General features: G+C 30.5%; 6 protein-coding genes across 10 annotated transcripts; 4 read left to right on the top strand and 2 right to left on the bottom strand.

Annotated features, from left to right (window-relative positions):
- Window positions 1–24,202: 24,202 nt before the first annotated feature.
- LOC111292006 (peptidyl-prolyl cis-trans isomerase Pin1-like) lies at window positions 24,203–28,607 on the top strand. The gene is made up of 2 exons (XM_022884181.2): window positions 24,203–24,682; window positions 28,249–28,607. Exons 1-2 carry the CDS (start codon window positions 24,439–24,441, stop codon window positions 28,371–28,373), a joined length of 369 nt encoding a protein of 122 aa, XP_022739916.1. The 5' UTR covers window positions 24,203–24,438; the 3' UTR covers window positions 28,374–28,607.
- Window positions 28,608–29,005: 398 nt separating this feature from the next.
- Window positions 29,006–33,349, bottom strand: LOC111292389 (zinc finger CCCH domain-containing protein 6-like). Its single transcript, XM_022884764.2, has 4 exons — window positions 33,053–33,349; window positions 30,782–30,985; window positions 30,473–30,597; window positions 29,006–30,393 (listed from the first exon to the last, which is right to left on the bottom strand). The coding sequence occupies exons 1-4, from the start codon at window positions 33,110–33,112 to the stop codon at window positions 29,253–29,255; spliced, it is 1,530 nt and encodes a 509-aa protein (XP_022740499.1). The 5' UTR covers window positions 33,113–33,349; the 3' UTR covers window positions 29,006–29,252.
- Window positions 33,350–51,581: 18,232 nt separating this feature from the next.
- On the top strand, window positions 51,582–53,067 carry GMD1 (GDP-D-mannose 4,6-dehydratase 1). Its single transcript, XM_022885648.2, has one exon. The coding sequence runs from the start codon at window positions 51,697–51,699 to the stop codon at window positions 52,816–52,818; it is 1,122 nt and encodes a 373-aa protein (XP_022741383.1). The 5' UTR covers window positions 51,582–51,696; the 3' UTR covers window positions 52,819–53,067.
- A 252-nt stretch (window positions 53,068–53,319) lies between these two features.
- LOC111292972 (uncharacterized) lies at window positions 53,320–56,541 on the bottom strand. Its single transcript, XM_022885649.2, has 6 exons — window positions 56,385–56,541; window positions 56,201–56,284; window positions 56,014–56,098; window positions 54,153–54,241; window positions 53,836–53,947; window positions 53,320–53,705 (listed from the first exon to the last, which is right to left on the bottom strand). Exons 1-6 carry the CDS (start codon window positions 56,505–56,507, stop codon window positions 53,482–53,484), a joined length of 717 nt encoding a protein of 238 aa, XP_022741384.1. The 5' UTR covers window positions 56,508–56,541; the 3' UTR covers window positions 53,320–53,481.
- A 124-nt stretch (window positions 56,542–56,665) lies between these two features.
- Window positions 56,666–60,756, top strand: LOC111292970 (uncharacterized). 5 transcript variants are annotated; one of them, XM_089766708.1, is made up of 11 exons: window positions 56,666–56,980; window positions 57,175–57,974; window positions 58,046–58,135; window positions 58,216–58,680; window positions 59,124–59,238; window positions 59,316–59,465; window positions 59,597–59,850; window positions 59,949–60,042; window positions 60,139–60,191; window positions 60,279–60,356; window positions 60,463–60,756. In XM_089766708.1, exons 1-10 carry the CDS (start codon window positions 56,746–56,748, stop codon window positions 60,333–60,335), a joined length of 2,313 nt encoding a protein of 770 aa, XP_089622834.1. In that variant the 5' UTR covers window positions 56,666–56,745; the 3' UTR covers window positions 60,336–60,356; window positions 60,463–60,756. The 5 variants fall into 5 exon arrangements, with proteins under 5 accessions (XP_089622834.1, XP_089622833.1, XP_022741379.2 ...); XM_089766707.1 differs by having other exon boundaries at window positions 57,166–57,974; XM_022885644.2 differs by having other exon boundaries at window positions 57,112–57,974.
- A 4,428-nt stretch (window positions 60,757–65,184) lies between these two features.
- On the top strand, window positions 65,185–66,090 carry LOC111292956 (histone H1-like). The gene is made up of 2 exons (XM_022885618.2): window positions 65,185–65,467; window positions 65,559–66,090. The coding sequence occupies exons 1-2, from the start codon at window positions 65,282–65,284 to the stop codon at window positions 65,952–65,954; spliced, it is 582 nt and encodes a 193-aa protein (XP_022741353.1). The 5' UTR covers window positions 65,185–65,281; the 3' UTR covers window positions 65,955–66,090.
- The last annotated feature ends 5,999 nt before the right edge of the window (window positions 66,091–72,089 follow it).

Genomic DNA, 72,089 nt, shown 5'->3' with positions numbered 1-72,089 from the left:
CATTTAAAATCAAAATGTAAGCTGGTGCAGCAAAAGCTAAGGCACATGAAGCTCGAGATGCTGCTGAAAGTTAAAGAGGATATGAAGAAGCAATTTGATATTGGATTTTTTAAGATGGTAAAATATCCCAAATGGGTAGCCAACATAGTGCCAATTCCCAATAATGATGAAAAAATGACAATGTGTATCAATTATCAATATCTGAATAGGACAAGCCCTAAAGATAATTTTTTTCTGTCTCACATCGATACTCTAGTAGATAATACTGCTAGACATTTCATAATTTCCTTTATGGATGGCTTCTTATGCTATAATCAAATTAAGATGGCTCGAAAGAATATGGAGAAAACTACATTTGTGACCATATAAGGGACATTCTGTTACAGAGTCATGCTTTTTGGGTTGAAAAATGCTAGTGTCACTTATCAAAGAGCAATGTGACTTTTTTTCATGACATGATGCATAAAGAAATAGAGGTATATGTGAATGATATGATCGTAAAATCTTATGAAAGAGAAGATCATGTAGTCAACCTCAAAAAACTATTTGACAGGTTAAGAAAATTTCAATTGAAGTTGAATCTAGCTAAATTTACATTTGGTGCCAAATCAAGAAAACTATTGGGCTTTGTGGTCAGTGAAAAAGGAATTAAAGTGGACCTAAATAAGATACAAGCCATCCAAAACTTATCTCCTCCTCATACCCCAAAAGAAGTGTGAAGTTTTCTAGAGAGATTAAACTATATTACTTATTTTATCTCTCAACTCAATTATAAGCGTGATCCCATTTGTAAGCTTCTTAGAAAACAGGATCCAGGAGAATGGAGTGATGAATGCCAAGAAGCTTTTGATAAGATTAAAGAATACTTGTCAAATCCACCTATGTTGGTGTCATCAACCTCGAAAAAACCTTTGATTTTGTATTTAACAGTGCATGAAAATTCAATAGGATGTGTACTGGGACAAAGAGATGAAATTGATAGAAAAAAATGAGTAATTTACTATTTGAACAAGAAATTCATTGATTATGAGTTTAAGTATTCACCATTAGAGAAGATGTGTTGTGTATTAGCCTGGACAGCTCGAAGGCTCTGACAATACATGCTTTATCATACCACTTAGCTCATAGTAAAGTTAGATCCTATTAAGTATATCTTTGAGAAGCCATCAATGACAGGGAAAATAGCTCGATGGCAAGTTATGCTTTCAAAATATGATATTATTTATGTGACTCAAAAGGCTACTAAAAAAAGTGCAATAACTGAGTTTCTAACCAATTGTGCAGTCGGAGATTATGAGCTAATGAAACTGCATTTTTCTGATGAAGATGTGATGACCGTTGAAGAAAATGAACCTATTGGGAGTTCTTAGAGGATGTATTTTGATGGAGCTGCTAATGCCTTGGTCATGGTATTAGGGCAATTTTAATATCCCTCAATGAACATTATTATCCTATCACAGTCAGGTTAAATTTCAATTGCACAAACAATATGGCTGAATATGAAGCCTGTGTTATAGGTTTGCAAGTGGCGATTGAGAAAAAATCATAGTGTTAGATGTGTTTGGAGATTCAAATCTAGTCATCTATCAGTTGCGAGAATAATGGGAAATAAAAAATTCCAAGTTGATACGGTATCATAAGTACATCTCTGAATTGGCCAAACAATTCAAAAAATTTTGATTTGAACATCTACCTAGAGAGGAGAACCAAATTGCTAATGCACTAACTACTCTAGCTACAATGATTAAAGTAGATGTAAATACCGAAATCCAACCCATCAAGCTGGATATGAGGATGAACCAGCACATTGTTCAAGTGTCAAAAAAAAAGTTGATGAGAAGCCATGGTATCATGACATTATGCATTACATTAAAACCCAGCAATACCCAGAACATGTAATAAAAAATAATAAGAGGACTATTAGAAGGTTGGCTATGAGTTTTCTCATTGATGAAGATATTCTCTATAAAAGAGGTCGAGATCAAGTACTCTTAAAGTGTGTGAATGCAGCTAAGTGAAAAGGATTATTAAATAAGTGCATGATGGAGTTTGTGGGGCACATGCAAATAGACATATGATGGCTAGGCAAATTATGAGGGTCGATTACTATTGGTTGATAATGGATAGTGAATGTATTAATTATGCTAAAAAATACCATAAGTGTCAGATCTATGCTGACAAGATCCACACTCTTCTAACAACATTGCATGTTTTGGCTCTTTCATGGCCATTCTTTATGTGGGGCATGGATGTCATCGGTCTCATTACTCCAAAAGCTCTGAATGGGCATAGATTCATTTTCATGATGATTGATTACTTCACCAAGTGGGTAGAAGCTACATTAGATGCTAGTGTGATCCAATCTGTGGTATACAAGTTCATAAAAAAAGAGATAATATGTAGATATGAACTTTCATAGGTGATTATTTTTTATAATGCCAAAAACTTGAATAGCAAAATGATGAATGAAGTGTGCACTCAGTTTAATATCCATCATCGTAATTCAACACCATATCGTCCAAAGATGAATAGGGTAGTGGGGCCTGCAATAAGAATATCAAAAGAATCTTGGAAAAAATGACAGATACTTATAAAGATCCAAGATTCACACGATAAGTTACCTTTTACTTTGCATACTTATAGAACATCAATCCAAAAATCTACTAAGGCCACCCTGTTCTCCTTGGTATATAAAATGAAAGTTGTACTACTGGTTGAAGTGAAAATTCCCTCGTTGAGAGTCTTGATGGAGGTAAAGTTAAAAGAAGCAAAATGGGTTTGAAATCATTATAAGCAGTTGAACTTCATTGAAGAGAAAAGATTTATAGCATTATGTCATGGTCAATTATATCAAAAGAGGATGATGAGAGCATATGACAAGAAAATCTATCCCCATCGCCTTAGGGAAAGAGACTTAGTGTTGAAAAAGATCCTTCCAAATCAACATGACAATCGAGAAAAATGGACACCAAATTGGAAGGGCCCGTACACGGTGAAAAATGCCTTTTTTCTAATAGGGCATTGATTTTGATAGAGATGGATGAAAGTGACTAACCTACTCCAATAAATTCAAATGCTATAAAGAAGTATTTTGCTTGAAGAAAAGAAAAAAAAATGACATATCCAAGCTGAAAACCTAAAAAAGTGGCTTGGATGCCAAAGAGAAGCATCATCATGAGAAGATCCCATAATATAGGGGAAAGTACAGTTTGACAGACTCTAAAAGATCAAGAAAGTCATCTGATTTAGGTTTAGAAAAAAAATTTAAAAATAATTTTTTTCGTGAATATTCTCTCATGATCATTATTTGGGCACTTTTGTTTAGACTCAAACACTTTGCCATGCACTTGTTATTAGTCTAATGAAATATGCTATCTTTCCTTTGAAAATAATGTCTATCCATTCTTTTATTCTCATTTGATATTCACCATACAAATAGGAAAAATGTGTGATTACATTTTGTTGTCTTAAACTTAAAATGATGGAAAAAAAAATGAACACGAAAGATCTCAGCATTACTTTTTAAAAGTTGACAAAGACAGATGAAAAGGGATGAGAAAAGCATGACAAGACATTAATGTTGCAGACATTCAAAGAAAAGAAGTATTGTTAGGGAAGAATACAATGGTCATATGTTAAAAACATATTGGTCATATGGCAATTCTGATAAAAGAAACCAAAAGTAAGAGATTTCGAGAACCTTTTTACCACAATGAATAATTTTGCTTACATTACATGCATTGCATTTAGAACACTCAGCACATGCATCCATGAGTAGTTATAATAAAGACAAAGACTTTTCATTTCCTAATGAAAAACAAGATCAAACAAAATATTTCAAAATACAAAAATTTAATTGTTCAAAGATGAGAACTCAATTTTAAGAACATATGAATTTTTAAAGTTATTGAGCCTCTGCTGAGAGGAGCTTTTCCAAATAGATTTTTAAAGTTGTTGAGCCTCTACTGAGAAGAGCTTTTTCAGATGAAATTTTTAAGTTGTTGAGACTCTATTGAGAGGAGCTTTTTCCAAATAAATTTTTAAAGTTGTTGAGCCTCTGCTAAGAAGAGCTTTTTCAAATGAGATTTTAAAGTTATTGAGCCTCTACTGAGATGAGCTTTTTCTAAGATGAGATTTTAAAGTTGTTGAGCCTCTACTTGGAGGAACTTTTTCCAAATAAATTTTTAAAGTTGTTAAACCTCTACTGAGATGAGCTTTTTTTTTTCAAATTTTAAATTTTTAAAAGTTGTCGAACTTTGAGTAAGAAGGGCATTTTGATTTAATGACAAAAGCCCTTTGATTAGTTTTTTTTAAAAAAAAAAACTTTTTGGATTTCAAACAAAATTGTTGTCTTTGTCTTTACCTTATTCCTGATTCTCAGTAATGTGCAAAGAAAGGCAGCTATAGACATCAAATTTGTCCAACCTTAATCAAATTTGCTATTTTTACTAAATAATAAATAGGATAATAATAATATTATTAAATACAATAATAAAAATTAAACAAAATATATAAAATACAAAATATAAAAAAAGAAAAAAGAAAAGACTGGTGGTAGTGGTGCCTGGCACGGCACCGCTGGCCACCTTACCTTACCACCTATACCCTGTTCACTATTGCCACCCCCTGTTCACTGCCCTCGCCTAAGCTCCTAACTATCATGCCCTACTACTGTCAAATAAAATAAAAAAAAGCAACATAGGGGTCATGCTTGCACCCCCATACCGAGCCTTGTGCCATTCTTTCTACAAGAGCTTTATAAATAGAGCTCCTGGTTAAACCCAAAAAGAGGACGAAAAATAGAGAAGAAGGAAAACCTATAAAAAATAAAAAAAACTTTCTGCTAGAAAAACACCAAAAAAATACATAAAAAAGTAACTCAATCCTCTGGAACGGGGAACCCAACGCTGAGAGTTCCTGCACAAACAAAAAAAATAAAGTCAGTTTCAAAAAAAGAAGAGGTTTGATCGAAACTTCAAGAGCAGATCTGGGGAATTTGGGACTCTTTTTGATGAAAAAAAGGTTGGATCTATGTTTAACGGGCCAAGAAGAGTTTGCAGCTGTTTTTTGGAATTTTTTGACACCGACGATGGAGGTCGGTGCTTTCGCCAGTAAGGACCATGATGGATGGCACCAACCCCAGATCAGTGTAAAAAAAAATAAAATGAGAGGGAGTCTTTTTTTAGCAAAAGGGGGAAAATGAAACGAAAATTTTTTTTTTAATTTTATAAAGTTGCCAATAGCCAAAACGACGTCATTTCATTTAAACGCAAAAACGACACCGTTTTAAACTTAAGGATCTGTGCGTCAACCCATCGACCCGACCTGAGGTCCGCGTAATCAACCCGACAACCCGACTCACCTTTTAACCCTGATCGATCCAATTAAACCGATACAAAACTGCTAAACCCGATCAAGACTGGCCCCGAACTGATGAATCAACCAAACCCCGTTGAACCGTCGAACTGATCGGACTCGCGTTGACCAAACCGTTGACCGGTCTGGTTCAAGTAAAAAAAAATTTTTTTTGAATTTTTTGAATTTTTTATATAGTATTTTGTTAATATTTATACATATTAAAATATTTTTATTTGTTAGTTTAAATGGTGAAATATGTAGTTAAAATTTTTTTTCTTCTCTAATTTTGTTAATTTTAAAATAAACTTAAAAATAAAAAAATAAAGATAAAGTTTATAATAATAATACAAAGTTAATAAAAAATGTAAGAAAAGAAAATTTTTACCCGATGATAAGATTCAAAGGTACTCCGAGTAGCGATACTTATCAAAATCTCTATGTGAGAAGATTTTTTAAATACTACTAATGTATTGGAGTATTTATAAAAATTTTCAATACAATAAAATTTTTTTTTGTTTTAAAATAATTAATAAATTAATAAATTAAATAATAAAAAATAATAAAAAATTTTATCCGATAATGGGATTCTAAAAGTATTCCAAGTAGAGATGCTTTAAGAAATCCCTAGGTGAGAAGATTTTTTTAAATATTACCAAACTATTGAGCTATTTATAATAAATCTTCAATATAATAAAAATTCCTCTTTTTTCATTTTTTTTATAATAATAAGTATTAATTAAAATTAATAAAATTTTTTAAAAAGAAAATAAAATGTGTGCATCAATATGGTAACATTCTGCATTGCATGTATGACATAATTTTTACGAAAAGTAAATTCAGACCTCCGAGAATGAAATTTTAAGGTATTCCAAAAAGTGATGCCTAGAAAATCTTTATGTGAGAAAAAGTTCTTCTAATATTATCAATGTATTGGAACATTTTAAGAATTATTTCAATAAAAATATTCTAATTTATTTTTTTCAAATAAAAATGAAACAATAAATAATAAATAAATAGAATAATTTTTAATAAATAGAATAATCAAGAAATTTTTTTTAAAACACCGAAAATGGGACTGTTTTTCATCAAAATCAAAGGATCACATGTAGTTAATTGGTACCATTTTAAATGGGCATTGTAGGGGTGCTAATCCTTCCCTACACGTAACTGACTCCCGAACCCAGACTGTTACGTAGACCCTAAAATTATCTTTTTAATAAATTTTAATTAATTTTGAGATTTCATTCAAAGGATATGTTTTTATAGGTGGCCAATCACACCTAGCCAAAAAAGATTGGTGGCGACTCCATTTTTCGTTCATTTATTTTCTTTTTTAAATTCGTCGAGCGGCTCCAAAATCGTTACAATAATTTTCTTGTACTTAAACTTAGCAAACACTTAGCCTTAGAAATGTTGTTCTATTGTTTGCAAAATTACCTTTTATATACAATGGTGGAAAAGAACAAGAGGTGAGGTATCCTCTTGATATTGTGAGGGTAAAGGTTATTATCTAAGCCTTGAGAAAAAGATCGAGATTTAGTACAAGATAGGTTTGTATCTTGTAAGAATTTTTTTTTCAATTAGTGGATTGAAGCCTTGTGAGAAAAACCAAGAGAAAGGACATAGGTGCCTTGTGGAGAAAGATTGAACCTTTATAAATCATTGTGTTTGATTTCTCTATCCCTATCTCCTTACAATTTATCGTTGTTTATATTTAATTTTAGGTTCATTGATTATTATTGTTTGCATTATATTTTCATCAAAAGTGTTTATTGTTTTAATTTCCATTCAATTATATTGAAATCATTTGTTTGGAAAGAATTTGGAGAGATCCAATTCACCCCCCTCTTGGATCATCATCTCACCTATAAAGCTAACAATTGGTATCAAAGCTTTGGTCTCTTTTTGTAGGTTTAACCACTTTGAAAAAAAATCTTATAACTCAATTTTAGTTCCAAGATGGTGACGAAGTCCTCAAAGCTCCTATGATTGATAAATTTAAATTTTATGAATGAAGAATGAGGATGAAGGTGTTCATTATGGCCCAAGATTTTAGAGCTTGGAATGTGATTGAAAAAGGGCTTGAAATTCCTTCAAATGATGTAAAATACATAAGAAAAGTGATGGATGATGCCAAGGCCAAGTGCTTTCTATATGGAGCTCTTGACTCTCATAAATTCAACTTGGTATCAAAGTGTCCAACCTTAAATAAGATATGGGAGAAGTTGGATGAAATACATGAAAGACAACAATCCAATCGAAATACATCATGTCTCATGCCTCTTGAAGATTTGGAGGTAACCTCTAATTCTATTAATTCAAATTTATATGCTTTTGATGAATTACAAGATGCTTATAATGAGTTATATGTTGAATGTGAATCAATGAAAAAGAAATATAAGAAAATGATTTCAAAGTTGAATGTAGAGAATGAGTTTTTAATGAATGCAAAAATTGCTTTGGTAAAAGAAAATGAAAAATTGAAAATAGATTTTGAAACCTCTCAAAATAGGTATGAAATTCTAGAAAAAGAGAATTTAGCATTGAGAAAGAAATTTGAAGTTTTAATGAATGAAAAACAAGAGCTTTTAAATAAGAGTTTAAGTAGTAAAATGATTAAATGCAATTTTTGTAATTTTCATGGTTATACTACACATACTTGTCCCATTAGAAGAAAAATCCCATTTAGAATTAGGCAAGTACGGGTTCCAAAAGGAACAAGAGACTTGGTGACTAACTCTCAAGAACCCAAAGTAATTTGGGTACCAAAAATCAAATGAGATTGTCGCTTGTAGGTATGCTAGAGCAAGGAGCTACAATGTGAGATTGAAGATTAAATACTCTAGACACATAATAAAGATGAGTAACCTCTAAACTTTTATTTAAAGAAGATTTGAATTTGGTTACCTATTCTTGATGAAATTTGGATGCTTGATTGATTATGAAAAATTCGGTTGCCTATTCTTGTTGGACATAGGATGCTTAATGAATATTGGTATATGCTTTATTGATATATCTTGAATATACCGATTTTACTTGAGAAAATGTGGGCTTGAATTGAACATGCATTTATTTTGCATAAATATATTTGTTGGAATGATTTTAGCACGAATGACCATGATGTTTAAAAATTGCTCAATTTGTTTATAGTACTTGGATCTTGTGAAATATTATTTAAACTTGATTGTTATATTCTAAATTATTATAACTCTTGATTTATGAATTTATGAACATCTTGTGCTTAAATTATAAATATTGTTGTTTGATAGTTCATCTTTTGATTTCTTATGAAATAGTCTTGAAATATGCTTTAATTCTTTATCCTTATTAATTCAAGATTTATTTCTTCTCTTGTGTTGATGAATTGATGAACATTATGTGCTTAAATGGAATATATTGATTATAGGTTCATCTCTAGTCTTGGTCAAGATATATGCTTGTATGATCATTAATTCAATTTGACCTTAATGCTTGTGGTTAAAATGCTTGAATTATTTATCTGTTGATTGTGAAAGATATTTTGTGAAATATGCTTATTTTTGTGCTTAAAATATTCTATTAATTTTGTAAAATATTTTGATCTTGTGCTCAATTGATATATTTCTTATTTGTGATTTTAAATATGATGAACTACTTACTTGTAAATGATATGTGTTATTGGTTCATCTGTTGTTCTTATCAAGTGTGTGTATATATGATAAATGTGATTTCTCTTGACTTGACATTCTTGCAACATGACTTAAATGAGTGATTTTCTTATGATGCTTATTTTTAGCTTAAGTCATTGTTGATTATGGCCTATAATTTGTGTAAACATATTTATGCTTTTGTGCTAAAATTTTCTTGAATATGTTTTTGATGATAAATATGTCTTGCTTAAGTTTCTAGTTTTCATATAGCCTAAAATTTATTTTGGCATATTTTTTGGTGATTTATTGAATATATATGAATATTGAATATGTCTTCTTTGTGTTCAATATTTCTAATTGATCTAAAAAGTTTTATTTTTGCATATTACATGACAACTTTTGCTTTAGTGCCATTCTTGTGCTATTCGATAAATTGATATATGGCCTCTAGCTTAAGGATATATCTCCCTTGCAATTGGTAACTCATGCTAACTGAATAAATTTTCTTTTGCCTATAATGACTTAGAATATGGAATTGTTTTCTAACAATTGGTATAATTTTTATCAATTGATTTTCTTAATGCTTCTAATGAAAATCCTTTGTCAAGAATATTTTCTAAGTCTATGCTAGGAAAACTTGAAATGAGCATGAATGAGCCTACATTTTTGGAATTTCAAGTATAACAAGCAAAGCATGTCATCCTCATCAATCAAGCCTAAGTACATCAAAGACTAGCTCAAATGATGTAGAATGGAGGCTTCAAAGCCTTACTCAACTACAATGAACACAACAACATAGCTTGATAAGGATGGAGGTAATTGTATTGAATTCATGCTATGTGCCTATGATTTATAATGTTTTAATGCATGATCTGATAAATGCTTACTTTTAAATGTGCAAAAATGAGATATTATGTTTGAATTTGTGAACATTTTGCACAAATTAATCACCAAGCTACTTGATAGAATGTGTCTTAAATTTGTTAAATGCTTGGATTCATTAATATTCATGCTTAGTTCTTGATTGCTTTGATTAATAGTTTTCATTGCATGAATATTTGTTTAAGATGAATCTTTGAACATGCCTATAAGTTGAACATGTTGATTTCTTGATCTTTAAATTGATTTGACTCATAGATTATGAATTATAAATTTAAAATTTATATACATGTTCATTTATTGAGATCATTGAGATGGCATGTACCAAATTATGCCTAAATGCTTGCATAATTTTTTAATTAGGTATATTGTTTATGCATTTTGCATATGCTTGTGTGATTTTGATTAAAATATATGATTGATTACTTGTATATGTTTGAGTTAAGTACTTTGCTATGCATTGAAATAATTTGAAATATATTTGAATAATTATACTTTTATTATTTCTTTGCTATAGCTTATGTGCTCATCATGTTTGGAAAATGCTTGAATAATTTTTGTTATGACATGATGATAATTGAACCTTATTGTTCATTAGTACTTATGATTTATTATATACATATGAGCTTTTGGTTCTTGTTTGGATAGGATAGCTTATGAAAGATTACTATTTATGCATATATTGAATGAATCTTTCATATGCTTCAAGTATGTTTGTTCTATGAAAGTTGTTGAATAAAATTGCTAACAATTGGTAATAATTGATATCAAAATTGCTAAAGATTTTTTTTCTTAGATGCTTATTTATGTGCCTATCCTTGATATAGTTTGTACCTCTCATGAAAAATTATTTGTGCCTTATATTGATTAATCCTTTTTTGAAATTGAAGAGAAATCTTAGAATACAATTTTGTTTGATTTCTTTTGTAATAACAATCGGTATGTTTTATTATAACATATCTTTAACAATTGATATCCATAACAATTAGTATTAGCTTGTATGCATGTGCTTGAATTTATGCTTAATTACTATTGATATTTTAGGTTCTAAGCACATCTTATGATAGCATAATTTATGAGTAGATTGCATATCATTCATTATCCTTTGCTCATAAATTTCATGTAGTACATTTGATGACTTGTGCTAAAATGCTAAATTTTGGATACACTTATACTTTTGTGCTTGAATACATGTATGTGAATTTCATTGTGCATATTATACATTCAAAATACTTTTGATATTATTAGTATCAAGTATTTTGTCCCATGCCTTGAATTGATCTCTCTTTCTATTGAAATGACAAAAAGGGGGAGAGAGTTTAGAGATATTTCTTCTTGTATGCTTATAGCAATTGATATAGAAGCTTAAACATTTGGTACAAAAAGCATAAACAAAAAGGAGGAGAAATGTTTTGTGAATATATTTGTCAATGATGCATCTTTGTGCTTATTTGCTCATTAATATACTCATGCCTTTTTGCTATGACAAAAAGGGGGAGAAATATCATATGGGCAAATTTGCTTGTACTTGATATACATATGTTTGATTGTGGTTATTTCATATATTTGACTAATAGATGTTTAGTGAGTTGTGTTGGATTAGGATGCATAAATTAAGGGGAAGTTTTGCCATGCATTGTTTAAGGGGGAGTTTTCCAAAATGTCTTTCAAAATCTTAAATGTTTCAAAGAAAGTTTTTCATCAAGCAAATTTATCTTTAAGTTTTGTCATATCAAAAAGGGGGAGATTGTCAGCCTTGAATTGATACTTATTTTGAAATAACAAAACATTAAGCTAAATAAGTTTGATCAAGATTTTGAAAAAGATTTATTTAGTACATGTTCTTAAGTTTTATATTTTGGTACTAAATAAATAATATGATTTTCAAAGCTTAAACAAAACTTTCTTTGTTTTCATATTTCTCAAACCAAATCTACTTTTAAAGATTATTTATTTAAGCTTAAATGAAAGTCCAGTTGTTGTTTTTAAAGTGAACTTATCATTTTGGACTTAATACAATTTTGATAATATTAGTTTTGAGAAAAAGATTAACTTAAGAAAGTTGTTTTACAAGAACAAAGTTTTTCAACATTGAACTTATTTTATTTTTTTGTATTAATTCACAAAGTTTTAATATTTGAATTTTATATGGTTGGAAAGATCTTTGAGTCTACTTTCTAATGGATCAAACAAAATCAAAATCCAAATTTTCTAAGAAAAGATTTTGAATTTTTACTAGATACTCTACAGTTGTCAGAAAAACTGCATAATGGGTAAATTTTAAAATTCACTACAATTTGTACATAGTGAATTAGGTAATTACTTTATATGGATAGAAATCTCTTTAAGTCTAGTTTCAAAATCTTCAAACGGTTTACGATTTGGATTTATATACCTCAAGTTATGATCAAATTATTAAGTAAAGTGCAAAATGAGAAACTACCATCCATAAGGGATCGATTGGTTTTCAAACGGAATGCTCCCAGGATTGAATTTTCAAAAAAGGGATCGATCCCCCCACATAAGGGATCAATCACCCCAAGTAAGGGATTGATCCCCTCAAGAAGGGGATCGATCGGTTCTGGGCGAGATCACACTGACGGCTATTTTTTTCATGCATTCAACGACTACTTTCACTTCCCAAACTTCCCCAATAGCTACTTTTTTAATTTTTCTATAAATTGGGCACTCCAACACACCAAGAAGATTGATGAATCAAGAGAGTAAGTGCCAATAAGCTATATTTTCATTCTCTCAAAGAATCAAGAGTTTTTAGAGCTTCAAAGTCCATATCTTTGTATTTATTGTATCCAAATTATTTTTTTTGTTCATTCATCATTTTCTTGTACTTAAACTTAGCAAACACTTAGCCTTAGAGAGGTTGTTCTATTGTTTGTAAAATTATCTTTGATATACAAGGGTAGAAAAGAACAAGAGGTGAGGTATCCTCTTGATATTATAAGGGTAGAGGTTGCTATCTAAGCCTTGAAAAAAGGATAGAGATTTAGCACAACATAAGTTTGTATCTTATAAGAATTTTTCTTCAATTAGTGCATTGAAGCCTTGGTGAGGAAAACAAAGAGAGAGAACGTATGTGCCTTATGGAGAATGACCAAACCTCTATAAATCATTGTGTTTGATTTCTCTATCCCTATCTCCTTATAATTTATTGTTGTTTATATTTGATTTTAGGTTCATTGATTGTTATTGTTTGCATTATATTTTCATCAAAAGTGCTTATTGTTTTAATTTCTATTCAATTATATTCAAATCATTTGTTTGGGAAGAATTCGAAGAGATCCAATTCACCCCCATTTTGGATCACCATTTCACTTATAAAGCTAACAAAAATATTATCAAAGTATTGGCATATTTAGAATGATTTTCAATACAAAAAACTATCATTCACCTTGTACTTCTAAAAACAAACTTTTATACAATGTAATAGCATTACAAGCTATAGACACCCTAATTGGTCCGAGCCTAAGCCCATTAGGCCTGGTTCGACAGGGTCTGGGCCTAAACCCTTTGGGCCCAATTTAATGGGGTCCAAATGGTTAGTCCCAATTATTTGTTCTTTTATTTATTTTGATTCTTATTCTTATTTTGATTTTTTATTATTTATTTATTTTATTTTAAGATAATAGGATATTAGCTAAAAAAAATGAAAAAATATGAATTTTACCGTGCATAGGCATTGGCAGAATTGCAATTGGTTTCAATCCCTCAATGATAGTTCTTAGGTTTTCTGATAATGAGGAAATCCAATCGAAGGGGGATTCCTAATTGATCCAAAACTCTTCTGATCTGGTTCTATAAATACCCATGGATCAAGGACATGAGAGATCACATACATAGAAAAAACAAACAAAAATTGAAATTAAAAAAATCACAAGCAAAAAGCAATCAGAAAGTTTTCTAAAGATTTTTGGGTTTAGGGGAAAAAAGGAATTTATTTGGAAAAATCTAGAAAATTCCTAGATTTCGGTGAAATTTTTCAGTTTTCAGTGAATTTTTCACAGTCGGTTGAATTTTTCAATGATTTTTTTGACGTCAGTTGCATTTTTCGACAGGGTTTCTAGAATTCGATGAAGATTCAGGAGAAGTTTAAATTTTTTTATGACCGTCCGATGAACCAACCCAGATTCTGATAGTATTTTTCAAATTTTGGTTGATATTCAACCAGAGATTTAATAGGGTTAGAGAGAAGGAAGAGGAAAGAAAAGGGAAAAGATAGAGAGGGAATGTGAAATCTGAGGAAAAAGGCTGAGAGCTGCCTTTTATACAAGGCTCAAAATGATGTCATTTTTGCCTTAACAAGACCCCAAAATCTACATGTTTTTATTCGAGTAATCCGACCCTAGGGCAACCCCGTTTCACCAATCCATGCCCTAACCTAGCCGAGTCGAGTTGAGCTGAGCTCTTAAGCTGAGTCGCTGAGTCATTTTCTGTGTCTGAAGCCAAGCCGTACTGAGCTGTTAAGCCAAGCCGTTTCATTTTTTTTTTCAATTTTTTTGGTATTTTATTATTTTTTTATTTTATTTATGTGTTTGTGTTTTAGTATTTTTGTATGATTAAATTTAAAAATTAAAAAAATTAAAAATAATAATAAATTTTGAGAATAAATATTAATTATCTAATGATGAAATTTATAAAAATTTCAAATGGTAAATTTCTATAAAATTTCTAGGTGAAAATTTTTGTTTAAATTTATCTCAAATGGTGAAATAATTTAGATAAAGTTTCAATAACAATAATTAATATTTATTTTCAAACCAAAAAAAGGAAAAATTAAATAATAAAAATTAAAAATTTGGGTTGAAAACATTTAATAATTATCCAATGATGAGATTCTTAGAAATTTCAAATGGTAAATTTCTAATAAATCTCTAGGTGAGAAATTTTCTTTAAATTTGTCCCAAATAGTGTAATAATTTAAATGAAATTTCAATAAAAATAATTGTCATATTATTTTTTTTCTGAAAAAAAAATTTTCTAAATGGGCCCAAATTGTGAAGAATTTAGAAATTCAAAATAAAAAAATATTTTTAATTTGGCCCAAATGGTGGAATAATTAAATATATTTTTAATAAAAAATAAATAATAAATAAACATTTTTCCGACGACGAAGCCTCTTCAAGAAATCAAATAGGATTCTTGAATACTCTTGAGGTGAGAAAATATTTTTAAGAATTCTACCAGATTGATGGAAGAATCTTATGAATTATTTTCAATATTCAACATTAAAATTTAAGACCATTAGAATCAAGACTTAGGATAAATTTAAAATAATATGGTACCATCCTTCGGATGGGCATGTGGGGGTGTTATAACCTTCTCCATATGTAACCGAACTCTCGAACCTTGTTTTGGTTTGTAGATCAAATCTATTCTTTTAAAGACTTTTAGTCAAGCTTAGGAGCTTATTAAAAGGATAGATTCCTTAGGCGGCCAATTACACCTAGTTAAAAAATATTGGTGGCGAATCTATCCATTTGTTAAGTCTAGCTATAGATTTACAAATCTATATGTTATGACAGTTTGGCGACTCCACTGAGGATGCTATAGAGAGTCAAGCCATAACATTTTAAATTTATCTTATCCTTTGATCTAAGGGTTTTACACTGTAATTATTTGTTTACTAACATTTTTATCTTTTTTATCTTTTATTTTAGGGCATGAAACTTATATGTTCCTTCACATACATTGTCATAAGCATTTGCATTACATTAGCTCTATACCTGAGCTCTATCCCTCTTTGGAGGGAGTAAAGTACATATGCTTTTGTGAGATGATAATCTCCACAATGGCTAGCGAAAAACTCCCATTCAAATTGAATCCTTTTCATTGGTAGCCTATGATGGGTGAAGATTAGACTGCCTTACTAGTTTGTGATGGATAATGATGTAAGGAACATTTTAGGAACCATTAGTGATCAATATCACTTAACCCTGTATATAGTGTACACCTAAGAGGCCAGCTTTAGGATAAAACCCTTTTTACCCAGTGATAGATGTAACTCGAAGTTAGGACATAAGAAAGAATAGTTTATGATCTAACTATTTTGTTTGTCTAATTTTGTGCATTTGCATTATCATGCCATACATCATTTTCATTGTCATATGTAACATTGTGTATCTGCTTCATTTTCATATTAGATTTCATGCATGAAAATGTACATTCCATTCAGGTAATAACATATCATGCATAAAGCATAGCATTTCTAATAACATAATTATGGTATGCATGGTTTAAAGATAGCTCCACCAAGCAAGAACTTCATTCACCAATACAATATAAGGGCTCAAGCCAAACAAATGGAACAAAAAAATTTCAAGCATTTTAAGAGGATAGAAAAAGCCCAAAAGAAGTTTAAGAGGGAGTTGAATAGGATTCTACAGGCTTTGAACAAGTTAAACAAGGAAAAAGGTATAGAAAAAAGTACTAACCAATAACACCATCTATCACAAGAGATGGATGACCTACTATACCCTCTTAGTTTTAGGCCACATCAAGCCCAACTGGCACAAGGTCCACTACCATAATAGTTCACCTATCTTTTAGGGTACACATAACCTGGAATGCCATCAGCTTCAAATTCAGGATAGTATCAAAGTTATGTAAACTTGTCCTTATTGAAAAGGTAGTAAAACCAATACCAATTCCTAATTTAGATGATCTAGAAGAGAAAGAAAAGTTGAAACCCAAGGAGAATGAGATTTTAAAAGCCTCAAAAGCTAAATAGAAGATGAACTTATTAGAAGAAATGTTGTAAATAGTGGAAAAAGTAGGTTTTTATGGTTCCATAGATGTTGCTGGGCTCTATTTAGTTTCAAATGTGGTTATTCCTCTAAAGTTCAAGGTTTAGGGGTTTGAAAAATATGATGGTATGAAATGGCCAAAGACCCACATTACTATGTACTGTCAAAAAATGACTATCCATGCTAATAATGAAAAATTGTTACTACATATATTCCAAGACAACCTCATTGGCTCTATTGCTAGATGATATATCCAGTGGATAAGACTCACATTTGATCTTAGAATGATATGGTCCATGACTTCATTAATCAGTATCGGCATATCATAGACTTAGCCCCCGATCATCTTTCTTTGTAAAATATGGAAAAGAAGTGATTGAGTCATTTAAAGAATATGCCCAGAGGTAAAGGGATATTACTTCTCAAATGTAGCCTTTTTTCACTAAGAAAGAGACCATGGTATTGTTCGTCAACACTTTAAAATCTCTTTATTATGAAAAGACGATAGGAAATGCAATAAAAAATTTTGCTGACATAGTGATCTCAAGCAAAATCATTGAGAATGCCATTAAAAATGGTAAGTTGAAAGGAAGAGAAACCAATAAGGTACCATAGAAGAAAAAGGCTAAAACTCATGCTGTGAGCTTTGACAGACAGTTTAAGAGATATCAACTCTATCCACCACAAGATTATTCTCCATACTATCTTACCGTGAACAATACCTCACCCTACCCATACTAGCTAGCTTCACAACCTCTTATCCATCCACATACCAAGCCATTATCAGCCCCCAAGCTCCTATATATAACCTTAACATCCAACCTCCCATAAGACCCCAAATTTATCCTTCTAACCCAATAAGTGGTTCATGAGAGCAACGAACTACCTGAGAAAAACTCATATTTGACCCAATCCCCATTACTTATATGAAGTTATACTGAAAGTTCCATAACAATCACTTGATTACCCCTAGCAGTTTGGAATCACTCAAGCCACCGTATCTCAAGTGGTATGATCTTACAGCCTATTATGACTACCACTATGAAATTGTTGGTCATTTCATGAAGAATTGCATCACTCTAAAGCATAAGATGCAACGATTGATCAAAGATGGAATGATAAGTTTTAATCAAGAAAGAGCAGCAACACCTAATGTTAGTGGCAATCCATTGCCTAATCATAATATTAATGCTCTGAGTGAGAATTAAGAACACATTAATCTAAAAAAAGGTCTAGAGAGCTACAATGAATTAGGAAGCCAGATGATTAGAAAAATCTTTCATTTGATCGTATAGGGACATAATTTTGGAAAGAAAAAAAAATGTTAAGGTTGGTTGAATGTTGCTTGTCATTTTAGGATTTCTTTCAAAGTAATGTTAGGATTTCTTTTAGGCAATAGGATTTCATTTATTATCATTTTAATAAAAGGCAAGTTAATGCATTTCATTACATTGTTCCTTTCATTCAACCACTGTTCCATTTTTTGTCACCTTTCATAACTTTTCATTCTCATTTTTGAACTCCAAATGATGAATGTTTAGACAAAGATAATAATAATTCTAAGATTTAATTTTGAAAACTTATTCACATTGATCTATGGAGAATATTTGAGCAAAAGAAGCAAGTTGATGTGAAATTAGTATGTCTTAAAGATATGCAATCATTTATAAAGATCCATGAGCTTGTTTTTGTTCAATAGATGATGTTCAAGGAAAGCATTCACATTTGAGATGAAAAATGGTTGTTTTTTTTTTTATCATTTGAAAAATTATTCATTGCTACCCCTTTGAACCTATTATGATTTTTTTTTTAAAGAATTCCAACCAAGGATCACCCTCCACACTGGAGTGTAATTTTTGAAAAAAAAAATAGATAAAATTTCATAAAAGGTTTTAAGGATAGAAAGTAAAAAAAATGGTAAAAAATAGGATAAAAAGAAAAGAAAAAAGATGAATGCCACACCTGATTTGGGCCAAAGTAATGAGAATCTTTTTGTGAAGAATGAGAAAAGAAAAAGTAGTGAAATGATGTAAAATGGGACAAAATGCCAAGTTGCATCAAATGATGAGAAATGATCTTTTGGTTTTAAACCCTTTAAACATATGTTTTGAGCCTATTTTATCCATTTCTTTCATGACCTCTCACCATGGCCAACATTACAACCTTGAAAAGTCCATTTGGATTAAATGTGAATGTTCAAATTAAATGATCATATGTTGGGTTAAGGCATGCTCGTGATGGAATAATAGAATCATGTTACATTACTCTATGATTGATATGTGAGAGATATCAACCATGGATGAAAGATGAGAAAAAATAAAAAATAAAAAAAATGAATAAGAGAGAAAAAAAATACTCAAATTGAAAACTCGAAAGGATGATTTGGGTTAAACAATCATTAAGGTAAAAGTGGGATGAACAGTTCAAATATATGAAAGATCAAAGATATCTGAAGATCTTCCAAGGCTAGAGCAAAATTTGATGAGCTCAAAATGATTTCGACAATCAATGAAATGAGTTTTTGAAAAAAAATCATGGATTAATGTTCAGAATTGTTTGAATATTCATTGCTTGGATATACCATTCATCCCAATGACATGCACTCAAATTTGTTTCTTTCCTCGTTTGTTTTGGACCAGACTCACTTTTCATTTATTATCTTTCCCTCAATTTACCTTGTGCTCTCTTATTGTTACATCCCAGAATAAATCAAGAAAATGTATGATTGTATTATATTTGTCATGATTTAAAATGATAATAAATGAATGAATATGTGTTTAAAAGATTCTTGCATTCTTTTGAAAAGAAATCAAGAATAATAGGAGGTAAAAAAATGAAGAGATGGTAGAACTTGAAAAGATGACACATGGGATGGTCAAATGATGAATATAGTGATGGATTGCTTAACAAAATGAATATAGGGCAAAAATCTGAAAAGATGATGTGATTAAGAAATGAATATGGTAATGGATTAGTCAACATAACCTATGAGTTATGATCAAATGATGAAAATAATATGGATCAGTGGGTAAAATTTGTTCTAGAATGGCTAGTGTTGAGAAGCCTATGAGTGGTGACCAAGGGATGGAGGATAAAATTCATTCTGAAATGGCTAGTGCTAAAAAAGATCAAAATGATAGAGTCTTAAGATCCCTGTTACCACATTTAATTAGAATTTTATGACATTGACATCCACATTACATACATTGCATTTGCATTGTTGTTTGGAGAATATTTGAAAATTTGGCTTAGCTATGCACTTGCATTGTGCAATAAACATTTGGATCATGGTTAAAAATATGACATTTTTAAAAATCTAGATTGTTGCATTTGCATCATTAAGAAAGCATTTGCATCATTGATCATGACATTAATTATATATAAAATTTTGACTTTGGTAAAAGCTTGAAAGTCATCTGAAAGAAAAATTTTGAATCTTTTGATAAGGTCTTTTAAGACAATATTGTGAATCATCAAATGAGAATCTTTGAATTTCAAATAAGAATCTTTGAGTTTTCAAATGAGAATCTTTGAAGTATGAGGCCGTAAAATTTATTGGATGTGCATCTTGGAACTTGAATGAGAAGTTTTGAATTTTTAGATGTGAATCTCCAAAATTCAAACAAAAAAGCTTAAACTTTTTTTATGTGAACCCTAAATTTGTCAAATATGAATCTTTGAACTCGAATGATAAGTTTTAAACTTTTGGATGTGAATCTCTAAAATTCAAATAAGAATCTTTAAATGTTATATGCGAGTCTTACAATTTGCAAATACAAATCTTGAGATCTTGCAAATTTGAATTCTTGTAAAACTGAAGTTTTGATAATCAAATTTAAGTAAATTCTTACGAAGCTAAAAGGTTCTTGCGAATCTGAACCTTTGAATTTCAAACTCAAATTATAAATATTTAAGTTTTCGTTATAAATTCCATCAGAACTAATTTGACTACTCTAGGACATGATTGTCGAAGAGTAATTTATTTTTTTTAAGTTGTGATGCCTCTGTTTAGAGGAATAATTTATTTTTTCAAAGTTGTAATGCATTTATTTAGAGGAGCAATTTATTTTTCCAAAGTGTGGTGCCTCTATTTAGAAGAGCATTTATTTTTCAAAGTTGCGGTGCCTCTATTCAAATGAGCATTTTTTTTCTCAAAATCATTGAGCCTCTATTTAGAAGAGCTTTGTTTACTTTTTCAAATAAAAAAAATGAATTTATTGGGGTGATCATATGTGAGGTATCTATGTCTTCACACAATTCTTATTGCATAGGAAATACACAAAGAGGGGTAACTGTAGACATCCTAATTGATCTGGGCCTAAGCCCATTGGGCCCGATTCAATGAGGTTTAAGTGATTAGGCCCAATTGTTTGTTATTTATTTATTTTGATTCTTATTCTTATTTTGATTTTTTATTATTTATTTATTTTATTTTAAGATAATAGGATATTAGCTAAAAAAAGAGAAAAAATGCAAATTCTGCCGTGCATAGGCATTGGTAAAATTGCAATTAGTTTCAATCTCTCTAGGATAGTTCTTAGGTTTTCTAATAATGAGAAAATCTAATTGAATGAGGGATCCTAACTGATCAAAAACTCTTCTGATCTGATCTTATAAATACCAATAGATCAAGGACAAGAGATCACATACACAAAAAAACACACAAAAATATAAATAAAAAAAATCACAAGCAAAAAGCAATCAGAAAGTTTTTTGAAGATTTTTGGGTTTAGGGAAAAAAAGAAATTTTTTTGAAAAAATCTGGAAAATTCCCAGATTTCGACAAAATTTTTCAATTTTCAATGAATTTTTTGATGACTTTTCCAGTGTCGCTTGAATTTTTGGCAAGGTTTTCAAAATTCGGTGAAGATTTTGATGAAGTTTAAATTTTTCAGTGATCGTCTGGTGAACCAACCCAGATTTCAATGGTATTTTCTAGAATCCGGTTGATATTCAACTAGAGATTCAATCGAGTTAGAAAGAAGGAAGAAGAAAGAAAAGGAAAAAAAAGAGAGGGGAAAGGTAAAATTTGAGGAAAAAGGCTTGGAGCTGCTTTTTATACAATCCTAAAATGATGTCATTTTCACCTTAAAAAGACCCCAAGATCCACGTGTTTTTATTCGGGTAATCTAACCCAAGCACAACCCGCTTTGCCAATCCACGCCCTAACCTAGCCAAGCTGAGCCAAGCCAAGCTCTTGAGCCGAGTCATCGAGTCATTTTCTGTATCTGAAGTTGAGCCACACCGAGCCGTTAAGCTGAGTCGTTTCATTTTTTTTTTGTATTTTGTTGGTATTTTTTATTTTATTATGTGTTTGTGTTTTAGTATTTTTGTATAATTAAATTAAAAAAATTAAAAAAATAATAAAATTTGAAAATAAATATTAATTATCCAATGATGAAATTTATAGAAATTTCAAATAGTAAATTTTTATAAAATTACTATGTGAAAAATTTTGTCTAAACTTATCCCAAATGATGAAATAATTTAGATAAAGTTTCAATAACAATAATTAATATTTATTTTCAAACCAAAAAAATAAAAAAAATTAAATAATAAAAAATAAAAATTTGGGTTGAAAATATTTGATAATTATCCAACAATGAGATATTAGAAATTTCAAATGGTAAATTTTTAATAAATCTCTATGTGAGAAATTTTCTTTAAATTTGTCCCAAATTGTGGAATAATTTAAATGAAATTTTAATAAAAATAATTGTCATATTATTTTCTTTCCAAAAAAATAAAAATAAAAAAAATTTTCTAAATAGGCCCAAATGATGGAGAATTTAGAAATTCAAAGCAAAAAAATTTTCTAATTTGACCCAAATGGTGGAATAATTAAATATATTTTTAATAAATAATAAATAATAAATAAACATTTTTCCGATGATGGAGCATTTTCAAGAAATCAAATAGGATTCTTGAATACTCTTGAGATGAGAAAATATTTTTAAGAATTCTACCAAATTAATGAAAAAATCTTATGAATTATTTTCAATATTCAACATTAAAATTTAAGACCATTAGAATCAAGACCTTATGATAAATTTAAAATAATATGGTACCCTTATTTGGATGAGCATATGAGGTTGCTATAATATTTTCTATATGTAATCGAACTATTGAACTTTATTCTGATTTATAGACCCGAACTTATTTTTTTAGAGACATTTAGTTAAGCTTAGGAGCTCTTTAAAAGGATAAATTCTTTAGGTGACGAATCACACCTAGTTAAAAAAGATTGGTCGATTCCATTCATTTGTTAAGTCTAACTATAGATTTATGGATCTATATGTTATGACATAAGTTAATCCATATGTATCATATTATAAAAGTAAATGAAATCTCTGAAGATGAGATCCTAAATAAGTTTGAGTAGTAATTCTTTAGAAAATTCTAGATAAGAAAATTTATTTAAAGTGTCGTCAATGTATTGGAGCATTTAGAATAATTTTCAATAAAAATTTTTTGTCTCTTTTAATAAATAGAATAAGAAATAAATTTTTAAAAAATATTATTTGGATTAAATTATAGACATCATACATTATTATATACATGATAAATATAAATATTAAAGATAAATATAAACAATTGATTATAGGATTATTGAAAAATTCAAGTAATGATTCATAAAAAATCTTCAAGTGAAAAAATTCCTTTTAATATTCTCAAAATATTAGAATATTTTTAGGGATTTTTCAATATATAAAGTTCTTATTTATTTTTCAAGCAAACAACCAAAAATAAAAATATATTTTTTATTATAATAAAAAATTAAAAAAATTAATTTTAAATACCAAAACTAAGACTTTGTTGTCAAAATTAAATAATAATACATAATTAATTAATATTATTTTTTACTGGTCATTATGAGGGTCTTAATCCTTCTTTATACATAACCAACTTCTGAACCATAATTGTTTTCGCAAACCAAAAAATTATCTTTTTAATAAAATTTAATTAATTTTGAGATTTTAATAAAAATATAAGTTTTAATAGATGATCAATCACTCATAATTGAAAAAAAAATTGTGACGATTTTATTTTTATTTTCAAATTCATTTAGCGATCTCAAAATCATTATGATATTTAATATATATTTTTTACTTAGTAGTATTAAACATTTAAAAAGTATCCAAACACTGTTAATTATAAATGGTAAAATATTAATTAATAATTTTATTTATAATTTACTTATAACATTTTTTATTTTTCATATTTTATATCACAAACAATAAGGAAAAAATATTTTTCCTCCCTTTTTTTTCTTTTCTCATATTTTGGTTTCATTTTTTTTCTACCGGACATAGTTTAAATGTTTTTTTTTTAAATATTGCCTTTTTCCTTTTTTTTTATCAATATTATTACCTTCTTATTTGCCAACTAAGGCATTACTCCACTATTATATAATTTTAAAAAAATTATAGGGTGTTATTCTATTCTTGTAATTCACACACAAAAGAATACTATTTGTAGTTTTAGATTTTAAGATAGTTAAATTGATTTTTACCGCCAATGAAAAAACGGCACGTCACAAGATGTATAGCCTCTTTCTCTAGCTGAGGAAGACTTGAAAAAACCCGGAGCTTCACTAAGTCGGCTGTTTTTTAAATTTGTTTTGCAGTCTCTGAAAAGCTGCGAAGATAGATTCGGATCGTAAGAGGAAGAAAGCTTCGATCTCATCCGCAGATCGAACGGCGGCGGCGGATAAACAGAAAGACAAAAACCCCACTACCTACACCAACCACCACCACGACAGCCACCACGACAGCCACCACCATCACCACCACCACAAGAAGAAGAGCAAGATGTCATCGTCAACGGCGGCAAATCAAGTGAGGGCATCTCACATACTGATCAAGCACCAAGGTTCGCGCCGTAAGGCTTCTTGGAAGGATCCAGAAGGTCGCGTCATCTCCAACACCACCCGAGACACCGCTGTTTCACAGCTCAAAGCCTTCCGTGACGACATCGTTTTGGGCAAGGCTAAGTTTGACGAGGTTGCCTCTCGTTACTCTGATTGCAGCTCCGCTAAACGCGGCGGCGATCTCGGTAAGTTTGTTCCCTGCTTTTGACTGGATTGCTGTGCAAAAGTTGAAAGCTTTTAAGGATTTCGCTGATTTGGTTTTGGATTAGGAATAGCGAACTTCGATTTGGAACTCTAGTGTTTATTTAATTGAAATTTATTTTCTGCTTGGTTGCTTAGAAACTTGTAAGAAGCTGAAAGTTAGGAAGAAAAGAAGAAGCTTTGAGCTAATACAAGGAATTAAAAGATGATTGAGTCATGTAGTTATTGATTTGTTTTAATGGGATTTTTTGTTACTACTAGGGTTTGGAATACGTTGATGAAACAGAGTTTTGAGATTAAGTGAAACTAGGGTTTCAAGTCTCAAAGATATTAGGTTTTGGAATCCCCTGCTATAATAGTCAACTTGGTTTATTGAACAGGTTGTTACTAAGTCATCCTTTGGGTTAAGAGATATCCAATATGATAATAACTCTAGTTTTGGTGCCCAGTTTGCTTCTGTATTAGTGTATTGCTTTAAAGTCTGATTGGTTTCAATTGCTGAGTTTTGCTTTGTAACAAAAGGTTTTAACTTAGGCAAACCAAATTACCTGAATCTTTTAGCATTTTGCAGAATTGCTTTGTTTTGACGATTGAAAAAGGTTATTGCTGCCCCCCACACCCAAGTAAATGACTTGTGAAGGGAACCGTGATGCTTTCCAAAATGGGCGTATTTGAAGTACATATAAGCTCTGTTTCAAAGCAAAGGCTTTTTATTTTACTTAAAACACATAGAAGTTTGAGAATTTGACAATACATCTGATTTTTTTTTTCTGTTATCTGCTTTCTTTGTTTTTTGAAGATATTTATCTGCTTTCTTATTCTTTGTCACTGTGATAATATTTTAGGAATTGTCTTCTAGGTTAATTGATGGGTCTATCTCATTTCTTGTGTCTGTTCTGAAAAAGTAATCTTACATAAATATATAAAAGCCAAATCCTTTGATAAAAAAGGAAAAAGTCTAATGTGAAATGTCTATTTTTTTGACATGCTGGTAATTTTAAACAATTGTCACGTGTCCTGCATTTAATAAATATGTATTCTTAATTTAACAAATAATTTTTTTATAAAATTAATTACAATTATTCACTTCTAAATAATTAATATTCTTGCTTTCAATAAATAAATTACTATTAATACATTAAATCACTATCAATCAAATTAAATGAGTTAGACAAGAAAAAGAAAAAAAAAAATTTTTTAATACTATAAGCTTTCAATTGGTTATAAATTGGGACAATTTAAAGTACACTATGTATATATATATGGTAAAATATAAATTTTTTGTGAAAGGAATCTAACAATGAGGGCTAGCATGTACTTGCTTTTCTTGGTATGGAAACAATTAAATTAATCAAATTTTTAAATTTTGATTTTTTACCCAAAATCATAGGGATTTTCCCTTTGTTATAAATAGCTTGTGTTGCCTATAAATATCGTCCTATGAAGGTGAATGTAGACATAGGTTTTAAATTTTATCGACTAACCTTTCATTTTTTTTATGCAATAATAAGTGGGTGTTATAACATTTTTCTTTGATGTTTTTTTTTAACACAGTTTAATCTTTGTGCTACTTTAATTTATCGGTTTATAGTATATTTTATAGTATCTTACCTTGGTTTTAAAAATTTTATGTTTTATTATTTTTTTATTATTATTTTTTACATTTATTTTGATTTATCAATTTACTAGATTATTTATATTACTTTGGATACTATACAATTTCTTTTTAAGGTCCATTGGCATATCTTATTTTTTCATTAACTTATTTTAGTACTTAGTAAGTTTGTTTTGTTATTAATATCCCTATATTAGTGGTATTGTAAATAATTTTATTTTTTAAACTTTATTATCTCTTTTTCTTAATAGTTTTTTTTTTAATAAATAAATGTTTATAAGTAATGTCTACTATCTCCCATATAGAAGAAAAGTTGTATTTTGGAAGAAAATAATACTTTAAAAAAATGCATTTTTTTAAATTAGCTAGTTTCTTTTTTCAAATTGAAAAAATATACATATGCATATTTAATTGTATAATTTTATATTTTATATTTTTGTAATTTCTTTAATTAAGTCAAAGAACATTATTATAGATGAAATACTATTTCAATATAGAATACTTTTATATAATGTCTTTTAATTTAATAAGATTACATTTTAATCCATAAATTTTTCTATTAAAAAACTTGTACAAAAATTGTCTAATATTTCCTTTTTTTTTCTTCTTATTTGTTATTTTTAAATATTTATTGTTTATATATAAGTATGTTTTACCTATATCTGTGCGACTAAAAAGAAAGGGGGAAAGAGAAGATTTTATATTTATCTTTTTTATCACTTATTGAATTTACTACTATATTTAAAACATTATTTAATAAAGTCTTTTATTATCTAAATTGGCATTATTTATTAGTATTTGAAAGAGGTATTAAAAACCAACTGTTCTTGATATAAACCATCTTTAACATTATTTTTATAAAATACAAATTTGCATTTACAATGAAAAATTTGCTATTATGAAAAAGAAATGAATTTGCTATTAATGATAGTAATTAAAGTTTTATTATCTTTTACATGAATTTTAATTGAGAGTAATTTAAGATAAATAATAAAAAATAATTTTTTATTCAAATTAATTAAAAAAAATAAAAGTTGATTATTGACAAAATTAGAATTAATTATACCAAAAATATTCAAATTAGTAGTAATTACTCATTTAATATTTTGTTAAAAACTCCCATAATAAAAGCAAGTAATGGAAATGGAATCAATGAAAATTTTAATACTTATATATATGATTTTCAAATTATTATATTATATCTTTTGAAACAAATGTTCATATTGGCTGCAAAATCTAACATATAAGTTTACTTTTTTAAAATAATATTAACTTATCTTAAATTGGAATAATCATAAATAATGTAAAATTAATGAAGCAATTTTGAGTTAATCCAAATATTTTTTATGAGATATATTCACTTTTGTTAATAATATTGCTCCTTGAATATTTTAAAAGTTTTATTTTTTTAAATATATATATATATATAAATTTTGTATTTTTAAGTTAAGAATACTATTTGTGTGTATAATTATTTATATATATATATATATATATATATAAACATGAACTCTTGCATCACACGGATTACAAAATAGTTAAGATAAAAAAAATATTTTTATACATAAATGGAATGGATATTTTAAACTTTCCCAATTATACCACTCTCAAATCTTATCCATGATGGAGTTTTGACTACAGAACTTGATCCCAAGGTCCCGAGTCACAGTAGTTCATCTCCATTAAAAGCTATCCTATCATTGAATTCTATGAATTTTGCAATTATGGGCATGTTATATCATTTTATGTCCATGTTGACATTGAATACTGCCAATCTATTGACATATTGTTATAATAGTGTAAATTTCTTTATCAATATCCTTCAAGGAACATGCCAGGATGCAAGTATTGTTCATTAGCCATGACCATGCGTTTGTTTGTACCAGCATTACAAGCCATAAGCCAAACAAAATCTTATACAAACTTTTTGTGCAGGTCCTTTTGGTCGAGGCCAGATGCAAAAGCCATTCGAGGATGCAACATTTAATCTTAAGGTTGGTGAGATAAGTGACATTGTGGATACAGATAGCGGGGTTCATATCATCATGAGAACCGGATGATTCTTGGTGATGATGCCTGGATATTTGACCAATTAGCTCAGTGTGTCGGGAAAATGTATCCAATTAACTCTGAAATTACTTTTAATAATGCCTATGGCCAATTTTATTGGGTCCTATTATACTGACCTAATTGCTTGGGACTATTTGGTTGTTAGAGGCATTTAATTTTGGAACCATTTTGGTTATCATGTGAGATTGTCTGCCTCTTTATAATAAAAGCTTTTTTGGTTAAAACTCTCTTTCCCCCATCCTTTTTCTCCAACCTAAGTACACAACCAACGACTCTACGTCTTATCGATTCTGTGCATTAGGTCGATTGATATAAATTTGATAGTTTATATTTTAATATAATATTTTAATATTTATAATATAATAATATAATATTAAAATATAAAACGTAATATAAAATTTTAACAAAATTATGAGTTTAAAAGAAATTAAAAATTATATTTATTATTTTTTTGTAAATAAGAATTATAACAAATAATTTTCATAAAAAATAACATATAATATGAATATGTGAATTGTAAATATTTTGCACGAAAAAATTTCCCAAGAGGAAAATGCTAGTAAAAACTTGGAAGTGACTCTCTGTTTTTGTTCCTAACAATTAACAGAAGTTTTGAATGCAGTTTTTGTATTTAAAATTTCATTCCATTTCTTTGCAACCGAAAATTTGCTATTAGTTCTTTGGACAACTTCCAAACAATCAACTATTGTTTGACCCCCAAACTTGCTCAAACTCTCTTCAGTGTCCAACCAAAGAGAATGTAACTACTCTCGAGGAAAAACTCTATACAGAACTTGAAACGAAAAGGAGTGTATTTACACTGACCAAAAAAAAAAACCCTCCACTGAAATAAAACCATCTACTTTTACCTATATCCTTCCTGTAACTTCCCAACCTATTTTCATTCTCTTAGCGCTCGGAGCTTCCAACATTCTGTCAGTTTGGCACTGAAATGATTTCTCATGCAGGTAAGGGCAATTCGACCCCTGACGGCAACCCTTTGAACTGTTAAAGTAGATGCAAGGTTTTCTAAACTTGGTTTTCAATGCCATAGGTTTTAAGTTCTGTGCCAGTTTCAGGTTTTGAATGTGATTAAAACGACTTCCAGTTTGTGAGATATTATGCCCTTTAGCCTCTTGCTTTTCTATTCCATGTTCCCTAATCAGGTTCTTAATATAGTTAGCATCTTTCACAGGGTTTGCTTTCATTGCAGCAACAGCTGGACCGGCATTTAGTCGCATGCGTGTTGAACCAATAGCTGGCTGCACTTTCTGAACAGAGTTAGGCTGAACAGGCATCACACTAAGAGCAGATTGTACCTGGTTCAAAGTGGAGTAAATATTACCATTTGTTGCCTTATGTCCTGAAATCATATTTATCTCCCTACCAGATACGGGAACTGACGACTCTACTCTCGTAGGCATAGAAACGGAAATGATGTCTGCCCTAGAAGCTGGAATACTTATTGTAGGTTGGAACTCTTTCGGTAAATGGTTTGAGTTTCTGTCAGCTGGCATTGGTGATGAAATTGAAGCAGGTTTTGGGCAGGGCGAAGAAGTTATTCCTGTTTCTGGCTCTGAAGTACGTACAGGTGCACTTACCACATTGCCATTGGCAGCAGCACTCAGATATCCATGGTTATTAATTAGTTCATCAACCATCTTTGGATCACTAAGGATTTTAACAAGCAAACCAGTGTCGATCAAACTTCCCTGCTCTTTGCTTTTCATAATTGCAGTTAAGGCCGCTGAAACAGCTACAATTGCATCAGAGCTTGCAGTTGCTGCAGCAGCAGAACTAGGGCAATGTTGCATATGCTGAGTTCCAGGTTTTGACAGACCCGGGGGCATCAGCAATACTGGTGTCTTGGAGTTAGAGGGAGTTTTTGCTTGAGCAGCAAGATCTGATAATATCACCGCACCCTCCTCATCTTCAATTGGAGTTAGAGGAATAGGAGGAATTTGGCTATGATCATAACAATCAAGTTCTACACCCACGGAAATGGAGGGACTGCAAAAATGGATGATTGAGATTCAGTTAAATAAAGACAAAAGGAATTACTAAAGGTCTGTAGAAGTATAAAACATACCTAGGAGGAATAACAGAAAGGCAAGGATAAACTGCTTCGTGCACTCTCATTTCCCGCAGTTTTTGAGCCACTACCTCCTTGCTCTCTTCACCAGCAGCAACGTGCCAGTTAAAATTCAAGACAAACTGTTTAAATGTACAAAATGCAAAAATTTAGATTTCAAGACCAATGCAAAAGAGAAGATCTTCTGAAAGGTTCATAGAATCGAAGTCTTCCTCTCCACTAGGGTTCTAAAACAATTTGAAGACTAGAGATCCTTTGAAATTAGTAAAACATTAAAAACAAAAAAAGATAGATATATCTGCTTACTTTTGGAGGGCATGTCCATTTGATCCTAGGCATCTTAGCTAGATCATACTTCAATCCACCTGCATAATGACCTTCAAACCCAGGGGGAGGGTCATTGGCACACATGCCACTGGGATGCAATGCCCATGATGTTTTTGCTTGAAGAGAATCTTGATGTTCACCACCAACTTTTGAAGGGCAATCCTCTCTCAGAAACAACTTCACCTGAGACAATACTCAGAATTTAGTCCATTTTAGCAGGTTAATAGTTATTAAATTATCTGATTGTGTACATAAATAACCTTAATGGCATGAACTCTAGGGATCCTTAAGCAGGGAAACAAGAGAGGAAAGGCTAAAAGACTTAAAGATTCAAGCCATGGTAGCATAACTACAGACCTCAACTGAAAACAACATAACAAAAGGAATTTAGAGTTTCCAGGCGGATACAAGCTCAAAAGTTGAAATTTTCTGTTTGCCACTTATAAACAAATTAACTGCCATAATAAATTTTATTATGATAGGATCATTCAGATAAACAATGTTATATACCCTGAAAAATAAAAACTATTATAGACATCCAAACCACCGATCATAGCTCATGTTTCTGTCAATTGGCTACCTCCAAAGCAACACCATATGAAATGCAAAGCAGAAAATGAGAAGATAATTTCAAAAGAAAATACAAGATGAAATCGGAGTAATTGAAGTAATGAGAGTGAAATGACTGAAATCAGTGCCTAAACTGTCTAAACGCATACTAACATCTACCCAACTTGTTTGCCATCTATACAGGCATGACACAGATTAAGGAGAATCAAAGTTTCTGCAAGATCATAAAACTGTAGGATCAAATTATTGTCCAAGGATCAACCCACCATACCATTTTCCTGTTTTAAGTAATCATAGATAGTTATTACATGTAATAAAATGAAACTAACAAAGTTGCAGCATTCTGACATTTTTAAATGCACTGAAATTTGACAGACCCAGCACTCTCAAATTTACTTAGAAATTAGAAATACATCACAAATTCAGTACATTTCTACATAACTTTTAAGGACAGGTTGCATCTATCTTATACTATATATATGCAAAGCTGGTATGTAACTAAACACTCAAGTATATTGCCAAGCAAAAATTAATTCCTTCAACATTTTAGGCTCATTAGGCTCATCATGATCATTGCTCACAATTAGTGCTAGGCAACTTGCCCTAGGAGCAAAACATCAAAGCCTTGAATGCTTTGTACTTCATTTTGTACTCAATAATTTGTATATTAAAGTCGTTTATCTTGCTGGCAAAAAAAGAAGTGGTTTATCTTTAGTAATACCATATTAACATTTATAACTGGCTATATCAGCCATTGCAGCCGGAATTATATGGGACTAGAGCTTTAAAATTTTATATTAAAAGAGTTCCAAATAACAAGGAAGATGAAAATTATGATAATTTTTTTATGAAAGAATGTGTGCTTAACAACTTTTTCAATAAGTATGCACATGAAACAAATGTTTACCCTTTTTTATTTAAAGAAAATAACCTTTTCTTTTCCCTTCATGAAGAAGATTTGATATCACTGTTGTGATTTGTTAAATCTTTTTTCCTTTTAGAAATTCATAGAAACTGAAAGAAACTGAATAAATCAGTTTCTGGCTGTGAGATTCCAACATTATAAATGGAAAATCCCAAGTCGAATCACCAAGATTCTTGATAATTTTAAGTTACAACTTTAATGATTTACCATATTACAAATATTTTGAAGATTAAATTATTTAAACTTTATAAGAAAATTATTCAATTTTATTCTCAGTTAAATAATTTTTCAGGAATCTCAAATGACTTGAAAGATCCCAATTCTGTCGTTATTATAGTACTTCTTACACTAATTAACAAATTTTATCACAATTATTTTCTGGGATTCATTACTTTTTTTTCTCTCTCTCTCTCTCTGTTTTTCCCCCTTTCAATAATTATAGTTGTTCATCACTTATAATCAACATTATTCTTAAACAAATAGAAAATTGATTGCATTTCTGGATTATTGAAACAGTTATTCCAGAATCAAATGCTTAAAAGCTCAAAATTTTAAATAATGTTCCAATTACGATCAACATAAAAGTCGATATCAAGTTTTTTAAATGAAAAGGTAAAATTAATACTGACAATAATAATATTATCAGATATTAGAAACTGATAGTTTCCGATTTTATCAGCAAAAGAAAAAAAAACACTGTTGAAAAGGCAATGAAACCACTAATGATCGATCGAAGATAATAATGGCGATTATACCTGACAAAGATTAACACCTGGAGCCCAAGAAACCCTGTTCGATTTCCTCGATCGCTTCATATTTTTATAAAAATCTCAAATCAATGTCGATTCTTTTACAAAGATTTAATCAGATTAAGAACTTAATCCGATTAACAATTATGAAACCCTAATCGAAAACTGAGAGATTCGAAGATCCAATATCGGTTATTGAAAACCCTAAAATGTAGTAATTTTTTGCTAGATGATTTTTTTTTCACGTTTCTGAGATTCGAAAGTTGAGACGCGACAATGCGAAAATTTTAGGGAGAAAAAGATGAAAAACCCTAAAAAGCAGCCTTCTTTATTTATAGTGAAACGAGAAGTCGGCGTCGTACACGGAAACGTAACAGCGAATAATACTACGAGATGGAGTCGGTCAAAATCTAAAATTGTAGCGCTGCCTGGCTGGATTTACCATACTTTGTACGGATGTTTAACGTTAACCACGTGTATTTACTTTTTACACTTATTTTTGGATTTGCTTACCGAATCACTTTGAATTAAAATAAAACTGTAAAATTGATTAACAGTAACATCAAATAACAATGTTTTTTTTTTGTTTTAATTATTATTTGATGGAAAATTTTTTGATAGGAATGTAATTGAACAAATGTTCAATGAATAGTTTACGAATATGCTTAAATTTTTTTTATTTATGTTCATTTATTTAACTTAATAAATAAATAAATTAAGAACATAATAAATTCAATTATATTTCATTCGTACATTTTAATAAATGAATAAAATATTCTATAAATAATTCATTGCTAGGTTCCATTTTTATTTATTTATTAAATATAATAAATAATAACAAATAATATTTTTAAATTTATTAATTAAACAAACATATTTCAATTATTTTGTATTAGAAATTGATCAAAATCTAAAATTTTAACGCTACTTGAATTTTCCATACTTTTGTACGAGAGCTTAAGGTTAACTACATGAATTTACTTTTTACGCTTAACTAGAATTAGTCCTCACTACGCTGGGATAAATTAATTATTTTAATATAAAAGTAATAATAAATAAAATATTATAAATTTTAAATTTTAAAAAATATATAGTTTTTACATATTATTATTATTATTTTCACATTATTTTATGATTATTGTATTTTTATTAATTATTTTATCAAAATGTATGATTTTTAAATTTTTTGTAAATTGTAAACTTTTTTACAAAAATATTTAAAACAAAAGAAAGAAAAAAAGTGACTTAATTTTAATTGTTTATTTTTATATCTTTTAATATTTATATTTATCATTATTATTATATTTTTATTATTTTATTGTATTTGATTGTAGATAATAAATAGTAAAAACTCAAAACCTATAAAAATTCACACAATTATAATTTAACATTAGACAAACACCGAATTCCTTTTTTCAAATCCAATTAAAGCTCAACTCACCCTAAGCCAATCCAATTAAAACCAAACCTGCCAAACCTAATAACTTATTGAATTCTTTTATCAACCAATCACTATTTGACAAATAAAAAGTAATTTGCTAACTCAATCGTAAATTGTCCTTCGATTAAGAGTTATTCCACATTTGGAGATAACTTTTACTATATGTTATGTTATGAGTTTACGTGTAGTGAATATATTATCACTCTCATAATGTCCATTCAAAAATGTTTATCTTAAGATAGTATTAATATTTTCGTAATTTTTATCCAAAGATGATATTAATCCTTTTATAAAGTTCATTCAAAGACAGCACCTATTAATTTTATGTTATCTTAATGATTTTTTATTCTTAATTAAATTTCATTATTTAAAATGTTGGAAAGGTTTTAGTTTTTCTCCAAGACTTTTACATAATTTCGAAAAAATTCCCCCATCTCAAGGTTATTCAATAAATTCATTTATTTTTTTGAAAAGGTTCCGTCGTTGGATTATTTTAAAATTTTTAGAAAAAAATTTATATTTATATTTATATTTATTTTTTATTTTGCAAACTTTTATTTTTGCTAAATGTTTTATCTAAAATAAATAAAATATTTTTATTAGAATATTTCCAAAATCTTTCCAAAACTTTTAGTAAGAAAATTCATCACCAACGAATTTCAAGCATCATTTGCAATTTTCTTCTAATCCAATTACCGGAAAATTTGTTATTTTTTAAAAAATTTACATGATACAAACAAATAAATATAATTATAAAAATTACAAATTTATTTGTCTAACACATTTTTAATTTTTTATGTTGTCAAATGATTTAAGTATGTAAGTAAATAAACAAATAAACAAATCAATATGCAAATCAATAAATTAAAAATAAAATTAAAAACAAAAAAATGATTGCCATGTGTCCAAAACAAAGAAATATAACTAAAAGTTCTTTCTTTAAATCACCCCAATCAATTTATTTAATGCCTTGATTAACCATCTAATTAATTTTTATGTTCATCTTAGATTTTTTGAAATTGAAAAATCTCACATTTAGGAAAACTTTAATTTATTGTATAGAGAGATATAATTAATATACATTATATTTTTTATTTTTTTTACTTTTATAAAATTAATTGTTATTGATATTTATTGTATTGATTAAATGCGTCTTTCTATAAAATTCTTTGCATATTTGATTAAGGGCTAATTGTTTGATTTTTAAATTGAGACCTTAATTAAAAATACTATAATAACTAAAATTTGAAGTTTACTAACTTAACAACAAAACACAAATTAATATCCTAAATTAACCCCAAAACATTAGTTAATGTCCTAAATACCCCATTTAGAGTTAGTTGAGAAGTCCAAACTAACACTAAAATTGTGAGTAAATATCCCAATTAACCCACATTTGTAAGTTAAAAGTCAAATTCATCCATCAAATAATTATTTACGACACAATTTGGGTGGCTAAAAATTAAGATTCAAATTCCCATGGAGATAACTTTAATATATTTTATAGATTTTAGATTTGCTTAACGAATCACCTTTGAAATAAAATAAAACTCTCTAAAACTAATTAACAATAACATTAACTAACATTGACATAAGAATGTTATTGATTTTAATTATTATTCATATACACTAACTCAAAATGGTTTGGATTAGATGGAAAAAATTTGATAGGAATGTAAATGACAAATGTTCGATGAGTAGTTCATGGATATGTTAACTTTTTATTTATTTATACTCATTTATTAAGTTTAATAAATTATCATAATCAGTATTTTAAGATTCATAGCTAAATGTACAGATAAGAACATAATAAATTTTGTTACTATTTGATTCGTTTATGCCCCAATATAAACAAACAAAGTATTCGATGAATAATTCATGAATAGTTTTGATTTTTATTTATTTATTAAACTTAATAAATGAGGACGAATAATATTTCAAAATTTATTAATTAAGTAAACAGATCATAAATATAATAAAATTTGTTCATATTTGATTTGTTTATGTTATAGATTTTAATACATGTGGAAGAGCATAATGCATGAAAATGTTGATAGTTGATTTTATACTATTTTATAATAATTTTAATAAATTTTTTTTAACAAATTATCTAAATGAGTTGTCTCATAACCAACAACAATAACAAAAAATTAAGTCTTACATCCTATAACTCTAAGGTTAGCTATATGAAAGGTAAAAAAAATAAAAAAAAAATCATGTTAAGTCATACTTTTGAATATTCTTACACCACTCATTTTAATAAAAAATAACCTTTTCATCTACTCGTTTAATCCTCATTTCATTTCTTATTCTTACATCCACGTCTTTTATGGCTACTTCTAGAAGTTTTGATTTCTCTTAAATCTAAAAACTCATTTCTCTTAACTAGTGCACAGATAGGTTTACATTTCACATGTCCAAACTATCTCAAACGGTCCTCTCTCATTTTTTCCTCAATTCAAATTATCCTTAATTTTTCTTAAATCTCTTCATTTTTTATTTGTCTCTTCTAATCTTACCAAACATTAATCTAAGTATCCTGATTTTAGCTATACTTATTTTATTCTCATATTGTTTCTTAACGGCCCAACACCCAATCCCATATAATAATACAGGTCTTATAGTTATTTTATGTAACTTTGCTTTTAACTTTAAAGGTATGTTGTGATCACACAATATACCGAACTCATTTTGCCATCTCACCTATTGTGCTTGAATCCTGTGATTTACATCTCTTTCTATCTAGGCATCGCTTTGAATAATTGATCTCAAATAACAAAAATAATTACTCTTTGGTAGTATCTCACCATCCAACTTAATCACACTAGCATCTGCTTCTCTATGAATCTTAAATCTATGTTCCATATATTTAGTTTTAAATATACTAAATTTAAAGTTTCGAAACTCTAATGTATGCCTCTATTTTTTAATTTCGTTTTAAAATCATCACTATTCAACAACTAAAACTATATTATTGGCAAATAACATACACCATCATTAAAAGCTCATCAAAGCACCTCTCAAGGAACTCTATCGTATCCTTTCTTCAAGTTGATAAAATACCATATATAGATTTTTTTTCTTGCTCGAAAACCCTCCAACAAAGGCTTCAATATGTGAATTACTTTTATTATGGAGTGTCCTAGCATAAACCCAAATTGGTTTTCAAAGATAATGATCTCATGTTGTAATTTACATTCAATTACTCTCTTTCAAAGTTTCATAATATGATTTATAAGTTTTATTCTTCTATAGTTCGAACAATTTTGTATATCACATTTATCCTTGTATAAAGGCACTAGAGTACTCTTCATCCATTCTTTTGAGTATATCAAGTTTGGTTGAAAAGATCTATCAACCATCTTGTTCTTATTTCATTCATGCATTTTCAAACCTTAATCGAGATTCTATCTAGTCTTACAATTTTCTTTTCTTTCATCTTTCTCAAAACCTTTTTAACTTCATATCTTTTTAAAAAAATATAATTTATATCTTTAAAAGGTATGTTAAGCTCACCTATATCATGTTTGATGACCATGACATCAAAATTAATCTAAATATTATTAATAGTATAAATACTATCAATAGAGCCCAAACGATTCACCTAACTAATTAAAATGTTAAATTTCTTGTTAGATAAGAGTTTAAGCTTGTCTCGCTTCTCCAAGCTTAATATAAAATGATTAATGTCATGTTATAATAAAATATTTAATTTTGTATTGAACTTTAAGAATTTTTAATGTAATACTTAAATTATAAATTTATAAATTAATATAGTATTCAAAAAATTATTTGTTCGTCACGTATCATCATTTAAAATTATTCACGTTAGGATGAATCTCACATTAATTAATAAATTAATAATTCAAGTATCATATTAAAAATTTTTTAAATTTAAATATCAAATTAAATATTTTACTATAATTAAAAATTATTCATGATATTAACCTAATAAAAAAATACTCCTAAATTTAATCACTCGTTAAGAAAACCTCAATTGTACGATGGAGATATGACATGCATTCTGCTAAAGCCCGAGCCTGCCTTTAACGGTTTCAGGACTTAAGGCCTGGGCTTGCAGTGGACTTCATTGAGGTTAGCGGATTTAAAAGATTCGACTGCTTTGCAGTTTAATGTTTGGACTGGAGAAGCCAGTCGAATCTGAAGATTTTGACACGTGTACAAACCGGTCAATGGTTCTAATTGCACCACACCATTAAGATCCAAGACATTTTTTTTTTTTAAAACTATTATCCTAGTTATTTTGGAAAATATTCATAATTTTTGGTAAAGCTATCCTTTCTTCGTCGGCCTTCTAAATCTATACTTTCTACAAATCAAAATTTTATTTTGTTTTACTTCGTCTTTCCACAATTTTTTGTCTTTTTTAGTATTTCATTATCCAAAATTTCATTATTTTACTTTATGGACATTACCAAATAATGCTACTAAGACTTGAGCCACCAAAAATTACAGGGAATGTGTTTTTAATAATTTTCAAAAAGATAATGCTTAAAATGAACGAATTAAGGGAAAAGGCTCAAAAACTTTCGAATAAAAATTTGATAATTATTTAAATTTTTGATATTTTATTGTAATTAATCAAATTTAAAATTTTTCATTTTCAAATCAATTGAATTTTTAAATATTTATTTTTACCTAATTGAATCTATAAACTTTTATTTTCACTTCAACTAAGTTCTCGATTTAAAAATAAATAAATATTAACAGTTAATCATTTTTTTAATAAAAACTTAATTAATTGTAGTAAATCGATAAAGATTTGAATGATTTTTAAATTTTTATTTATAGCTTATTTGAACTTTTTGCCAAAACTAAAAGAAAAAATCTATGAAATTCAATATGCTACATTTATGACCATTGATTGGTTTTTATATACACATGGCCAAATCTCCGTAATGGACTGACCTTTGCAGTCCAATGTTTGGATTAGAGATGAGCCAAAGCCGGATTTAAAATATATTTTGGTTATTTTTTTAATTCATGTAAAAGACTCTACAAGAGTTTCGTTTTAGTTATTACAGAGGTTCAAAGCACAAGTTATTTTCAAAGTTCTTGTGGAGTTTTAGTTTTTCTTTTCAATTGCTGTGGAGGACAAGTCCAAAATAGTGATACATGGCCGAGGAGTTATGGAGGTTTTTAAACCTAACGGAGGACGAGAAAGAAAGGATCACACCAGAAAGGGGAGATTACAAGAGGATAAAGAAGAGGAAAACAAATGGATGGTCGGGAAACTTTTAATCAATCGTCTCTTTAACAAAGAAGCAATGATTGGAACATTTCGAGTAATCTGAAAATTATCGAGGGAGATGTAAGTCTCCTATCTTGATGTAAATCTCTTCCTTTTCAAGTTTGCAACGAGAAGTGATAAAAAGTGGGTTATGGATGGCTCCCCATGGTCTTTCGATAAACATTTACTGGTAATGCAGGATTACAGTGGCTTGCTGAAAGCAGATGAATACAACTTTGACGTTGCTACCTTCTGGGTGAGGATTTATAGCCTTCCGCTAGGGATGATGAATGGGAATATGGTAGAAAGGCTGGGCAACAGGATTGGGTGTTTAAAAAAGTAGATGAAAACAAGAACCGAACTGGATGGGGAAGATTTTTATGGGTTAGGGTGGAAATCAACATAAAAGAACCATTAAGTAGGGTCGTAGTGGTGAACAAGGGAGAAGGTAGAGCGGATATCTGGGCAAGGTTAACTTATGAACGGCAGCCAACTTTCTGTTATAACTGCAAGCCGTTGGAACATGGGAAATCTGAATGTCACACAGATGAGGCAGATCATGATAATAAGGGAAGGATGAAACAATATGGAGAATGGCTATAAGCTTCACCAGCAAAGAAATGTTACATGATGTGTAAAGAGGGGACATGGTGCCTTAAGAAATATGACGGTTTTTAGTTTAACTGATCGAGTAGTCAAGCAATAGCAACATATGAGACTGTTAGTGGTGACAGATTAAAGGAAAGGTTAAGAGATAGCAGATCGGCTTATCAGAAACAACAAAAATTTTATAACGAGAAGGCTGTGCATGGACCAAGCCAGAAAAATCTGAAAGCAAGATTTTGAATGCAACCCCAAGCACGAGATCTAAAGAGAATGTTGCAGGTAGTTTAAATGAGGAAGATATCACCACGAAATTTAAGGATGCAGTCAGCTAGTGTGACCAAGGAAGTAACTTTTAAAACGAACCTAATGTAGGCACATATAATGAGATTATAAAAGTGAAGGCAATATCTGAAAGGGACTTCCACAGCGGACAATAGAAACAAAAGACACGTTGGCTGGGGGACCTATAATTGACATGGAAAATAAACAAACAAATTGAGGTCTATGTGGAAAAGGAAAGCTAGAACTATGGACAAATCATTGAGCTGCAGGACAAAAAAAAGGTGAAAAGAAAGGATAGAGATAAGCTGATGGATTACATATTCATGGCCTGGACAGAGAAGAAAAAAGGCACAGGGATGAATAAGAGGAAGACCTGAACAAGAGTGACAAAACGGCAGATACTGGAGCCAAATCTCGCCGAGCACAATAAGGCTTATTGCATGTAATTGTCGTGGGCTTAGGAACCTACAAGCAATTTGAGCCCTTAAAGACATAAAAAGGAGAAAAGATCCACTTGCAGTTTTTATATGTGATACAAAATTGCATGAAAATAAATTAGATAGAATCAGGAGGAAATGTGGAATGAGTTCGTGTTTCGGAGTAGGCGCAGAAGGCAGAAGTGGCGGTTTAATGATAATGTGGAGAGAAGATATCGTTCTAAAACTGATGAGCTTTTCGAAACACCATATAGATATGGAGTTCAAATGGGAAGCAGAAGGAGAGCTTGGGCGTATCACAGGTTTCTATGGTGAGCCAAATGCAAATAACATGCATGTGCCATAGAAGTTGCTTCAGGCATTATCACACCAATTAGACAAAGTATGGATGTGTTTTGGAGACCTCAATGAATTGATGTGGGATAACGAGAAGAGTGGAAAGAGACTTAGGCTTGAACACCAAATGAAAGCCTTCAGAGAATCTGTAGAGTATAGTGGTTTAGTTGATATGGGTTATGTTGGTAAGTGGTATACATGGGTAAGAGGAAGAACAACTGCAACACTCATTCAAGAGAGGCTACATCAAGCCTTAGCAAATGTAAGTGCTATATGAGTTTTCCCATGGCGATGGTAAAACACTTAACGGTTGCAGTATCTGATCATTGCCAATTGTTGGTAGATATAGAAGGGTACAAAGAAAACAAACGGACAAAGAGACAAAGGAGACGGCTCTTTTTGAAGCTATGTGACAAAGGAAAGTGAAGATATATTCCATGAAGTGTAGGCCAAAGGAGAGTATGTAACAATAATAAAAACCTCTAAGATGTGGGGATGGAGCTGGTTGGGTGGCACAAATGATAATATCAGGGGATTAAGGTAGAAATAGCAGTTTTAAGTAGGGATATCCAAGACTAGCAGACAGGCTATTTAACAAATGAAGGACATAAGGAAGAAATAATAGCCAAAGAAAAACTGAATATTGTATTAGAGAAGAAGGAAATCTTTTGGATCTAAAGAGTAATAACCAACTGGCTGAACGAAGGTGATAAAAACACTGCCTGTTCCCATGCATAAGCCTCAGACAAGAAACGCCAAAATACCATCAAATGAAAAGAAGACCTGAATGGAGAATGAGGAGAAAAGGACAAAGAAATCCGGGGCATAGCCTTTGAGTACTTCTAAAATCTATTCAGAAGCCAAAAATCTCAAATTTTTTATGATATACTTGAGGCTCTTGAACCCCTAGTGACAAACGAAATGAATAATGACTTGCTAGCAGAATTCAAAGAAGAAGAGATTCATACAACCATCAAACAGATGCACCCTACCAATGCGCCTGGAACGGAAAGTATGCTCACTTTATTTTTCCACAAATATTTTATTGCTAGTTCTAAGATAACTAGATATTGTTTATCTGTGCTTAATAGTAAAGAATCTTTAGTTAGCATAAACAATACAAACATAGTCTTGATCCAAAAAATAAAGAACCCAAAGCACATGTCTTAGTTTACGCCTATTCTGTGCAACGTCATTTACTAAATAATCTCCAAAGCCATTGTCAACAAGTTTAAAATCCTGTTACCTAGATGGATTAGCGAATCACAAAGTGCCTTTGTACTTGGAAGATTTATCACTGATAATGTATTTGTGACCTATGAATTGCTACACACAATGAAAAACAAAAAAACAAGGCAAATAAGTCTTTTTTGCATTAAATTAGATATGAGTAAAGCTTATGACCGAGTGGAATAAAACTTCCTAGAAGCAATGATGTTAAGAATGAGATTCCATAAAAATTGGTTGTCCTTGGTGATGAGATGTGTTACATCTGTTTCTTATTCCTTTATTATGAATGGATCTATGACTGACAAATTTGTACGAAAAAAAGGTTGACGATAGGGAGATCCTTTGTCATCATATCTATTTCTTATCTGTTTTGAAGGATTGTCAGGTTTACTCACAAGATGCCAAAGAAATGGACTGATGACAAGAGCAAGGGTGAGCCAACAGGGCCCACAAGCCACTCTTCTATTCTTTGCCGATGACAGCCTGTTGTTTGCAAAAGCCAACAGGGATCTAAGCGAAAGGGTAAATAGCATGCTATAGAGATATCAAAATGGCTTAGGACAGATGATAAATTTTGATAAATCCCTTTTATTTTTCAGCAGTAACACAAGATAAGAACATAGAAATGAAGTGAGAACATCTTTGAAATTTGGGTGCTATCAAATCCAGAGGAATACCTAGGCCTCCCAACCATGGTGGGAAATGACGAAACTTCAGGGATCTAAACCGAATTAGAAAAAAGATACAAAGGTGGAGCCATGGAATGCTATCAAAAGAAGGCAAAGAAGTATTTATAAAAGCTGTGCTACAAGCCATCTTCTCTTATGCAATGAATTGCTTTACATTGCTAAAATCCTTATGCAAAGAAATAAACAGCATATTGAGATCTTATTGGTGAGGTAATAGAAATAGTTGGAAAGGGATACACTGGCTACGCTGGAGCAAAATGTGTATGCCCAAAATGGAAGAAGACATGGGCTTTCGTGACATAGAAGACTTTAACAAAGTGCTGCTGTGTAAACCAGGATGGAGACTGCTACAAGGGACCTCATCACTAGCTTATAGGGTAATTAAAGGAAAGTGTTTTTCTAGCATGCAACTGATGGAATTTGAGCTAAGGAACAACCCATCCCTCACGTGGCAAAGTATATGAGGGGCACTAGGTCTACTCAAGAAGGAAACAAGATGAAGGGTGGGGAACGGTGAAACAATCAGAGTGCGGAAGGACACTTGACTGGAGGTACAAGAAAAATTAAAACGAGTCGAGAGAGGAAATGGACGTTAACATGCGGATTAGTGAACTGATTGATGCAGATACAGGGAAATGGAAGAAGGAGCTGGTTTTTAGCACTTTCTCAGTTGAGGAAACAGATGTCATTTATGCCCTACCAATTGGCACTCTAAACCAATCGGACACCCTAATTTGGGACTTTAACAACAATGGTATATACTCAGTTAAAAATGGCTATAGGCTTCTGAGAGCTGACACAGTAAGTGGTGTAGCAGACCAAAACAGAAACAAATGGGAGAAAGCTCACTGGAAGCTATTATGGAATGCGACTGTGCCGAGCAAAATATAAGTGTTCGCATAGAGGATGAAACATGATATTCTACTAGTGAGATCTAATCTAACGAGGAAAAATACTCCCTGCTGGAGGCTGTCCATGGTGAGAAGAAAAGGAAGAATCTGTGCTGCATACTATACGAGACTGCCTTGCAGCGATTGAGATCTAGTCACGTATAGGAACCAATTTGGAGGGGAAGATTGATAACTTCATGTCACAGCAGACTGGATGGCAAAGGAGGCAGATCAGATAGAGGCCAATGTCTTTGATGTGTTTCTTACAATAGCTTGGGTAGTATAAAACAACAGGAATGGAGAGATGTATAGAGGACCGAAAAGGAACCCTGAACAAACAACATGTTTTATGTTGTCATACTTTAGAAGAGTTTAAAGCAACTCAAGAACAAGTTGCAATACAGTGTAATAACATAAGGGAATGCTGGAAGGCGTCGCTTGAAATGGTGGTGAAGGTGATCTTTAACGGGGCTTTTAATAGAAATCTTGGAGCTGGTGGTGTGGAGGTAATAATCAGAGACCATAAAGAGAAAGTACTGGGTGCCTTAGCAGCCACATTACAAGGTATTCATGATGCATGGATGGTAGAAAGCTGAGTAGCTATTAGAGCTTTATTATTAGCTAGAAACATGGGGTTTACGAGAATCCTACTGGACGGAGATGCGCTGAGAATCATTAAAAAACTAAAAAGCGTAGATTTTAATTTTTCTCCATGTAGTATTATCTTGATGAAGCCTGAATGCTCATAAGAATAATGCAGAGTTACCAGATAAATCATTCATACGTGAGGGCAACATGGCAGTTCACAAACTAGCAAAGTTTTGGGAACTGTTGGAGGCAAACGTAATATAGGTAGAGGAATGTCCAAGGTTCTTACTGAAAACTATTAAAAAAGACTAATAAATTTCATTAATACAAGAGATATTTCCTTTCAAAAAATATAAAAGACTCTACAAAAGTTAATTTTATTTAGGAATTAGTATTAAATCTTACCTATAAATTAGCATAATACAAATATAATATATTTTTTTGAGAATAAAATTAATTATAAAGTCTTGTTATGATAATTTTTTGAGATAATTTTGTATCTTGAACGCAAAAAAGATCAAATTTATTTTTTAACAAAAAATACAAGTATTTATCATGATCAAATACAATGGGGACACATTAAACATTTATAAATCAAATTTTGAGAAATTATCAAAATTTCCCATTTCATAATAATTTGATAACATGATGGTAAGGAGTAAGGAATCTACCATGTCACGATTGTGTTTTAGGATTAAACTTTTAAAATATTAAATTATAAATCCAGATAATGGGTAGGCTTTGAAAGAGATAGAGATTTTTTGTTTTCAAATTTTTATATTATATTTATTTTCGTACCCATACGAAATGAATATTTTAAATTTATTCGCATTCTATCTTAATAAATATTTAATGGGTATGAGTAATTTTCGTATCTATAAATTTATTTTAAATATTTAAATTTTTATCTTAAATATTTATGTAATTTTTTAAATAGATCTATTAAATGTATTTTTAAATAATATATACTAGTTTTAATTAATTTAAAATAATAATTTATATAATAAAAATTTTATTTAATAAATATATATAAATATATATGTAAGATAAGAGTACGAAAAGGATGTTACATTATCTGTCTTCATTCTTGTATTTAATAAAAAATTTAAAATTATATTTCTCTTTATCTCCATAACGTAATATTCATCTAATTTTCACTCAGATAAAAAATCAAAATTTTCATTGAGTATTGATAAAATTACTATTTCTAATTATAAAAAAACACACGATGAAACCTAAATATGATTAAATAAGTTCTTGATTAGTTAATTTCTTTAATTTTATTTTTTTTTGACTAAGAATATAAATTTCTTCATCCAAATTTAACATGAACTTAGAGGTGACAATTGAGTCGGTTCGGGCGGATTTAGATTGAACTATTTTCAGTTTCGAATCTTTTATATTCGGATTTATTTTAGGTTTGGATTGTTTTGGATTTTGATTTTTTCAAATTCGGATACTTTTGGATTTGGATTTTTTTAGATTTAGATAATTTCAAATTCAAATAATTTTGAGTTCAGACAATTTCGGAAATGGACTATTTTAGATTCGGATTCTTTTGGATTCGATTGATTTGAGTTGAACGAGTTTACTATTTAGACAAATTCCAAAATTTTTTTAAATTTTATAAGTTATAATTTATAAACATATTTTTTTAATTTAGACTTAAGAAGTAATTTTATTTTTTATATAATTAAATAAAAATATTACAAAAATGTACGTTAGCATAACATTATTTGACTCAATTGTTATAATTTTAATTATTTTATGACTTGCAAGCAAGAAACTAAAAGTCTATATGATATGATGTTAGCAATTAAAAGATGATTATAGAACCATATGCAGGAATAGTTTAACATTTCAAGTGATTAATAGCAATTAAAAGTCCATATAACATCAACCATTAGAAGTCTTGAATGGAACAGGTCCTCACTGCCTCACAACTCTAAATTTTTAATTTGCAAAAATAAAAAATCAAAATACCTAAAAAATTAAGCAAACCCTAATACCATATCATAATTCAATTTATAACTCATAAGTCAATTAGCTATTCTTAAAACTAACGGTGCACCCGAACTTTTCTTCCTTAAATTTATTTTCTCCAATCTCACCCTTCTTCCTTAAGTCTACTACCATGAGTCTTCGTCAACAAACTTCCAATCGACGGCAATCACTCCCAACTAGCGATTGTAACGAAACCTAACAAGAACAGCGAATCTTAGTAACAACCAGTTTCATTCTTCCTCTATTTTATTTTATTTTAGTTTTTGTTGAAGTCAATCAAGTTACATGATGCCAAAGTAAGCAAAAATAATAATAATAATAATAATAAATTAAACTCTAATATGAAGAGTAACATATTTGTATGTTAATAATGGTTTGTTTGGAGGTTTTCTTATGGCTTTTCTTTTTAATGAAATAGACATGTTTACTGCAGTGCAACTTTCAAAAACATTTTCATGTAATCATGACATATAACTTGAACAATAAACAAAATTAATTACATGGCGCAAACCTCAAATAAAACTCTTGTTGATGAAGGTGCATGCAATAAACAAAATTGGATATTGATTATTAAGCTTCTAAACATGGAACTTTTTGTTTAGCATAGTCTCTATAAATTGTGCGATTTTTAAATTATTATGTTATACTATTTTCAAGTGTTAACTAGTACATGCAATTAATATATTTATATGATTTATTTTTGTTATATAATATTATTATATTTTCATTATTCTTCATATGGGTTTGATGGGATTGATCTATCTTAATTTTTTTTTTCAGATACATACGTGGAATCAAACTCTAATGGTGATGATGGCCCTAACATTATAGATTGCTCTACAACACCTTCTTCTGCTTCTAATTCTTCAAAAAGGCAAAAAAAAAAAAATCCAAATCCAATGTTTGGACTATTTTTGTTGCGCTTGATGCTAAAGAGTTGTTGGTATGTCAAGTGAAAAACAATGATACCAAAGAAAGAGCTAGATGCAAGTTTTTTGGGATTGTTATGATTGGTGGGTCTTATTCAGGTACGTCTACCATACATCATCATATGGAAAAATGTAACAAAATAGATCTTTCTAATGAGGATGTGAGTGGAAGTAAAAAATAGACCCACTTGTTGCTCGTAAAATGATTACTGAAAGTGTGATTGCCCATGGATATCAATTTAAGATTTTGTTGAGGATGTTAAACTTAGAGCCTCTCATTCCTATTTGAATAATTATTTCTAACCCACTTGTAGGAATACTTGTAAGGTTGATTGTTTGAAACTACAAAATAAAATGAAAGAGAAAGTTAAATCTAGCATGAAGAAAATTTTAAGTAGAATTTCTTTGACTGTTGATATGTGGACATCCTGTACTATTGATGGATATATTTGTTTAACTGCACATTTTATTGATGATGATTGGAAGTTACATAGTACAATTTTGAAATTTCGACACGTGCCACCATCACATACTGCATTTCTTTTGTATAACAAGATTTATTATTTACTAAAAGAATGGAGAAATGAGAAAAATTTTTTTAGCATTACTTCGGATAATGCTAGCAATATGGATAGCATGCAAAACCTTTTACGTGGCCATCTTGATCAACAAGGTGCATTGCTATGTAATGGAAAATTTTTTCATATTCATTGTATTGCTCATATATTGAATCTTATTGTTTAAAGGGGTTTATCAGTCATTAATGAACCCTTGAAAAAAATAAGAGAAAGTATAAAATATGTGGAAGGTTCTGAAGCAAGAAAGATCAAGTTTCGCGAATGTGCAATTCAATCAAATTTGAATTATTCAAGAGGATTGCGGTTGGATGATGTAACTAGGTGGAACTCTACATATTTGATGTTAGTTAAATTCGTTTACTTTCATAAAGCTTTTGAGAAGTTGAGTTTGTCAGATGGAAATTATGATATACTTTCAAGTTTTGAAGAATTTATTTGGATTGAGAAGGTTTTCAGGTTTTAAAAGCCTTTTTTTGAGATCACCACTTTGTTTTCAAGAATAGACTATCCCACTAGTAATTAGTAATTTGTATTTTGAAAATGTATGGTAAATTCAAAAAAAATTCGGAATATGCTTGTGTCTAAAGACCCAATAATGGTACTAATGGCAAAAGAAATGGACAATAAGTTTTGTAAGTATTAGGATGATTACAGTATGGTGTTATATTTTACAGTTATACTTGATCCTTGTTTTAAGCTGCAAATTTTACAATATCTTTTGCCAAAATTAGGTAGTGGATATGAAAGCAAGTGGTTGGATGTTTTAGAAGAATTGAAGCTACTTTTCAAAGAGTTTGAGAATCAAAGTAATATCCGTTTTCAATCATCTATGATGCCTTTTGATAGTGATCAAAGTAATGAAAGAAAAGTTTCTGAAAAAATGATTGTAAGTTTAATATTTATTTTATTTTTAGCCAAAAGTTTAATATAAATAACTTTAGTTATAAATTATTACTTATTTCTCAGATAAAAAGTATTTAGTTTTTTTTTTCTTTTACTTTAATTGTAAGTTTGTTATTATAATTTGATATATAAACTTACTTTATTATTATAGGGATTTAAAAGTTATAACATTGTATCTATTTCACATAGATCAGAGTTGGATGTCTATTTAGATGAAGCAAGAGAAGATTATGAGATGCAACTTGATGTTCTTGATTATTAGAAGACACATAAATTTTGATATCTTATCCTTTCACTCATGGCTAAGGATATACTAAGTATTCCAATTACCACAAATGCTTCTGAATCAATATTTAGTATGAGTGATAGAGTTATCGATAAATAAAAAAATTGCCTTAGACACCATAATGCAAAAATATGGATTACCACTTGTAATTGGTTGCATGGATACGTTACGACAATCAATCAGAATGGTAAGATTTTATTGTCATTGACTATAATTTTATCAAGGTTTTTTTTTTTTTTTTTTTTAATGATCATCTGATTATTTTTATATATGTTATTAGATAAAGAAGATGATGAAATATTGAAATTTGGGAAGACTCTACCAATGTTGAATTAGTTTTCTTATGGCAGAGGATTAAGAGTTTTTTTTATTACAATGTATGTTGATATTTTACTTTATAATATATTTTTTTGTTGTAAATAAATTTGAAAAATTTTTATTAACAATAATTGTTGTAATTTGTAGAGTCAAATTTTAGATGATCGGGTGACTTAACCTTGATGATGGTCATTATTCTTAGAAAATTTAAAACTTTGGTTATTTGACTTTATGAATTGAAAAACATCTTTTATTTTATTATATTTGCTTGATATTGTATGTTTAATTTAATTATTTAAATTTTTTTCATCTTTATATTTTAATTTTAAAATAATATATTTTAATTTATAAGATAATTTTATTTTATTTTCAAGTAAAATTAATATTTTAATATAATATGTTTGAAACATTAAAAAATATAACTTAAAGTTAATTTTTTTTTTGTTAATAATGGTATTAACGTTTTTCTCAAAACATCAAATTAAATCAAATATTAAAATTATAATATATTTTTTTTATACATGAATTATCAATATATCAAAATTAAAATTTAATTATATGAAATAAGTGTAATGAATCAATAATATATTGTAAATGACTTTTTATAATGAAATTAAATGTTAAATTAATGATATTAGTTTTTGTTTTATATTGATAATTATTGTAAATATAATGACATAGTTTTAAAAATCATTAAATATTAATATTTAGTGTGTCAAATTGAATTTATTTTATAATCAAAATTAAAAATTTAATGCTAATTTTGTTGATTATTATTGATATAATTATTTAATAATAACATTTTTAAAATTTAAAATTTTTAAATTAAAAAAATATTTATTTTTTGTTTATTTAAAAATTTACATAATTATAGTTTTGATTTTTTTTATTTAATTTAATTTTTAATGAATTTATATTAGATTGATCTTAAATTTAGATCATTACAAATTTGAGTTATAACGTGTTTGAATTATGACGAATTTGAATTGTATTGGTTTCAATTTTCTCGGATACAAATTTTTTTTGAGTTTATATTTTTTCAGATTCAAAATTTTTTAACTTTTTTTTATCAATTTAGTTTAAATTCAATCCTGAATTAATTTAGAAAAATTTTCGGATTCGGACGAGTTACCTCTACATGGACTCCATCATCAGCGATCTAAGTACAAAAACGTGTTGCATGAGTAGTGATGGCAACGGGTCGGGTTCGGGGCGGGTTTTTGCTCGCTCCGAACCCGACCCGATTTTAAATATGCAATATCCGAACTCGATCCGACTCGACATTTGTATAAAATCAAATCCGATCCGACCTGAAATTAATAAAATATTATTTTAAATATAAATATAAAATTAAATATATATAAAAATATATATAATTAAATATAAAATTAAAAAAATAATTTTTTTATATATATCGGGTCGGATAGGATCGGGTTTGCTCAAAACCCGACCCCGACCCGAACCCAAAAATTTTTTTTACTCTACTTGACCCGATACCTGATTTTAAAAAAAAAAATATCGATCCTAAGAAATTGAGTCGGGTCGAAACCCGACGGGTTCGGGTGATTTTGCGCACCCTATTCATGAGTACAAAAAGTCAAATTTCCTACTGTCATTAACCAATAATAAAGACAATTCACCGCACTCAACCAATCAAATTGCACCGCACATTTAACTTCTCAAGGACAAAATCGTAAGTTCATATGATATTTATATCTTTTTCATTGACCATTTTATCGTCCTCTATCTCGACACCCCCCCCGCCCCCGGCGGCCCCGTCTCTTATAAAACTAGCAATCGCTTACAAGAACTGAAGCCGCGCCTTCTTCCATTTTTTTCCCCTAAATCTAGTCAATTTTCTCCACCATATTCCGCCTCCGAAATGGCAACCAACAGTGACAGTTTCCCGGCCGGATCCGGATCTGGATCTCCCACGGTTAACGGCGACGCAACTCCTGACCGCAAGATCGCGTTGATCACTGGAATCACCGGTCAAGATGGTTCATACCTGACCGAGTTCCTCCTCAACAAAGGCTACGAAGTCCACGGCTTAATTCGCCGCTCTTCCAACTTCAATACGCAACGTATTAATCACATCTACATCGACCCGCACAATGCTCACAAGGCTCGGATGAAGCTCCATTACGCTGACCTCACCGATGCTTCCTCGCTTCGTCGCTGGCTCGACTCTATCCGACCCGACGAGGTTTACAATCTGGCTGCCCAATCCCACGTGGCGGTCTCTTTTGAAATCCCTGATTATACTGCTGATGTGGTGGCTACTGGAGCCCTCCGATTGTTGGAAGCCGTTAGATCCCACATCGCCGCCACGGGTCGGAGCCATATCAAGTATTACCAAGCAGGATCTTCGGAAATGTTCGGATCCACTACTCCGCCGCAATCTGAAGATTCCCCATTTCACCCCAGATCTCCATACGCAGCTTCCAAATGCGCCGCGCATTGGTACACTGTCAATTACAGGGAAGCTTACGGGATCTATGCCTGTAATGGAATTTTGTTTAATCACGAGTCCCCGAGGAGAGGAGAGAATTTCGTGACCCGGAAAATTACTCGGGCCGTTGGCAGGATCAAGATTGGGTTGCAAAGCAAGTTATTTTTGGGGAATCTGCAAGCTTCGAGGGATTGGGGTTTTGCTGGGGATTACGTGGAAGCTATGTGGATGATGTTGCAACAAGAGAAGCCAGACGATTACGTTGTGGCGACGGAGGAGTCGCATACGGTGGAGGAGTTTCTGGAAGTGGCATTTGGGTATGTTGATTTGAACTGGAAAGATCATGTGGTGATTGATAAGAGGTATTTTAGGCCTGCCGAGGTGGATAATTTGAAAGGTGATTCAAGTAAGGCAAGAAAGGTTCTTGGTTGGAAACCCAGAGTTGGGTTTGAGCAATTGGTGAAGATGATGGTTGATGAAGATATTGAATTGGCTAAGAGGGAGAAAGTGTTGGTTGATGCTGGTTATATGGATGCCCAGCAACAACCTTAATTTACAGCCTTTGGATGAAAATTTATTTCATGTTTAATTTAATTTCAAGTTTTATGTTGTTTTAATTCATTTAATTCCTGGAAGTTCATAATGATGTCACTCTGAAATTCCATTTTTATTTAAGGAAAGCCTGATATTTTGCCTTGAAACTGGATCTTATACCTTCAGTTTGAACTTTGAAGTGAAGTGGTCCATCCATGTACAAGCTCAGAATATGAGACTTTGATCTTTATATTGTGATTTGTTTCACTGTTTGTGTCGCCCGATTAGATCACGTGATGTGTCGAGGATTGAGGACATGCATTGCCTAATAAGCTTTGTGAAAACCAAACTCTTGATATGGTTATAAGTTTGATTCAAATGATTGGATTGATTCCTGATTATTACTTTGAAAAAGAGAGGTTTAAACGATGACCTTTCTCTACGACTATATTATGTCGGCAGGGGCAACATTCTCTTTCTTGATTTCATAGGCATGAATAAATCACAACCGCCTTCACATTTAATCCGAAAAATTACTCGGTAAACTGTATTAAAAACTTTGGTGACCCAAATGTTAGTAAGCAATTTGTATCCGGCACAAAATAAACATCAATCTCAATGAAGAATAAAGGGTAAAAGAATATGTCAATTAATTTACAGATGAGATAAAAAGAAAAAGTGTCAGTCTAATTGGGCGTCTGTAGACGTTGAACTTTGGTTTGCAGGTGTAACTCCTTGCTTCGAAGATAAGTTACGAGCTGCAATAGGAACTGCAAATGGCTTGATAGACGATCGAAGAGGTTCAGGCCCCTCTGCAGCAATTCTCTTGCATAATGCGTTACAATTGCTGAGGACCTCAGTTAACCTTCCTTTAAGCTCTCCAAGCTCCACTTGCAATGCATGAACTACATGCATTATACAAGATATAGTCAATCAAGATTTTTAAGAGGAGTCATCAGATTCTACAGAATGTTTAGCCACAGTTAATTTGTACCATCTCTCCCACTCTATTGTTTAGAAGAAAACTTGAATTACCTTCTGATAAATCTTGTGAAGTTGTCTTCATTGTGGAAACTGAGTAATTAAAACGTTGAAGAAGTTTAACTGCCAAAGCATCTGCAACTTCTATTTTGTTTTCTATCTCTTCCTGCAATGAGTTTGTCCAAATGACTATGTATGCCGTACTAAATTGTTATAAAATTGAAATAACAGCACAAATTCTACTTGGTTCTTAATTTAATTGCAGAGTGATGGAAAATAGGAATTTGACATTGAGTACATAATGATCCACAGCGGAACTAATCCACCCATACTGTTCTTGAACTCACAAATTTATGACAGAGATGGCACACCTGTTTCTTGCTAATTGTTTGAGCCTTCTCCTCTTGCCAATCGCGATACATTGAGAACAGCTCCAGCAACACCTTTGGATTTATCGTAGCTATTTTGATAGTCCAAAAAGAAACAATTTAAAGTCAGTTTAAAAAGTTATAACAACCACAGAACAAAATCAGAATATATTGGCACTTGAAGAGCATATTCAAGATCATATTAACCAGTTATAGCCCAAATTAATGTAATTTCTGAAAGGTAGTTACAATGCCTGATAAAGGATTTTTTCCCTCCTCTATTTATTTACTTTTATTTTGTTCTCTTCAGCAAGTTTTACTTTATGCAAGGGCAGTTCCCCAGAAATCTAGGGTTCTTAAAATCTCATACTAGGTTCTCCATTATACTCAACAACAATAGCAACTAGAGTATTTTATAGGTGCATAACTCTGTGATTGAAAAGCACTCTTTACACCATCATTTCGTTTATCTTCTCTTACTGAACTGATAGTAAGCAAATAGACAAATAAATGAATAAAAGCCTTCAATGTATGCAAAGTCAAGAAAATTTGCATGCTAATCTAATGGACCTAAACTGGGAATGGGCACTCCTTATAGGTATATAATTTCAACAGCATAGGGCTTCATAAAAAAACAGAAAAAAAATAGAAATCTATCTTTTACAAGTTCCTTTGAATCTAATGGATTACTCTGACACCACTCCCTAGGGTAAGCAAATATACTAATGTCTCTGTGCTCATTGGCTGCCTTATGAGCTTGATAACCAGTAAAAGCTTAACTCAGCAAAGTAAAAAGTTATGAAATCACAAGGTTTGATGACAGTAGGATATACTGTGATCTTACCAGCCATAACATTCATCACACAAAAGTCTCAGACAATTGCAACCTACATTTCTCTACGAATGAAATAATAAATAACACGTGCCTAATGTTAGCTAAACGCTTCGTTTATAGGATTCGAAAAATTGAAAATAACACAATCTCTATGCAAAAAATAACACAATCCCTATTTGTTTCTGAAAAATTGAAACATATTTAATTTGAAACCAATTACAACAACTATCAGTTTCACTTCAAGCAAAAAGGCTTCATCTTTCTGGGGCCATCAACCAGTAACCAAGCAAAAAGTGATAAAATTTGATCTTATTACCAAAATGATTTTATCGCTAATTATTTGAAATTGTTTTTTTTAGTTGATAATAATTAATTCTTAGAAATTAAAGATCACCATGCTTGGTATTACTAAAAATCAAATATTATTTTGCTTAAAAGTATGAAAATAATCATAGATATTATAATAGTTACAAAAATTAATAATTTTAATATTGTTTAAAGATAATAATTTGTAAAATATTAGTAATATTTTATTTATTTTATAATAAAATATAAATAAATTATTAAATTAATAAATATATTTATTGATAAGTAAATTAATTTTTATAATATAAATTATGTAAATAAATATTTAAATTAAAAAATAAATCTAATTTATTAAATTCATAATAAAAGAAAAAAAAATTATATATAAAAAACGTACAAATTATTTTTGAATTTGTTACAATAAATATTAATATGAAAATATAAAAAAATTATAACATAAAATATTATAATTTTAAGAAGACGGAAGTTTTTAATTCAAATATTAAATGAGTAATATTGAATATTAGAAATTTTATATGTTACTTTAATTAGGTGATTTTGTATTGGTAATAATATGATTACTCTTGGTGATTCAAGATCACCACTAAGTAAGAACACTAAGAACCTACCAAATACAGTGATTTAATTACCATATGTAGGTCATTATAATTTTAGAATAATCACTACCTAAAAAAAATTTTTAAAGAGTCAGATCAGGCTCACCTTGAGCTGAAGATGACGATGGTTTTCTTACTAAAATGTCCGTTAAGCTACCCTCCGTCAGCGGTGTCGTCAGTATAGGAGACGTCTATAATTCAACAACAACAAAAAAAAAAAGAAAATCTATAAAATTCCTTATTTTCTCGGTGAAATTATTTGAAACAATTTTCTAAAAAAGAAAAAAACTTACAATTGTAAGGGATTTGAGCTTCTCTAAAACGGGATCGACTGTTTCTGGTCTCTGAGAAATAGTGGTGATTTGATCGGCAGGACTCTTCATTGCCAATAATCAAAGTTAATTAAACAATAAAGAAATGATTCAACAGAACCCAGCTCGTGAGCTTGCAAAATGTCGAGAGAAATCGAAAACTTACCGGTGAAGAACCAGAGAGAGCAGATTCAGAGGCGCCCATTCCTGGAAGCTTAAAAAATTTTCCTTTTGACCGGAAAATCTGGAGGTGCGCTTCGATAACTACTTCAACAGATTGTTCGCACATGTAACATTAGTTTCCACACGTGTCGGGTTACTGGGGCAACGAGACCCGAAAAAGAAATCGGGTTTACAAATTGATAGTACTTGCACGTGGCCGTTTCATTTCAAAACGACGTGGTTTTTGTCCTTATCATTTCTTGGTCTTCGATTCTCCCCTGAATCATGATGCAATTTGTTCATCGAAATCTTCGGTTGTTCCTCTCATTTTTTCCTAACGCTGCTTAACTATTTCGCGTAAAAATATGAGAATTCGAAATCAGGATACAGCCAAATCGGTGACCACGAGAAAGAATCCGCCGGCGAGGAAATCTGCTGCGAAAACTCCATCCAAATCTACAGATGCTGCGGCGGAATCGACGGTTATGAAAACGATGGGAACAAAGCAGGGCTCTGCAACCAAAGCAAAGCAAATAAAGAACAATGAAATGTCACCGGTGAATATCGATGGCTCTGATTCTAATGTTGAACGACCAGCAGGTATAATACATGAGCACAGCTATATTCGAAGTGTTGTTGTATGATTTTGCTATTGATGTAGGATTCTGTCTGTAAATTGATTCTAATAAAATTGATATTTGGGTTTTTTTTAATTTTTAAATTTGAAATAGCTGAAGAAGTTAATCCATTAGTTGAAGCTACTAAATTAACACCAGAGACCAAAGTTGCATCAGGAACTAAATTAGTTGCAAAGAGAACACCTGGGAGACCTAAACGTGCTGCTTCTGCGAAAGCAAAAGCTGTCTTCACTGCGAATTCGGGGGAAATAGCCAAGGTAAAGGTTGTAGAATCACCAAAGAAGGCGGAACTTGCTGTTGAAAAGATAGGAGAATCAACAGAAAGAGAAAAAGTTGAAGAAACTGAAATGAAAGAAATTTTAGAGGGGGAAGAAACTGTTGGAAAAGATTATGGAAAGTCCAGAGTGGAGGAGAAAACTACGATGGAGGAGGAGGTACCTTGTGATGAAAACATTGAAGAGTATGTACTGAAAGAGAAGTCACAACTAGTTAGTGCTAAGGATCCCAAGATCGTTGACCTTAATGAGAAAAGAAGCAGCAAAGATGAGTTGCATGGAGAAGATGTGCAAATGGAGCAGGATAGGTATGGTGGTATTGATGAATTGGAGGAATATGGTGACAGAGTGGATTTTGGAGACCATGATGATGAAGACCTTGCGGATGATGATGTAGAGGAACCTACTGAAGAAAATGAGCCGTTGGAAGAAGAGCGCAAAGAACTAACCGCCATTGCAAAAGAACGTAAAATTAAGAAAGAGCATGAGATTTTTGTTGGTGGATTGGATCGAGATGCTGTTGAGGAGGATTTGAGACAGGTTTTTGAGAAAATTGGTGAAGTGGTTGAAGTTCGGTTGCATAAGAATCCAACAACTAACAAGAATAAGGGATATGCTTTTGTGAAATTTGCAAATAAAGAACATGCAAAGCAAGCTTTGTTAGAAATGAAGAACCCTGTGGTAAGAGTATTGGTTTATAGTATTTTCTTTGTTCATTCATCAACTTAATTTAACTTTTCCATTCTTCACAGATTTGTGGGAAGCGATGTGGGACGGCACCTAGTGAAGACAATGACACATTATTTTTGGGAAATATTTGCAATACATGGACGAAGGAAGCTGTGAGTATAGAACAGTTTTTAGTGCATGGTTGTTAGCTTAATTTGTTTGCTTACTCTTGCTATATATTGTGGTTTCACAGATCAAACAAAAGCTTAAAGAATATGGTATTGAAGGTGTTGAGAATATTACTCTTGTCCCAGATGTTCAACATGAAGGGTTGAGCCGTGGTTTTGCATTTTTAGAGTTCTCTTGCCATACTGATGCCATGCTTGCATACAAGAGACTACAGAAGTCTGATGTTGTATTTGGACACCCCGAGAGAACCGCTAAAGTAGCTTTTGCTGAACCTTTACGCGAGCCTGATCCAGAGATAATGGCCACAGTGAAAACTGTATTTCTCGATTCACTTCCTCCTCATTGGGATGAAGATCGTGTAAGGGAAAAACTCAAAGGTTATGGGGAGATAGTGCGAATTGTATTGGCCCGGAACATGTCAACTGCTAAGAGAAAGGATTTTGGATTTGTTGATTTCTCTACCCATAAAGCTGCTACAGCTTGTGTAGATGGTGTGAATAACACCCAGCTGGACAATGGGAACTCAAAGGTACCATATATAGTTTGATATTAATGTGCTTTGGTTTGGCCTGCTCTAGACACTTTTTCTTTTATATTTAGTATTAGTATTGTTATACAAAGTTTTTCTTGTTTTGTTTTTTGTTCTTTGATGAGACTGATTAAGGCGTACACCTTTGTTGCCTCATTCAAGCTAGCTAAGATGCTAAGCACACACGAAAGGGACCCCTGGAAAGGTCTCTTATGATGAATAGACTTATTACACTACTTGTCAGGCATGCAACTACTCTATAACAATCATCTTTAAATTGTTTCTAGAAAATGTCTAGAACTTGTCAAGAATGTCACTAGAACATTCTAAGGACATTTTCTAGAAATGTTGGTATGTCATTTCCATTTTCTTCTTTTGAATTCTATCGTTGTATTTTTAGAGCAAAAGATGTATTAATTGGTTTATTGTTCTTTTTCCTGTAGACAAAAATCAGAGCAAGGCTATCAAATCCTATGCCTAAAACACAAGCTATAAAGGGTGGAATGTGTGGTGGATTTCGGATTGGAAGTTGTGGCAATGGCACATTTTCGAGATTTGGTAATCATTTATATTTTGGAAATAGCGATATATTGTTGTCTTTGCATTTTTGTTACTTACATTATTTTTTCTTATAGGGAGGGGTTTTGGGCGTGTTGGACATCGCTTTAACTTGAAAAGTTTCCAACATGGCCGGTATTTCTATCAAAATGAACGAGGTCGAACTAGTAGAAATGAGCATGACTTTGACAATCAGTATTTTGAATACCATGGGCGGCAAATTATGGGTCAAGATTCAAACCATTTAATTTATTGCCCCATCTAGCTATCTTTATATTAACTATAGATGCAACTCATTCAAATATAGATTTTGCATTGTACGGTTAAAAACTTAACATGTTTTATTACACAAAAGCAGGACAAAGGGGTTATTCTGGGGATGGTTATCACGCATCCAGTAGAGATGCCTCAACTGTTGGCCCCTCAAGATATAATTTCAGTAGGTCTTGGTATGATGCCCCTGAAAGGGCATGGAGGGAGCATGCTCCTGTTAGGAGGCAACCATTTTCCCCTGAACGAGCCTTTGACAGACCTTATGGTGGAAGACAGTATGATGATCCTTATTATTATGATGAAAGTGCACATAGCATGAAGAGGCCATTTTATATGACAGTAGGTGTTACGTTTCCTACGCTCTGTATGGCTATCTTTCTACATTCAGCTGCTCTCCTAGCATTTGTTTTTGTTTGAAACTTTGCCTGTGCTCTTAGGACCATGATCCTGAATACATGGAGCCTCCTAGATTCCGTCCTCGAATGGATTATCCTTATCCAGAAGTTCCATTTCGTGAAACCCGCCATCGTGGTGTGTATTTTTGTTTTCCCTAATGTTTCTTTTGCTTTCTTCTCCTATACAAATGTGTTTTGCTAAATTACTTGATCATATGGCTATGTGCTTTAGATACTCATGCAGCTGGTAGTGGTCTCTACTCCCATGATTATTATGGTTCTGATGTGAGTACTCAACCCGTAGCTTACTGTTAATGCATTTAAATTTCAATGAACGATTTCATGATGGTCAATTATTTCATTGTTTTGTAGTATGGGGCATATCCAGCATACTATAGGGCTGATCATTCCTATGGAAGCAGCTACTAGTAATGGACTCAAAAACTGGTGGTAATCTCAATTGCTTGACAATATTATGTTCTTAAATCTAACCCTGAATTTTGCTAATGTTTTAGAGGCTCTTGCTTAATGTGTCTTGGTGGGCCTTTAAATGCAGATGCAGCTCACTGGTGATGGACAGAGGCTTACTTTTGAAAAAAGTTATCGAAGCTGCCTTTTAATTTTGTTTCTATTCTTCGGTCTTTTTATCTGCATTTCTTTATGCTCCCACCTCCTTTTTTTTAATTAGATCTCGTATTCTCTTTCTATTAATTCTTAATAGACATTAAGCTAGTGTTGGTGGTCTCTTAGGAACTTGATCAGGAAGCTAGTGCAATTCATGTACAACGAAGATTAAGGGTTTTTGATACAGTTTATCATGCTGTAGTATATGGAAATAGATTTCCTGGTATGTTTATTGTTGAGATAATGGACCAAACATATCAACCGATGAGCATTATTCTTAAATCTCCATATATGTGAAGACTCTGATTGGAAAGTATTTCTTAAAGTGAAATTCATGTTAAGATTATGATTCTATTAATGGAGATTCAGAAGTTAAAACGTTAGATGCGCAAATTGAGAAATCTATGGTGTTCCATGAAGATTTCCTGGAGCCAGGACAGATGCTACCTTGTATACATTACTATAGGAATCATATGAATATAAACTCTTTTTTGGAGTTTGTTATGGATGGGATTGGCGCATGTTTACTTGTGGTGATAGTTTGATGTTGATATCATCCCTTATCCATTTAAAATAAGTCAAGGTTATGTTTTGCCTATCATACGCATAATGTCCTGCTGTTCTCAGATACTTAAACTTATGAATCACATTGTATGTGCATCTTGTTTAAAGGTTTATATGGAAGAACTTGTACTGATTTTGATTCTTACTTTAAAGGAGAACAAATGGTGAAGAGGTTGATCTTCCATTATAATTTTAGAGAGAATTTTGGTGTTTTATTAGTCAAATGGAAAATATTTTAGTTTTTGTTGGGCCGAAACTGAAATTGATTATGTTTGCTAGCGAGACAATTTTGCATCTCAGGTTGATGGCTTTAAAAAGATCTGCTGCTTTCTTATATTTTATAAAGGTGATGTGGAATATTGGTCTGCTTGCAAGTAATTGCAGTTTTCGTTGGTAGATCTCCAAGCCTTTTGAACTTTGATGGTTGTATTGCTAATGCAATCTTTCAAGTTTCAAGCATTTTTACGTGATGATTAGAAAAAGGATTAGGTCAGATATGTAATTTAGGATATCTGCTAGCTTAAACCAAAAATAGAGAAAATAACTTACAGTTCTGTTTCTTTCCAAGGGATATTAGCTGTTATCCTGTATGTCCAAACCTGTGGTGGGTGGCTGTTTCTTTTGAGGAGAGAAGCCTGTGGAATCATCTCCTATGTTAAACAATAAATATGAATTGATTATATTGCATCATTTATCATGTTATATCTGTTCATTCGAAAAATAGCTACTGGTTCATTCCCTTATGATTTGGAATTGCATTGGTAATTTCTCAAACCAATAGTGGGAATTTGCTATTGCCTGCTCGTATTCATTTACTTAATGGTTTTCAATTCTCATAGGGTCCATTGCCTGCATCCTAAGTGACAATATGGATATATAGAGCAGCTGGTTTAATGTAAATATGAGATGTTTCAGGTGGCTTAAAAGTTGTTTTTGAGGCCAAATAGTAGGTGGAAAGGAAACAAGATGGTGAAAATGTCAATATAAACATCTTTGCTGTTCATTATGTTAAGGCAAATTTTAGATAGACACGGGTGTTTTGAGTTTTTCCTTTTTCAGTTACATGGTACATTTGCCTTGTAATAGTCAGTGGGCATTGATGTTTAATAAAAACTTGGTTTTGCTTGTTAAATACGTAGTGAGGAAGATGTTTAAAGTTACATGATACTGTTAATGGAAGTTTTTCCATCTTCTAGGATTGTCAGCCATGGAAATATACAATATTCAGAGGACTTTGATGAATTTGTGGAACGGGTATAGTTCTTGTGCAATCTATTTTTCTTTGGAATATTGCCATCAAGTCTTATCATCTGTTTTCCGGCGGTATGTAAGTCTTCTATGTATTTCAGTTTAGGATTATTTTCCATTTAGTCTGTGGTTTCTCAGTTGTTTTGTTTATGATTGTGTGAGGATTTTTATAAACAGCACACTTAGACGAGATAGATGCTGATTTAGGACTTAAAGTTTAGGTTGAAACGATAAAAAAAGGAAGAACAAGGCTTAAAATCTTTGTTGATATGTGAACATAAACAATCAGAAAATTAGGAAGGGGAAAACAAAGGGAATTTAGGTGAACTATGAAAACTAAAATCAATGAAGACAATAACTCAAAGTACACACTTAGGATCACTCCCTAGGAATACACCACACATTCAACAGTCAAACTTAGTTAATTTCTCTCCACATGACACTAACAAACACAAAAATCTCCCAAATCTAAAGGCAGTCAAGGTTTAGGCAACATGTTGTAGTCATTATTAAATGACAGCAAGTAGATAATGGTTCAGGCAACCTTGCTACAGTCAAGATTAGAAGATAGTCAGCATCTTCATAATACCCTAGCATGATGGATAGGGACTTTATTTAGTGGCGGCAAGCTTCTTAATGATGATCAGTCAACATCTCTTAAGTGGTAGCATGTGAATACCAGCTAGCTCGGCAAGTTCAGCTTTAGAATCTTGCCATATTATGGTATTTCCATTGCTATCCTTGTCCTTCTTCCTATAGAGTATAGACTTTAGCAGGTTTCCATATTGCATCAGATGGTTACTTTTTTGCAAAATAGTCAAAGTAGAATTTTGCATGCACTGTTGTGTGGGAAACTGGTTTTAGATTCGGGGAGTTTTTCTCAAAGTACCATTTCGTAAGTTGCCTTGGGAGTTTAGGTTTCTGGATTTCATATAGGTCTTCTTGAACTTTCTGTTGCAAATAAGTCTGTATTTTCGTAGAAATTGCCAGTGTTCATGCAAGATGCATGCAATGCCTCATAGATTTGACAGTATTAGATTTGCCCGTGTTATCATTATTGTTTTTAATCCAGTCCCGAAAGTTTTAATTTTCGTTTTTGTCTATGAGTTGTGAATTGTGATAGAAGCCAACTTTTTCATTTATGTCAACTCTGTCTTAATTATTTACTAGATATGCAGTCATTGTTACCTGTATGTTGTTGGATTTGGACTCGATTGATCTTTCATTACTAAGTTGCCTAGTAAGTACTTAATTTAACCAAAACTGTGCTTAGCATTGTCGACATGGCACGAGTTCAGCAGTCCGATAGTGGGAGTTTTTCCGTCGGTATGCAGTCAACAATATCAGCCAATGTTTTGATTGTTTGTCAATTGATTTTGTTTTTAGGCTCCCATTCTTTCACAGAAAATTACTTTCAAAAACTAATTTTTAAAAAATCTATACATTTTTTAATTTGAAAGAGATATACTGTAGATGAATCAATGAAAAATATCTTTCGTTATTTAATTATTTTTTGAAAAATTTATTTTTTTCAAATAATATTAATATAACTATTAAAATATTAAAAATAATTTATTATTAAAATATATTAAAATAATTTATTATTTTTTATATTATTTATTAATATAATATTATTTATAAGTAAAATTATATTTAAAAATATTGATAAATAATTTTATTCATATATAATTTTTTTTAAAAAATAGTTATTTATTTTGAAATTTGTAAGATAATTTTTTAAAAAATAGCTTTATTTTTAATTGATCAACGAGTTATTTTTTGTTGATCAATCAAAATTTTACCAAATAAATACTCGAAAATATGAAAATTATTTTTTAAAAATTATTTTTACGAAACGAACGTAGCTTTTAATGAGATGATACTTACAGAACCGGATGAATTGTGGCCTTTTAAGTTAAATTCTAAATTCCAGTAAGTATTTGTTTTTTTTAACAAAAAAAATGTTTTAGTCTTGAGATAAAAAATGAAAAATATTTATAAATATTGATATCTAAACGTCAACTCTGTTAGATGTTACATTCACCTCGTCAGCAAACTGCCAGAACGTGTTCGTTGGTAGGAGTTGAAGGTTTTTATTTTATTTTTTCAGAGTGTATAAGATTATTTGTGTGGTTATCCAAACTGGGCTTGGTGTTGGAATTCTAATCCACATGGAGAGAATAATTTAATTACTTCCATCAGATTTTTTAACCTTCCAAACCAAAACCGTGGGTTTAATTTGGCAGATAAGGGTCCTTCTCTATAACATTGTTTTGCCTAGTTGGCTTGTAAAAAGAAGGCAATTCTATTGGTAAAATTATACAAGTAAAAAAGAAAAATTCATGTGCAGTTTTTTTTTTTTAATGAAATTTGCCGTTGATTTTAGTATATGGAACTTGGAAAAACTGTTTTTCTGAGAAAAAAAAAAAAGAGAGAGAGAAAATCTCCAAGTAAACTGTTTATCTTTAACAGCTACAAATCACCCTTAAATCTTAACCATTTCACTCCGTTTAAATCACATTATAATCACCTCTTCTTTAACTCCATTCTGACTAAATTATCATGTCAAAAATCAAAAGCAAACCCAAGAAATAAAGCCCCCAAAATCAGACGTAAAAACACAAAACCAAAGGCTATCCATAGACAGCAGCAGCAATATCCCATTTCAGGCACAAAAAATACCCGACTTAGTAACGCTTCGATTTCTTCCACGTGTACGCTTCTGATAACCCTTCCTCCACGTTGGTAATCCCCAATGCCTCGACATCAACCAATCATTGACCGACACTGCCCTCTGACACAGATCCCGCCCTTGCTATAAATTACCAGAGTGTCATTTCCATCGAATTTATCAAAGCTAAACGGTTTTCTCTAGACTCTTCCTTTGCTCTCGGTGATTTATTTTTCAATTGAATCTGTTATTGTTACTGTGAGCCGTCATGGCCACTGCTGAACCTGAAGTTCCAGTTACTGAGCAGCCGCAACCGCCAGCTGAGGAGCTAAAGCCGGCGGACAAGCCTGTGAAAGAGAAAAAACCCAGAGTTCCAAAGGAGAAAAAACCCAAAGTTCCAAAGGAGAAAAAGCCTAAACAACCAAAACCCGCTGCACATCCGCCTTATTTCCAGGTATTTTCTTGTTCCTTAATCTGTATTTGTATATATATATATATATATATTTTTATTGTTGCAAATTAATTAACAGTGGACTACTGTGCAGATGATTAAGGAGGCACTTCTGGCTCTGAACGAGAAGAGTGGTTCGAGTCCATACGCCATAGCCAAGTACATGGAAGAGAAGCACAAGGCGGTGCTTCCTGCGAATTTCAGGAAAATTTTAGCTCTTCAGCTTAAAAACTCAGCTGCCAGAGGCAAACTGATAAAGATCAAAGCTTCTTACAAGCTATCCGAGGTTTATGAAAAAGGGAAAGCCACTGCTACAAAGGCTAAAACAGAGAAGAAATCTAAACCAGCTGCAAAGCCGAAGAAAGCCGAGGCAACAAAGAAGTCTGCAAAGAAAGTTGGAGCTAAGAAGAAATCAACTCCTGCAAAACCCAAGCAGCCTAAATCTATCAAGTCACCTGCTGCTAAAAAAGCCAAAAAGGCCACTGCTTAAAATAAAGTGTAGAAAAATTTTCAATTTTATGTAATCAGGAAGTCTTTGTGAATATATGGTTGTAGTTTGGTAGGATGAGGCGGATATGCGTTTTCACTGTTTTGTATCTGCAATGGAAAACCGACTTTTGTAGGTATTTAACTCCTTGAATTTGCCTTAAGAATTGGGAAATCTCCATTTCTTTCGCCTGTTAGTCAAGCTTATGATGATGAAAAGGCAATGGGAATGGGAACAGGGGAACAGGATCCCAAAATTCCTAATGCGATGGGGATCGTGTCTGATGATTTCGAAACAAAGAGATGGGGCTCACATGGTGGATTGTTAGTGGGCATGGATTCTGTTTGGTTGGGTCCTTTATTCTGATTATCTTTATCAGTGGTCTAGGTTCGGGCCTTTGTGGTCCGTTTCTCGACCGGGAATAACAAAGATTGTCTTTTTCAAGCCCTTGTTGAAAATTCGGATGGATTATTAACCAAACTACCAACTTCCTATGCTTAACCTGTTTATGTAATTCTTTTATAAAATCTCATTCATTTAATCACAAGCAATATTACAATTAGAAAGACATTATAACAATCATAATTGAACGTTATCAATAGAGTTTGAATCCAGAGATTGTGGATCACAATTTGAATTCATTGTGAGGTTGTGGTAAATTATCAATCAAGTTTGATTCTATCGAGAGCTGTGTGAGAAGTTATTAATCGAAATTGAGTTTGTTGAAAAGTTATAAAAAAAAAAAAATTTCATAAATTCGTTAAATTCAATATAATTAAATTTATTTGGATTTAATCTGTGCGAGAATATAGAGAATGATGAATCTTAAAAACCTTACGGCCAATTTTTGTGTGCAAAAATAAAAAATTAGGTATAGTCTTCTGAGAGGTTCGCTTTGTGGAAGTAAGTCTCGTCTTTCAAGCTAGCATTCTCAAGGTTGCCTGAGAAGCAATCTAAGAAATCTTTGAGGAATAGTCTTAGTTTAGTCAATCAAACTGATACAGGAGATTGGAGTTAGAATGAGTGTTGAAGAGGACTCCGATGATTTATGGCAAAACCTTCGGTTAACGAAAGAGGAGAAGGAGGGTGTTGAAACACCAGCAGCTGATACAGGAAATAACATCATCGCGAGGGAGGCACGGCTGCTAAGGAAGTTGTTGACTCCAGGCCCTTTTAACAAAGAAGTAATGAAAGCAGCACTGAAACTAATATGGAGAATCCCGAGGGATGTTGATATTATGGATCTAGAAGAAAATCTTTTTCTATTCAAATTTTCATCCGGAGTGGATAAGAAGATGGTTATGGATGGAGCCCCCATGAAGCTTTGATAAGCAACTAATCTTATTATGTGATTATAACGGTGATTGGAGACCAGAAGATTATGTCTTCTCAAAAGTTATTTGTTATAACATATAAATCTATAAATCTATAATTAGATTTAATAAAAAAAGTTATTATCAAATTTTTTTAATTAAGTATGATTGATCACCTAATAAATTTATTTTTTTAAAGAGTTCTTAAATTTGATTAAGGGTTATCTAAAAAAATACGTTTTAGTCTATTAATCAAAACAAGATTTGAAAGTTCGGTTACATATAAGAAAAGTTATAATACCTTCACATATCTATTCAAAGAACGGTACCATTTTATTTTAAATTATCCTAAGATTTTGATGTTAACGGTCTTAAATTTTAATGTTTAAATATTAAAAATAACTTTTAAGATATTTTCTATTAATCTAGTAGAATTTTTAACAATATTTTCACATCTCAAAGGTATTCAAAAATTTTATTTATTTTTTTGAAGAGGTTCTCGGAACAAAATTTAATCATTATTTTATTTTATTTTAATTTTTTTATTAAAAATATATCTAATTATTTCACAATTTGGGCCAAATTAAAAATATCTTCTTACTTAAAATTTTTTTTAAATAATCAATCATTTGCAATCACTAAGAATTTCATCCTCATAATTTATTTTTTATTTTACATGCTTTATTTCTAAATTTTTCACTATTTGGACCAATTTAGAAATTTTCTTTTTGATTTCTAAATTTTTCACAATTTTGGTCTATTTAGAAATTCTTTTTTATTTTTTATCTTTGGAAAAAAATAATATGATAATTATTTTTTTAAAGTTTCATTTAAATTCTTTCATCATTTGGAACAAATTTAAAGAAAATTTTCACCTAGAGATATATTAAAAAAATTTACTATTTGAAATTTCTAAGATTCTTATCCTTGGATAATTGTCAAATATTTTCAACAAAAAAAATTTATTATTTTTTATTTTTTTAAATTAAAAATAAAAATTAATTATTATTATTGAAACTTTTTTTAAATTATTTTACTATTTGAAACAAATTAGAAAAAATTTCTCATCTAAGAATTTTATAGAAATTTATCATTTAAAATTTCTTAAAAATTTCATCATTAAATAATTATTATTTATTCTAAAAAATATATTTTATTTTTTTTATTTTTCTTAAAATTTAATCATGCAAAAATAAATAAATAAATAAATACACCTAAAAATAGAAACGGTTCTGCTCGACAACTTAAAGGATGTGGCTCAGTTGCAAGCAAAGGAAGAAGTGGTTGAAACACGTGGCTCGCAGCTCAGCTCAGCTGTAGCCAAAGACGGGGATGCAAGTTGAAGAGGCGGGTCAGTACTCGGGTCAGGTCATCCACTAGAAAAAACACAGATTCTGAGGATTATTTAATGCCAAAACGATATCATTTTTTGGAGGGTGTAAAAGAGTAAAATTTATTTTCCTTAAAATTTATTTTCCTCTTTCTCTCTTTCTCCTTTTCTCTTTTTCTCGCTCTATAGAACCCTAAAGATATTAGTTGAATCTTTACCAGATTTTGAAATTTTCGTTTGAATCTGGGTTGAGTCATCAGAAGTTCATTGAAAGTTAGTCGATTTTTTGGAAAATGGACGTAAAAAACTAGGAAACTCACTGAAAATTGGAAATCTAGCCGAAAAGTCACTGAAATCTTCAAAGATCACTAAAAAGTTCAACCGAATTCTGTAAAAACAAAAATTTTTCTAAAATTTTTGGTTGCGTTCATGAATTTTTTTTACCTTTCTTTTCGTGTACTTTCTCTAATATGTGTATCTTTTGAGGCTTGATTAGAGTATGTAGTTATAGGGTTCAAATCAAGAGAACCTTCTATATCAACAAAGTTTCAATTCCTTTTAAATTCAGACTTCAATTCTGATTTTAACCCAAATTTGATAACTTCAAAGAAACAATCCTAAACAAATTCAACATCCTTAAATTTTTTTTATTTTTGATTTTTTTATTATTTTTTAATTAACAAAAACAAGTAGAACCTCAGACATATTGAGGTGTCTACAGTTGCCCCTCTTTACGTATTTTCTGTAAAACAAGAATTGTGTAAAGATATAGACAACCCAATCAAGAATCAACTCAACATATTTTTTTAAGCGTACTTAGACTTCTTAAATAACATAAAAACTCCTCTAAATAAAGGCTCCATGACTTTGAAAAATAAATAAAGCTCCTTTAATAAAGGTTCGATGACTTTTGAAAACTAAATAAGACTTCTTTAAGCATATGCTCAATAACTTTAAAAAATAAATAAAGTTCCCCTAAACAAACACTTAATGACTTTGAAAAATAAATAAAGCTCCTTTAATAAAGGCTCAATGACTTTTGAAAACTAAATAAGACTTCTTTAAGCAGATGCTCAATAACTTTGAAAAATAAATAAGGCTCCTCTAAATATAAGCTCAATGACTTCGAAAAATAAATAAGGCTCATCTAAATAGAGGTTCAACGACTTTGAAAGATAAATAAAGCTCCTCTAAACAGAGGCTTAACAACTTTTGAAAACTAAATAAGGTTCTTATAAGTAGAGACTCAACGACTTTGAAAAATAAATATGGCTCTTCTAAACAGAGGATCAACGACTTTGAAAAATAAATAAGGATCATTTAAACATAGGCTCAACAACTTTTAAAAGGTAAATAAGGCTCTTCGATAGTCATGTCTAGAGGTCTTATAGATTATCAAAAAAAATTATAGGAGATTACACCTAGAGATCTTACAAATCATTTTTAAAATAGAAGAATGCTCCTTTGAGCAAAGGCTTCACAACTTTTATAATTGTTTTTTCTTGAAACATCCTTTTTCAAATATCATAATCTTACCTCAGAGGTCTTTTTTTTCAAATAAGAATTTGAAATTCTTTTATTGGAAAGCTTTCATGTCTATCTTTTCCAAGTGGGATCTTAAAATATCCTTGCTTTTTAAATTCATACATTAGACATTCTTAAATACGATGCATGTTGTGCACTAGACTTTCAAAAATGCAATGCATGCAATGAAAATGTCAAGCTTTCCTTCAAAAGTTCAAAATCTCTTGTTATAAAAATTCTCAATCTTTCATCAAATTCAAAAATTTGTAAAAAATATCATGATAATGATGTAAATGCTTTCTTAATGATGCAAATGCAACAATCTAGATTCTTACAATACTACAGATGTCATATTCTAAATCATGATTCAAATATTCACTGCATGACTCAAATGCATAGCCAAACCAAATTACATACATGTATTGTTCAAACTATAATGCAAACATAATATATGTAATGTAGATGCCATTAACATTAATGTCAAGAATTTTTAATTAATTATGGTAATATGATTCTCAATACTCCACCATCTCTCATTTCTCTTTTTACCTTCTTAGCACTAGCCATTTCAGAATAAATTCTGTCAACTGATTCATATTATTTTTATCATCTGATCATAACTCACAAGCTTCTCACCACAAACAATTTCAAAATAAATTCTATCAACTGATCCACATTATTTTCAGCATTTGATCACAACTCACAGGTTATGTCAATCAATCCATCACCATATTCATCACTTGATCAGATCATATGTCTTTTCAAATCATCTTTTCAGGTTTTTACCAATTTTTGCCCTATTATCTTGGATTTCTTTTCAAAGGAATGCAAGAATCTTTTATGAACATTATCATTCATTTATTATCATTTCAATTCTTGACAAATATAATGCAATCAAATACTTCTTCAATTTATTTTGGGATGAAAAAATAAGATAGTACAAGGTGAATTGGGAGAAAGGTAATCAATACAGGAATGAGTTTGGTACAAAATAAATAAGCAAAGGAACAAATTCAAAGCAAATCACTAGGGATGGTATTGAATGGTACCACAATGTCCAAACAATGAATACTTAGACAATTATTGATATTGATCTAGAATTCTTTTTAAAAAACTCATTCTCTTGACTTTCAAAATTATATTGAGCTCATTGAACTTTGCCTCAACTTTAAGGTATCTTTAAATGTCTTTGATCTTTAATATATTTGAACTGTCTATCAACTTTTAGCTCAGAGTTTTTTTACCCAAATCGCCTTTTTAGGTTTTTTATTTGAGTTTTTTTTTCTCTTATTTTACATTTTTTTATTTTTTATTTTTATTTTTTCTCTTTTTTTAAATTTTTTCTTTTTTATTTCTCATTTTTGTATTTTTATATTTGTATTTTCTTATTTTTTATCCATTATTGATATCTTTTACACATCAATCTCTAAAACACATAGCATGATTCCACTGTTTCATTATAAGCATGCCTTAACCTAACATATGATCATTCAATTCGAGCATTCACATTTGATAAAAATAAACTTTTAAAGGTTGTAATGTAGGCTATGGTAAGGGATCATGAAAGAAATGGATAAAATAAGCTTAAAATATATGTTTAAAGGGTTCAAAACCAAAGAATATATTCTTATCATTTGATGCAACTTGGCATTTTACCTCATTCCACATCATTTCACTATTTTTTCTTTTTTCATTCATCTTATTTCTCATAAAAAGATTCTCATTACTATACCCAAATTCATTTGTAGCATTCATTTTTCTTTGTAAAAGGATTTTTTTTTTACTCTCTATTTTTGAGATCTTTTGTGATCTTTTACCTCTTTCTTTTTTCAAATATGTTCTTCTCAAAATTTATCTTTCATTATGAAAGGTGATCCTTAGTTGGGGTTCTTTTAAAAAAAAATTCTAATAGGCTCAATAAGGGTAACAATGGATGGTTTTATGAATGGTAAAAGAAAGACGATCATTTTT

The sequence above is a fragment of the Durio zibethinus genome, chromosome 10, assembly GCF_047325235.1.
Source record: "Durio zibethinus cultivar Kanyao isolate XHJ-2024 chromosome 10, ASM4732523v1, whole genome shotgun sequence".
NCBI lineage: Eukaryota > Viridiplantae > Streptophyta > Magnoliopsida > Malvales > Malvaceae > Durio > Durio zibethinus.
Note: the sequence above shows the minus strand (reverse complement) of the source record. Positions and strands in the feature narration are given on the sequence as shown.

Bases quoted from the DNA above. Each gene is read 5' to 3' on its own strand.
- LOC111292972 (XM_022885649.2), bottom strand. From the start codon at position 56,507: ATGTGCGAACAATCTGTTGAAGTAGTTATCGAAGCGCACCTCCAGATT. The intron at 56,285-56,384 runs GTAAGTTTTCGA...TTGGCAATGAAG, and splicing joins CTCTCTCTGGTTCTTCACCG to AGTCCTGCCGATCAAATCAC. The intron at 56,099-56,200 runs GTAAGTTTTTTT...GTTGAATTATAG, and splicing joins AGCTCAAATCCCTTACAATT to ACGTCTCCTATACTGACGAC.
- LOC111292006 (XM_022884181.2), top strand. From the start codon at position 24,439: ATGTCATCGTCAACGGCGGCAAATCAAGTGAGGGCATCTCACATACTG. The intron at 24,683-28,248 runs GTAAGTTTGTTC...CTTTTTGTGCAG, and splicing joins TAAACGCGGCGGCGATCTCG to GTCCTTTTGGTCGAGGCCAG.
- LOC111292956 (XM_022885618.2), top strand. From the start codon at position 65,282: ATGGCCACTGCTGAACCTGAAGTTCCAGTTACTGAGCAGCCGCAACCG. The intron at 65,468-65,558 runs GTATTTTCTTGT...ACTACTGTGCAG, and splicing joins CACATCCGCCTTATTTCCAG to ATGATTAAGGAGGCACTTCT.
- LOC111292389 (XM_022884764.2), bottom strand. From the start codon at position 33,112: ATGAAGCGATCGAGGAAATCGAACAGGGTTTCTTGGGCTCCAGGTGTT. The intron at 30,986-33,052 runs GTATAATCGCCA...GTATTGTCTCAG, and splicing joins CAGGTGTTAATCTTTGTCAG to GTGAAGTTGTTTCTGAGAGA. The intron at 30,598-30,781 runs GTAAGCAGATAT...ACATTTAAACAG, and splicing joins AATGGACATGCCCTCCAAAA to TTTGTCTTGAATTTTAACTG.
- LOC111292970 (XM_022885644.2), top strand. From the start codon at position 56,746: ATGAGAATTCGAAATCAGGATACAGCCAAATCGGTGACCACGAGAAAG. The intron at 58,681-59,123 runs GTACCATATATA...TTTTTCCTGTAG, and splicing joins TGGACAATGGGAACTCAAAG to ACAAAAATCAGAGCAAGGCT. The intron at 60,192-60,278 runs GTGAGTACTCAA...ATTGTTTTGTAG, and splicing joins ATGATTATTATGGTTCTGAT to TATGGGGCATATCCAGCATA.
- GMD1 (XM_022885648.2), top strand. From the start codon at position 51,697: ATGGCAACCAACAGTGACAGTTTCCCGGCCGGATCCGGATCTGGATCT.